The sequence below is a fragment of the Rhinatrema bivittatum genome, chromosome 8 (assembly GCF_901001135.1).
Source record: "Rhinatrema bivittatum chromosome 8, aRhiBiv1.1, whole genome shotgun sequence".
NCBI classification, from domain to species: domain Eukaryota; kingdom Metazoa; phylum Chordata; class Amphibia; order Gymnophiona; family Rhinatrematidae; genus Rhinatrema; species Rhinatrema bivittatum.
The window spans coordinates 76853543-76925631 of NC_042622.1; the positions used below are offsets into that span (position 1 = coordinate 76853543).

A 72089-nucleotide genomic window follows, 5' to 3' on the forward strand; every position below is an offset into this window, starting at 1 on the left:
CCCTAGATAACTGTGATCCTCCAGAGTGTCGTCGAAGCCTCCTGCCACCTTTGTCCATGCATTACCATCCGGGGGTGTCACTGCGTAGTCGATTGCTTCCGCTAGTCAATGTGGTAGCATCTGGAATAGTGATGTCCATGCCTGCTACTTGCAGAATATCCACTGCTTCGTCAACAGTAAAGACTTGGGAAGTAACTCCAGCAATAGTAAAACTCAGGCCAAACGGGAAAAGCCATCAGTACTTGATGTTATTACCTCAAAGTATAGTGGCAATATCTCTGAACTCCCTACGTTTGCAAATAGTAGAGATTGCCAAATCTTGGTAGATTTCCACCTTGTGGCCCTTCCATATCACAGGCCCCGATTTATGAGCTGCCTTAATGATATCCTCTTTTTGAGAGAAACTATTAAATCTTGTGGACAATTATAGCTCACTGCTCCCAGTGCCCTTTCCAACCTCACCACCAGTGCCTCAGAGGACTCCAAATCTGAGCCCAAGACTTGCACACAAATACTAGACACCACTTGTCTGCAGTCAGCAAATTCAGGATTCTCCGGAACACCTCTGAATCTTAAATTCGCTCTCCATGACTTATTTTCCAGGTCCTCAATGCGATTTAGTAACTCAGTGTTGGATTGCATACATTTATGTTGAGACAGCTTGCAGCTTGCCAGTTCCGAGGCATGGTGGATCTGGGGAGGTGGGTTGAAGAAACAGAGGTCTTCTACTGTATATTCAGATTCAACATTCAACATTCTGCTCACCCAGCAAAGCTAAGTATTTGATACCATTGTTCTAATGTAATGTTTTTTTATGTGTCAGTTTAAGAATCGACAGAATCTGAATATATGGTAGAAGACTACATCTACTGGCTCCAGAAATTTAATGGTCACTTTTCCTATATAAGATGGAAATACTAAAAACTGTGTTCTTGTCGGTTGACATTTTCAAATCTTGATAAGTTTTGGCTCCTGAAGAAGCTTATGAGCGAAACTTCAGCCGTGGTTGAGCCTATCTATTTGTTGTTCAAGATTTCATAATTGTAACGTGTCCCGAGACCCGTCAATCGCGTTTCTTAACCCATGTTCGGAGAGCGAGCCTAATCAATTTGAATTAGTTTATACAATCTTGAAGATGGACCGCATATAGAAGTGACTGCAAATGATTGAGAAGACCGAGTGATCTCCGCACTCATAGGAGATACACTGTCTGGCTTGCTGATGCGATCCATTCTATATATAAAAAAAATCTTTCTAAAACATATTACAAAAATTAAAAAATATAAAAACAAAAATTAGATTTATGACTATTTAAGAGGGTGACTAGTTTCAAGTATTTTTTACGGTCTTCCCTTTTCCTAGTGTATATTGCCTGTGGGATTTCCCTGCTCTTTTTTGTTTACACATATTAGTCAGACATACGAACAGCACTGTACTCTCACCCTAGCTTGATGCACACTCTTCCTCTCTCTCTCTACCCAAAACAAGGAAATGCCACAGGTGTTATTCATGTGAAATTTATAGCATTTTGATGCACTCTGGTCCTATCAAGTTAGGGCAAGAGTTCATTGTAGAAATCTCATCTTTGTGTATCCTTCCTCATTCCAAATCACATCAAATCTTCACTGATGTGTCCTGTTCTGTTCGTTCGACTGACTGGGCATGTAAAACTGCCCCCAAACCCTAGACCACCACCAAAACCTCACCTCCAGTTATTAGATGACTTTCCTATAGAGGTATAAATAGATGACTAATATGAGAGTCTCTCTCTCTCATTAAATTCCTCCAGGAACCCAAACAAAGCTTTATTTGCATGTAAGGCTCCAGACAACTTGTGTGTCTTCACTATATGTAAAATATTAAAACCATTTGCCTTTCATGAAACCCATCTGAATGAATAAGATGCGGCATTACATACTTTAATTGCAAATAAAGAAGACCTTTGCCAATATTTTAATATCAGTATTAATTAAAGAAAAAGGTCAATAAGAGCTTATCTCTGTCTATGAATTTATATTTGAACTCACAAATAATATATCTTTGCATCAGAGCTTGGGTGGGCAATACCTACCTGAAGTTAGTGAATTGCAAGGAACTGAATACTAATGAGTCTTTTTAATTAAGTAAAAAAGGTAATGATGCCTTTGTTTAAAAGAGAAAAAAATGTAGAGGAGATAGATAGCCATGAGGTGAAACATTTTATTCTGCAGCTTGGCCGCAGACCAGTGAAAAAAAAAAAAAGGTAGAAAGAGAATCTTCTTTCTTTTGCTGAAGGGAATTTGCCAATTGTGGTGCCAGCTGAAAGAAGCATAGCCTTTTATTGTGGGGTTGGGGGTTTTTTTTAGCAAGAGAATTTAAATTATTTTATTTCAAGTTGGCTGAACAGCATTAAGAACAGAGAAGTTTTGGAAGATTTGACACAATTTTGTTTAGAGCAGAGAAGGGAATTATTTAATTTTGTGAAATGTTTGGACATTCATCTTCAGAAAGCAAGTTGATCCTGTATCTACTTGGAGGACTGGGCCCCGAACATCTGCAACTGCTTCATTACCCATCTGGATTGCAGAGAAATCATGTGAGATTAAACTGAGAATTTGTGCTAATATTCTGGTCAGTATTGACAAGGGAATTTTGAAACCACAATAATAATTTTTAATTTTCTACAAGTGAACTGAACTGAGATTTAGGGCAAGGTTAGTGGTTTTCTGTTATAACTTACAAAACGTAGGGGGAGATTTTAAAAGCCCTACGCGGGTAAATCCAGCTGGCTTTACGTGCGCAGGGGGGGTTTGCGCGCTGAGCCTATTTTGCATAGGCCCGGCAACGCACGCATGTCCCAGGGCTTGAAAAAAGGGGCGGGGCGGGGGCGTGCTCCATAGGGCCACTAGGCTGGGGGATCGCGCGCTGGCACTTAGCCGGCGCGCGCAACCTACACCTGCCCAGAGGCAGGCGCAACTTGAAAAATAAAGGTCAGGGGGGGGGTTTAGGTAGGGCTGGGGGGGGCGGGGAAGGGAGGGGAAGGGAGGGGAAATTGGGGGGGGTAGAAGGAAAGTTCCCTTGGAGGCCGCTCCGATTTCGGAATGGCCTCAGAGGGAACAGGGAAAGCCATCGGGGCTCGCATTTTATAAAATCGGGCGTAGATTTGTGCGCGCAGGGTTGCACGCACACATCTACGCCCGCGCGTAGGTATTAAAATCCGGCCCTTAGTTTTCTTAATTTTCCAATACTAATTCATTTTTTTCCTTTTACTATAATACCGTATGTTTCTGTTTTCTATAGAGCATAATAATCAAAATGAGTTATGTAGATATACATGCACTGCTTTGTTTGCATTACTTGCAATAATAATACATTGTGGGGGCAATATTCAGCTACTGGACAGACTGCAAAGCTAGCCAGATAAACTTCTACGGCTAACTTTGAAGGGATATTCAATAGTGCAGCGCACTAATGAATATAGCTGGCTATCTTAAAGATAGCTGAATAACTTTATCTGGCTAACTTTAGGATAGTTTTTTGGTGTGACCAGAATTAGTCGGATAAATTATCTGGCTAACTCGGAATATCAAATTTATCCAAATAACTTAGCTGGCTAATGTAACTCCTCCCAGAAACATCCCTGGAATGCCCCTACTTTATCCAGCTAAATTTTAGCTGGATAATGTTACGGTTCTGGCCGCGAGCGCCGCGACCAGACCCTTACTTCCGTGTTCCTGGACATGTTCCCACTTCTGTTGGCCTAGTTCGCGGCCTGTTCGGCGGCATCCCCACGAGGGCCGCGCCGCCGGGAAGCCTCCCATGGACACCCTGCCTCTAGGCGTGCGCGTGTGCCACTTGGGCGCTTTTCTAGGCCGTTTCCCGCCAGTGGTGACTCCGCCCAGTTCCTGACGTCAGTCGCGGACACTCAGTCTTCGCCTTGCAACGGGCTACCAACCGGTTCCCTGTTGCTCCGTGCCCCGGAGTGAGCTGCCTTTGGAACTCGCTTCGTTCCTGCTTGCCTGCTACAGTTCCTGCCTGGTTCCAGTACCCGAGTCTTGCCACAGTTCCTGCCTGGTTCTAGTACCCAAGTCTTGCCACAGTTCCTGCCTGGTTCCAGTACCAGAGCCTTGCTACAGTTCCTGCCTGGTTCCAGTACCCGAGTCTTGCCACAGTTCCTGCCTGGTTCCAGTACCCGAGTCCTGCTACAGTTCCTGCCTGGTTCCAGTACCCGAGTCCTGCTACAGTTCCTGCCTGGTTCCAGTACCCGAGTCTTGCCACAGTTCCTGCCTGGTTCCAGTACCCGAGTCTTGCCACAGTTCCTGCCTGCTTCCAGTATTCAAGTCTTGCTACAGTTCCTATCTACTGTTCTAGTCTGGTTCCAGTTCTCAGTCCTGCTTATCAGCCTGCCCGCTCCAGTCTCAAGATCATCAACTCACTTAAGTCCCAGCGGCCGGGCTTCTATGGGCTCCTCCCAGGGGGGCTTCGGCTTCCAAGGGTGAAGCCTCACCTAAGTCCCAGCGGCTGGGCTCCTACGGGCTCCTCCCGGGGGAGCACCAGCTTCCAGGGTGAAGAGCACCTCTATGTCCTGCCTGAACATCTGCCTCCCGGCCTGCGGTGCACCAGGGACATTGAATACCTTTCCCAGTCTCTTGCAGGTCGGTCCAAGGGTCCACTAAATTGAGACTCCATAACAGGATAATGAGATATCCAGTTACCATTTAGCTGGATAAGTACCCAAAATATTCAAAACTTGTACTAAATGCCTCTGAATATGAGCCTCAGTGTGTTTATTTTATTTTATCTATGTTGTTTTTATTTTCTGCTCCAGCCTCTCCTCTTCATCCCTGGGAGACCATTGTGGGCATGTTAGACATACCCCATTCTAGATCACACAGCTGAGAGATGAAGTTATTTATGTGGCCCCTCCCATAGGTAATGCAGGTTTACAATAACAAGAACGCTATGCTCCTAGAGCACAAACACCAGCTGCATCTGTGCAATGTGCACTCAAATGTAGTGCTTAGCATATAAAGCTTGCTTTTAGTGTGCATGGTACATATGAATGCTAAGATGGCACCCACGCTTTAATTTGCAACATTCTGGATTCCGTTCCTTAATGATCTGGAGATCTTCCAGGTCATTTCTGCTTATAGAAGACTTACTCCAGCTTTCCTGGGAAGATTTTTTTGGTCTTTTTTTTTGTGTGTGTGTGGAGTCTATGATTCTTTCTCTCTGTCTCTCTCTGGCCCCTCTCTTATTGTATGTTTTCTCCATCTCTTGGCTCGTCTTCGTTCATATTTTATCTGGATCTGCTTTGGCTTGTGCTTTCAGATTCTGCAGCTCGTTTTCCAGCACTGTCTTTTCTGTTTCTCCTCTGGCCTCGCTGCTTGTTCATTGATATGCTGGTCTCCATCTCTCTCTGAATCATTCATGGAGAAAGAGTGGTGTGAGACTCCTGCTCCCAGGATTCAGTGCGTCAAGCAGCTATAAATAGTGCTAAAACTAGGCAGGGAAATCTGCAGCACGTAGGCTCCAGTCCTGAGCACCCGGCGGACACTGGCTGCCCAGTGCAAGGACAGCAGGCAGGACCGAGGTGAGGCACTGGAAGGGCACAATACTGCTTTTTAAGCTTCAGGTCAGCAGCTCCGTTTAGTTATTTCATCACTTGGTAGGTGCCGGGTAGGGTCAAGAGGCTGAACCGGCAGGGCTATATGGTAATCTTTGTGACACTCTCTAGCTGTCTGCATCTATTTACATGTATGTCTTTCTCCTCCCTGCATGTGTATGCATTTGACCCTGTATCTCTGTATATTTGTACGGTGCACGAGCATCTGTGTTACTCTCTGTCTGTGTACATTTGTATGTACCTGTCCTGTGCAGGGTTTCCAGCTGACAGTCATCTGGACAAACTGAGCCAATATTCCTTTTACTCCATAGCAACTTGTAGTTGGCTATCCTTAGATGCAGTGGGTTAGTCTGTCCTGATAACAGAGGGAGTCAGGTGTCCTGTATACCTATGTGCATGTGTATATCTCTTCTGCATTCACAGGAAAGCTAAAGGAGGCTACAACCAGGAGAAAAATTAAAAAAAAATGGTGGGCGGGGGCATAGATTGATGTTCTTCATTAATCTGCCAGACGATACTTCTTCACAGATAAGTGGTGGATGCATGAAACAGTCTCCCAGGGGACACAAAAACAGCAACAGAGTTCAGGAAGATATGAGATAGGCACAGAGGATCCTCAGCTGTGGGGAAGTGCAAGGTAAAGCCTGGAATACGTTCTGAGGATCCATAGCAGGGGGGTGAGGAGTAAAGCCTAAGATAAGCTCAGGGTGGAAATAAGTGTAGAGCTGGAGATCAAGTAAGGTTTGTGAGCTTGTAGTCAGATGGGCCTGATGGACTTTATGTGCTGTGAATTTCCATTCTTTTTTATAAGTATGCATGTGTGTATCTTTCCTCACTTCTCTGCATATATTATCTGACCTTGTATCTCTGCAGGTGACACTCCCCCTTCAGTACTGTGTTAAATTATGGAGTACATCTTTAGAAGGTATTGAGAGGACAGGAATGATTCAGAGAAGGGCTACCAAATCGTATAGGTCTACAACATGATCCCTGCACACCTTTTTTTTTTTTTTTTTTTTTTTTTTTTAAGATTTAGCTTATGCTTTTTCATTGGTAGCTCAAGGCCAGTTGCATTCAGGCACAGTAGGTTTTTCTCTGAGGTGACTTGCCCAAGGTCACAAGGAGAATGAGTGGGATTTGAACCCTGTCTTCCCTGGTTCTAACCAGTATGTTACTCTTCCAAATCCACAAACCCTACACAGAAATGCTAAAGATACTCAAAATGTTTATCAGGCTTCATTAAAGTATAAAAAGTTAGCATTTTCTTTTGAAAGAGAAGTTCAAAGAGACAAGGGCAAGAAGTCATGATATGACATTGGAAGCAGGGAAGTTCAGAGGAAAATTTCTCTTTACTGAGAAGGTGACAGGTGTCTGCAAATACCGACCAGCAGAGATGGTAGAAACCAGCACTGTGAAAGAATTCAGGTATAAGTGGTATAGAAAGAGATCATTTTCCATGGAATTGCTATGGGTAAAAAGTGTTTTACCTACATAAATCTGCCATCTGAAAATTGCTCATACTCAATGCAGCTAAAAGTATATGTGAATAACACATGGGCTTTTAGCTGCATTGAAATGTGTCCCTGGGAGCATAGATGGGATTTTCACATCGCCATGTGCATTTTTCCAGCAAAATTGTATCTGCGCAAACTGCACAATATTTTCCTGTGAAAATCAATGCAAAAGACTGCAGGTAAAAAGAATGCACGGACTTTGCACCAATGTGGGCAGTTTAAATATTGCCTCCTATGTCACCATGTTGTTGTGTGTGGCTGTCCCCATATCTTCGCATACATGGGCTTATTATATTTATTTATCCATGATTTTACATTCATATGCGGATATGCACCTGTGCCAGGCTAAGTTTTGGTCTCTCTCAGCATAGATTATCTATATTATAAGAACTGACAGAAGGATGATCCCTTAGCCCTCCATCTGTGCCCTTGAATAGCCTAAGCTGCTTCCCCATCATTCTTGATCCCCCTCCTAGGATGCCACAGACTCTGCATATCTCCTTTCACCAGCTCAGAGTACTTGGAAGCGCTTATCTGAGGGTACACTGACTGGCAGGACAGTCGCTGGACAATACGGTACCCTGGGCAAGGGCTACTTTGGGTATGCCCCTTCCCTTTCAGGCTTACTCGGAGACTCACAGACTGGCTGAGAAGGGCAGTGTGGTATCCCCTTGCTTAAGTGTGCCAAGCAATCTCCCTACTAACACCCCCTCCCCCCTTGTGACAGGTCCTGCTGCCAGGGATCCTGCTTCAGTTGCTCAGGGATTGACATAGCTGTGGCTGTTTTACAGAGACCCCAGGAAGAGTGGGAGACTGCTAATTCACTGCTCTGGGAAAATTCTTCATCCTAATTTTAGAAAACAAATTTTTCATTGTTCTCCTTATGAGCCATGCAGGTAGCTCATTTGGTTTTATGCCTTCTCCATAGGAGAGCCCTGGCTAGGATTTAATCTTTGGGCGCCTTGGCTTTGTCAGGAATGACCAAGGAAAGTGTAATCCGACCTCTGCCCTTCTCCCTGAAGTTCTTATTTGAGAAAGACATGCAGCTATTTTGGGGGCAGACCTGACACACAGCTATTCCTGCATCTGCTGTAACTTTTCCAAGCACTTGAGATATATAGAAACTTTGCCACAGATGACAGAAAGCTAGCACAAAGATTTTATAGGAACAGTATTTGACCTCCTGCAGACCCTTCACATCTTTAGGCTTCAGTACAAACTGGAGAACCTTTTTGAATGCAAGATTTAGAAAAATTCCTCTAGAAGCTGGAGCTAAAGAATGAATTCTGTGTAGACTATGTATAGTCTTTTGTAAATACGAATGACAGTATATAAAATCTTTTAAATAAAATAAATAAATACACATGGCTGTGAGATGTGCATACATTACACATGTGACAGACATATGTACACTCAGGGAAATTTTGTAAATGCCCACATGGCTACAAAGATACTTGTGGACTTTGCACCAATTTTCAAAGTGAAGTACATGTGCAATTTCACTTTGAAAATTATCCTAGGAAATCTACCTGAACATGTTTACACCTAACTTGTACGGACAGTTTTCTGGCGGAAAAATATAGTTCCAGAAATGGAAATGTGTGTAAGGGCAAATTCTTCTCCCCCCCCCCCCCCCCCAGGAATGCTTCATCACTGTAGCTAAAGTAAGCACATAGAGGTGGCTACATTTGTACTTTTACCCACATATTGGATGGCCAGTTTTCTAAAAATCCATTTCCATGTATAAAGCACTGGGGTTTGTTTTTTTTTGTTTTTTGTGGAAATGAGATATGCACACACAGGGCAACCATACACTCTATGTGCAGGGTTGTGCATGCAGGGCACACATGCATACACTCTATGTGCAGGAGAGTGAGATAGGCATGTACAGGATTGAGATATGAATGCTAGGTGGAGCACCATGAAACACATGCACACTGTCTGTGCAGGCCGATGAGGCGTGCAAACATTGCATGTGGGTAACTTTGTGTTCTTGAGCTACTAAAACTCTAATTATGTGATAAACATAGTAACATAGTAATGATGGCAGGAAAGGAGTCTGCCCAGCATGCTTCTTATGGTAATATCTGCTGCACTATGCATAAGGGTAGTCCGTGCAGTTATCTGCAGACCTTAATATCAAAAACCAAGCAACTGTCAAATCCACAAAAAATTACTGATATCAACATTTTTACTGGGTGAAGAGCCTTCTTGAAAATTCAGACAATATTGCCTGATTTGCTGTGCTTTTGGACTTGGCCGTAGAAGCAGTCCTGTGCTTCTTCCCTTATGTCTGCATATCAGTATCCCAGATCGTGAAAGTTGGGGCTTGTGTTGGTTGCCATCTGTATCTAATTCCCCTTCCTCATCCTCATTCTTCCCCCGCTATCAAAGCGGAAAGTGATGTTGCAGTTGCTTTAAAAGTATCAAGGCTTATTGGTTGAGGGTAGTAATCCCCGCACTTCTGCAAAGGGGAGCAACAGTTGCACCGAACAGGTTACCCCCATGCAGCTTTTTCTTCATTCCTGTTTTTCTAGCCTTTAGAGACCCACGGTGTGTATCCCATGCCCCATTGAATTTTTTGACTACTTTTTTTGTCACTGTGGACCCCTAAAGGCTAGGGGATGGAAATGAAAAAAAGGGTGCATGGGGGTAACCCGCTTGGTTACTTCCATTTGAAGTAATACAAAGACTTTCAGAATGTTATCGTGGTACTGTAGGAACAATAATAACTGCAGTAGCATGCCTACAAACTCGAACAGCCCTCAGTCCTCCATTTTCCATTCAAATGCAGAATGAAAGCCACACCCCCCACCCTGAGCAGCCCAGGATTAATCTGAAGATACATCAATGAGGGCACAACAGGGCATGCCATTCCCAATCTTGCCCAGCAGGGGGAGTCTATGTGCCTGCACAAGACACATTAAAAGATTGGACAAGAGCAATTGAGCATTTCATAAGATTAGATTGTACACACAGGCAGCTCTTGCCACACTGCACGCTGATGAATGATTTGGCTTTTGGCAGAGAATGGACGCAACCTCTAAATAAATCAGGTCCAAAATTGTTTTGGGTGTGATTTGTTAAAGGTTTCTCTTTATAATTTAATTTACAAATGTTTAAGCCCCCTTAGCAAGCATTCCAAAGTGCGTTACACACATCAAGTTATAAGGTAATATATAATTCCTACAAGATCCCTTATGCTCACAAAGTTATTTAAATACCAAAGCATATTAAAGTCATTGCATAAAGAAACAGTACCTAATTACATAGCTGATTAGGTAAAAAGAAGACTCAAGATCCATTAAGTCCAACCTTTTGGTTGCCTGACAGCTCTCTCTGAGGTGATCTAGCAGATGATGGAACAAACACTTTATATCCTTAGCCAATTCTGCAGTAATGAAATCAGTTCATTCCTTACCCTAAATATGAAGATCAGTTTAAATTTATTTATTTATTTATTTTATTTACCATTTTTCAATACCGAACTTCATGACAAGCTTCATATCAGGCCGGTTTACATCAAACTTGGGGGTTAACTGAACAAAAAACCATATAACAGAAAGGCCGAGGCGCAGATACAAATAACAGGGAGAATGAACTTGGGGGCTAGAGTAGCCAGGAAATAAAGGACAGAAAAAAAGTTTTTTTTCTGTCCTTTATTTATTATATTTTATATAAATCCCGAAATGATGAACTTGGCTTATAGTCTTCCTTATATCCATCAATCTTTCTTTCAAATCTTGAATTCCTTGGTGTTATACTCATGATTGCTTATGGTGTTTCCCATGATGTCACCCATCTATGAGTGAGGTATTGCTTCCTCTGAAGTTGCTACATTCTATATTCCCTTGTTCTGTTTGCTTTTTCCAGAGGTAAAAAGATTCCCTATGAAATTCCTTTGTGTGTACAATCTAATCATATAAAATGCTCAATTGCTCTTGTCCAGCTTGGACAATCTTTTAATATGTCTTGTGCAAGCACATAGACTCCCCCTGCAGGACCGGTTGCAATCTGCAGCTCTGGACACTCATTCCCTCAGCACCTTCAGACTGTTTCGATTCCTTTCCCAAGGGACAATGTAAAAAGCTGAGTGTTAAAACTGTGTGCTGAAATTCAGCACATTGTGTCTTATCACACACTAACATTTTTTTAAACTCCTGCTGCAATAAACTAATTGTGTGCTAATGCATTGGGAGTTAAAAAAAAAAAAAAAAAAAAGTACATAAACCAGAAAATGTGCATAAAGAAAATGCTCACGGAGTGTAAAGACATGATTCATGCACATAAGCCATGTTTTCTGCACACCAAAAAAATTGGTTTCTATGCACAAAGCATGAATAAAATCCCAACTGCAAGTCCTGGCACCAGAACTCCGCTTCTGTCCCTAGACTAACATTAGCCGTGGAAACTTTACTCTGCCTCGAACTTGGAGTTAAGTTTCCAGCGCTAAGAAAACATGAAGTAAGCTAACGCAGCTCTTTGTGTGGGGGTGGGGATGGGGGTAGTAATAGCTAATGTCGTCATTAGCATGGGATTTGCAAGAGAGGGCACTAAATCAGTGTGCACATTTCTTGTGTGCAAAATTCCTTGCCTCATGGGCAATAAAGTTTGCACATAAAAAATGTGCACACAACTGCAGATTAACCTATGCGCACTACCCAAAACATCCTGTTATATTGGCCCCCGTGATCAGGACTATGAGGCGATCTCTGCCTCCCGCCATGCCTTCATGGGAAACACAAATTTAATAAAAGCTGGTAATCTCCTGGCAATGCCTTAGCACTCTAGGTGACTTACAGTCTCAATATAAAATTACAATAAACAGATAAGGAACAGAGCAGATATTTGTTTTATTGGAAAAAGTCTGAAGGAGTTGGACTGGGAGTTGATGCTTATTGTGCATTGATTTTTATCATAACCGCTTAGAGGAGTTTTCTTGAATTAGTGGTTATCAAGTCAAAATAAATAAAAATAAAACAATTCCAAGTTCACATTTCTAAAATTATGTAGAATTAAGAGTCAACAAACAATTTGTAGTGATACCTTTTTATTGGACTAACGTAATACATTTCTAAAACCAAATACACATTACTCATTCCCAAACCGACAACGCACACTGCAGAATAATTTTTATAACTCATGGGCACTGTTACTGCTGATCTTACTTTGCTTTCTGAAATCACGGATTAGTGTTAATCAGACAGGCTGATGCAATAAAACATGCGGGAGAGCCAGTGCGAGAACCCGCTCTCCCGATGCGCGCCCAGGCACCTTTCCTGGGCGCGCGATTTTGTATTTAAATTAGGGCCCGCGTTAATAAGGAGGTGCTAGGGTGTACCTAGCACCTCCTTATTAGCAGAAGCAGTGGCTGTCAGTGGGTCCAACAACCGATGCTTAATTTTATTGGCGTCCGTTTTCGAACCCACTGACCGGCAGGCAGATTTTTTTTATTTTGGTGCCTCTGCCTTAATATCGTTATGATATTAACTCAGAGGGTGTATAGAAAAGCAGGGGGTTTTTTTTTTTCTGCTTTTCTGTACACTTTCCTGGTGCTTCCTATGGTTAACACCTGCCCTTAGGCAGGCATTAATTTCTGAGAGTAAAATGTGCAACTTGGCCGCACATTTTACTTTCAGTATTCTGGGGTAATAACTAATAGGCTCATCAACATGCATTTGCATGTGGTGAGTGCTATTAGTTTCGGGGTGGTTAGCTGCACGTTTTCCATGCGCTATTACCCCCTTACAGTATAAGGGGTAATAATAGCACGTCTAAAACGCACGGCCAAACGGGGGCTAAACTGTGTGTTCGGCTGAGCGCACCATTCAATATCGGCCTGAGAGCCAGAGGAGATATTGGTAGCTGTGGGGATGGTTCCTACCATCTTGATCAGAGAGATGAGAGTGCAGGAAAGGGTGGGGCAGGAGAGAAAGGCAACAGGGAGGAGGATCCTCACAAACTGCCTCTGTTAGTCCTAGTGGCCATTTTACTACCTTTTCTAACATTTGGATACCATTTGTGAGGATGGGGCCCAAAAACAGAACCTCAGACTCCAAGTATGGTCTGAAAAATACTTGATAGGATGGAGTCTCTGTAGGATGCAACAGCTCTTTTAAAGGACACGCAAAGAAGATGTGGTAGTGCTGGAGCTTACAAGACTTCATAGGGCCTTCTTTAGATGGGAAGAATCCTCCTGCACTTCCCCATCTTTTGCTGTTGGTCCGTTAAGGTATCACACCGTACCAAGATATGTTTCCTCCAGGATCAATATGGCCCCTAGAACTTCTCTCCAGTGGTAGGATGATCTTATTCCTTGCTTCTAACCCCTCATTTATCCTTCTCTGGCAGCTGCTGCTTTGCTTTGCAAACTCCGAGTCTCTTATGACTATTTCCTTAGTAGTGTTAGCAAGCATGGTCTCATTTCAAGTATATTATACCTGCTTATTCTTAGATACCAAATGCATTACCCTATCCTATGCATGTTATGTGCCAGGGTACTGCCATCCCTCTGCAAACTCAGTCTTGCAAGTTAGTTATACTGTGACACAGCTTGGTGTTATCTTCCAGTAATGGCACTGTTACCATTTACTATTCTATCAGAAAACATGAAACACTTCCAGCACAGAACCTACTGGAAATGTGCAATTATGATTCACTGAACTCCCCTTCAACCAATTCCTAGGGGTGTGCATTCGTTTTGAACTTAAATGTAAAACGCTACTTTTTTTTTTTTAACTTAAAAAAGTGATGAGGCGAAAACGATCGGATTTCCAACTTATTCAACATAGCTACTTTTGGCCAGCTTGGGGGTGTCAGGAGGCCCCCCCCAAGCTGGCCAAAAGTTCCTTTTGGGTCGAACGAGGGGCCCGGAGCGAACCCGCGGGGAATCACGTGATGCCGCGTCACTCCGACGTGACGCCGACGTCACGTGCTCCTCGCAAAGGAGGTCAGAAATGGCGTCCTGACCCCACTGGACCACCAGGGAGTTTTGGTAAGTCTTGGGGGGGGGGGGGGGGATTAAGGAGGGTGAGGGGTTTAAATTTTTATTTGCACATATGGACATAGACTCAACTTATGGAATTCTCCATATGTCCATATTGACCGCAAATGGGACCCCCTTTCGACTTATGGACTTATGAACATAAACTTTTGCTCTGCACATCTCTACCAATTCCTTACCTCTTTGCCAGTGGCATCCATAAACCCCCATCTTCTGCAACTGAGAATCAGTATTTTAAAAAGTCCGGTAGTGTTAAAGCATTAGTAAAATTCAGATTAATTATACTAGTCTTATTTCTGACATGTTTACTGCTAATTGTTCTTGAAAACTCATTGGACTTTGTCTATGAAAACACACATATAATACTAGGGTGTGCCACAGCCTATCTGTCCTCTGCAATCTCACTACATGCAGTGATGAGATCTCGTGTTACCAAATGTGATGTTAGCCCCCTCATCGCTCCCTCTCTTTTGGTTCAGGTACACTAACAGGGTTGTAATATAAAGTGCAATTAGATGAGTTGGAAACATGGCGTGCACCAAGACCGGTTGTAAATACTGGGTGCACTGAGAGGCTGGCATCAATGAAGCAATTGATATGGGGAAAGTGACTGGGGGGGGGGAAGGTCTGAGCTATCTGTTTGGCATGGAGTGCTTAGACAATTCAGATCCAGAGTACGCTGCAATAAAGGTTAACAAATGAAAGCAACAAATATAAAAGGTGATACCTTTTCTATTGAACTAACCTAATGCATTTTGACTAACTTTGGAAAGCTAATACATTAAAGATAAGAGTCAATCCACACACAGACACAACAGGGAAGACGAAGGTGTCACCTCTGTGGGGAAGCTTTTTCTGGAACCAAACACTGCCTCAGTGACCTTATCAACAGGATAATTAAAGGACAGCTTTTCAGGAATGCAAGACTTTTGAAGTTAAAATGATCAGGCACTTCAGAACTGACAAAAAAGGACTCTCAGACTTCTTTTTAAATACATTTATGAAATCATGAGCCACAAAATTGTATATCCTGTCACCTTCCGATTACCCATCAGAACTCTGCCCCCTACCTTTCAATCTATCACTTGAATGCCTTTTATCATTCACTTACATTTCCTAGTAATGTCATCTCTTGTTTGTTCAATTCTGACCTGAGGAAGAGAGCATTAGCTCTCGAAAGTTAGTCCAGAAATGTATTGTTACATTTTTATTGGACTATCATCTTATATATTTTTTGTTTTTGTTAACCTTTACTTATGTGCATTCAAATGGACTAACATGACAGCCACACTGGTTTTTTCCAGAATATGCTACCTTTATTAGAGTGCCAACAATTACACAAAGGAAAATGAGTTTGCCTATAGAAAACTCAGAAATCACCTGGTATTAACAAAACTCTTTTATTTTTCAGACTGAAGGTTTTCTTTCCAGTGATCTCCAGAGAATGGCAGGTGAACACTGTCTTCCTTCCTGCATAGGCTCTCTAGATTTTGTCCTCTTCTCATCCCCCTTTTTTATGCTTTCACAAACTGCCTGCTAATGTTTTTCTGTCTAAGGTGTCTCTGCAGTATGCAGAGTCGGATGTGACTCCCATTTCCTGGGGGTGTCCCTGCATTGTGCAGAGTGTGATGTGACTTCCATCTCTTGGGTCTGTCCCTATAGTGTGAAATGAGATGTCACGTCTTTTCTTGGAATGTTACCCAATTTTAATGCTTCAGTAAATTCCAGGGCTTGGTAAAGGTCTCCTGTAAGAGATTGCAACAGTTTGGTCATTCGGGGTCAGAGGTATTCAACATTTTTCCATAAACACAAACTGGAAAAACTCTTTAGAACAGGGGTTGGCAACGTTTTTTTGGCCAATGGCCAAAAATCATGTAACATCTCCTTTGAAGATGTTGGCATGTGTGAGGGATATGACAAATCCTAACGCTTCTGGGGCCCAGATTCTGGGCCCCAGAATTCTGGTTGTCGTACCCCTATTCCCACCTACACAAGCTCTTTCAAAACTTGTAGTCCAGTTGTGGTGATCCCATTGCAGCCAGCCCCCAAATTTTGAAAGTGCTTGCGTTGCAGACTTTGTATGGGTGGGAGGAGTGGGGTTCTAGCCAGAATGTGCTCATGTGGCACCATGTGCAAGGTTGCTGATTGGTGTCTTAGTATATCTGGTCTTTAATGAGAGAGCTGCTGAAGGTGGCCTCTTCTATAAGCTGTAATTTTAGAAAGCAGTAAATGCACACCCAGTCGGGGCATCTGGCTTGATTCCATGCCTCTAGCACCAAAGAATGCCTGTAAGTAATTTTAGAATGTGTAGCTCCACTCTCTTCAGTTCTCAAGTGCAACCAGATGTTTGCAAAAGGAAAATATCTTTAAAGTACCTAAAAATTCTATCTTACATTTCACGGTCTAGGAGCGAATCTACAGTTGGCAATGGCCAGTGTGAAACTGTGCTAAGTTACAAATGTGCTAGAGATAATAGTGCCATTTTTATTTTTAGGTCTTTGTCAGAAGGGGCAAACGGTTGCATTATGCTAATCCCATCAGTTTTCAGTGGCTTCTGTAATTCTTTCCCATAATATTTCTAGATCTATCCTAAGTCCCATGTAGTATCACAGACATTGTTGTGTGGTCTGTTTTGCTAGAGAATGTTCCCAGGACAGTGGGTGTATAGGGCGCACGTGGCATGGGTGATGGGTGTTCAGAGTGAGTATTACAGGTGACGAGTGTACACAGTGAGTTGTGGCAATGAATGCAGAGGATGACTACAATGTTGGCAGTGGGGGAATAGGGTGAATTTGTCCTGGGGAGTGGGTGATCCATCTGACAGGCTGATGCAATACCATGCGCTTAGGCTAGCGCACAGGTTAACCCATGGTTGGATGCAAGTTTTGGACATGTGTCCATAATCCCTTATGCAATAAGGGGACTAGCGCGTCCAAACCAGCACATAGCTAATAGTGCTCATCACATGTAAATGCCATGTTGATGAGGCTATTAGCCAGTACCCTCTTATGTAAAAACTAAACGTGCGCCTGCACACACTTTTTTACCCTCAAAAATTAAAGCTAGTCCTTTTCTGTGGTTCCTCTGACTTAATATCGTGATGATATTAACTTGTCGGAGGAACCACAGAAAGCAGCAACATGAAGAAAAAATTTCTTGCCAGTGGTCAGGTTAGGAAAACGGCCACTCGTGTAAAATTGAGCAACCATTTTCCTAACTTGCGCACAGCCATTTCTCCTGGGCACCCAATGCCATGGATGTGCTAGGGATACACAAATTTTCCCTAGTGCACCCATTTTAGCACAGTGGCTCATTTGCCTATTGCATCAAGTGCCCAGGTGATTGTGCATACATTAAAAAAAAAAAAAGTGCATAAAGTTTGAACGCACGTTTTTAGATGTCTGTATTGCATCGGCCTGTGAGTGTGATAAGAGGCACTGTGAGCATAGGATGGCAGTGTTGTGACAGTGAGTTTGTAGGGCATATATGCTGTAAGTAGGAAATGCATCAGGTGAGTGTTCTGCAGGTGGTGGATGCACAGGGTGATTGCATCTCCGATAACATGTGCACAAGCAAATGCATCAGTGGAGGTCAGGGCACCGGCTAAGCTTGCCACAGATCAATGCACAGAGTAAATATAACAGGGATGACGGGTGCCTAGGCAGAGTGTGTAAAAAGCACACAGGATGTGCAATGGTTGTACAGGCAGACTGTTACAGGCAGTAGGTGCACAGGCTGAGTGCTCTGCAGATGCGGGGGCACAGGTGAGTGGTCGCAGTGGGTACACAGGGTGAAGTGCCACAGATAGTGGATGCAGAGGGTATTGTTACTGAGTGCAAAGAACTAATATATTGTGGGTAGTGACTCCAATCTCCTGCAGGTGTCCTCTGCAGGGTGCAGAGCAAGGTGGGACTCCCATCTATTGGGGGTATCCCTGCAATATGAAGAGTGTGATGTGACTCCCATCTCATGGGACTGTCCCTGTAGTATGAAATGAGGTCGTTGCCTTTCTTTTGGAATGTTACTCAAGTTAATGTTTCAGTAATCTTCAGGGTTTGGTCAAGGTGTCCTATAAGATATCTCAAGTTTGGTCACGCAGGGCCATAAACACAAATTAGAAAAATTCTTTAGTACAGGGATTGGTAATATTTTTGGCCAAGGGCCAAATACCATGCAACATGATGGTGATGCATAGGATGTAAAACGTGCCATGTGTGATGGGTATAGAGGCTGAATGCTTTGTGAGCATTAGGGGCATAGGGTGAATTTATTATAAGCCGTGGGTGCACAGGGTAGTCACGCTTGAATATTTAAAAAAAAAAAAAAAAAATGTCATGACACAAGATACAAAAGGTGAGTGCACTAGTGGTGACAAGTGCACAGGGCAAGTGTGTTGTGGCAGAGGCTGCACAAGATGAGTATCTGGCTGGCTGCGTGCCTCCAGGGTGAATGTGCCACATAAGATGGATGTGACTCTCTAACAGTGGGAGGGTGTCCGCTCTCCCTCCCCCTTCTAGGTTTAACCCTTGTGCCCACTCTGGTTTTCTCCACTTTTATTTCCTCATCCCATCTGTCTCTTGTCAACAAACACTGCTAGATGGGGAAAAGCAGCAGTAGAAGATCATGCTTCCCTAGGAGAGAAAGAGCACCCACCTCCTCCGGAGAACCTTCCACAGCCAACCTCTCTTCTCCCCGGAAGTACCTCTCCCGATCCAAGAGAAATTTCCCCAACCTCTCACCATGATCCTGTCCAGAGCTGCCCCCTATGAAAACCTGCCTCCTCTCCCCGCGCCCGCCGCTGCCTTTATCACTTCCGGCACGAGAGGGCAGTGTTTCAAGCTGAGCGGTTTTCTGAGACGTAATTATCCCCATAGCAACCGCTTCTGCCAACGGGAAATCCAGGGAGCGCCCCAGAGACCAGAAAGCAGTCGGTGGGAGAGAGAGAGGGAGCGTGAGCGGTGGCCAGAGGCATCCAGGGAAGGGGGGCGAGCCCGGAGACATTTAGCGAGAGATACAGAGAAGGGAGGGCAGGAGAGAGAGAGAGCGCGGACAGGGGTTGGAGACGTCCAAGGAGAGAGAGAGGCAGAAGGAACGAGGGCAGGAGACAACCAGGGAAAAAGAGAGAAGACGGGAGTCATCCAGCCAGATTTACAGAGAAGGGGTTTCAGGAAGCAGAAAATAAAGCCACGGAGAGGGACAGGAGACATCCAGGGAGCGAGAGAGGAGACGGGAGAAAGTCAGAGGGGACGAGACAAAAGGTGACATCCGGAGAGAGGGGACAGGAGACGCTGAGAAATAGAGGAGACATCCAGAGGAGCAAGGAACGGGACAGGAGACATCCAGTGAGAGAGAGAGGGCTCGGAAGGGCAGTCAATGGGAGGGACAGAGAGAGAGTGAGAAAATAGGCAAGAAACATCCAGGGAGGGAGGGAGAGAGAGAGAGACAGGGCCCAGGAGGCAGTCAGTGAGAGTGAAAGACAGGAGGTGCAGGAGACAGGACAAAGAACAAGGTACATTCAGAGTTAGACAGTGACAAGAGATAGTCAAGAAAGAGAAAGGGTAAATAATAAACTTCAGAGTGGGGAACAGGGAAAGACACTGGATTCAGGAGGCAGACAGCAAGAGAGAGGGTGGGAAAACGAGACATTCAGGAAGGGTGGTCAGGAGTCATCTAAGGATACAGGTATCAGGAGATATCCAGGCAGAGAGAAGAAGAGAAGCTTTTCAGATAGAAAGAACAGGTGAGATCCAGGGAATGAGAGAGGGGGCCAGGAGATAACTTCAGAGAGGGGACAGGAGACATACAGAGAAGACTAGAAAGAGTAAACAGACAAGATAAGGACTGGAATAGAGACAACTAGTATTCAAAGAGAAAGACAGATGGGATCCATTTGTTCTACCAGAAGCAACAGTAAAGTGCAAGATACAGCAGGTACTGTGAGACCCAGGGTTGTAGCTCTGCTTCAGGGTGAGCCAGGGGGACAATGGCATTGATGACAGAAGGAATATTATTTTTCCCCCTAGTACTACCAGTATCACTCTGCTTTCAAGGAAGAGGAAGAACTATTCCTCCTCCAAGGAATATAGCACCACCATTAAGGGGCTGTTATACCTTTTGGGTAAATAGCATAGCACCTGGGGGTTTGTTTCCTCTGCAAGGGTTCTAATAGATGTGTCTGCATAAGGCTCAGTGAAATTGCCCTCTCAGGGATCTACTATTCTCTCACCGCATGTTTTCCATGGAGGAATCTCTCATTTCTCAGTGACTTGACATTTTATTTTAACAGACTTTGAAAATGCACCCTTTCACTTGCCACACTTTTGAATACTGACAGTAACTCTCATTCTGTATGGCTGGAGTTTATCAGAACTTTTCTGGTGTTTCATATCTGTCTGAGGTTTGCTTGAGAATGACTTCCTTTGCAATACAGGTGTAAAGAGGGTAACTTTTCCCCTTGTTCTCCAAAATGTCCTTCCTAATATATTAAAATCTAACCGACCAATAGGCCCAGTGAAAGTTTAGACAGCACTGGCAAGGGAATAGTAGTGCCACTTTATATTTGACTTCCCTGTTGCTAACACACTTTCATTTGTTTCTTTCCAGAAAAACTGAAGAACAGTAAAATTATCTTTGTGGTTGGTAAGTTGGTATCAGTACATGTTACAAACTTTAAATACAAAATATATTTTATGGGGACCATTTTCAAACTGTCCACTTTGGAGCAAAGTCTATGGGTACTTTTTCCCTGTGGATTTTGTGCCAAATTTCCAAGGGAAAGTACCTGCATAGTTTCCTTTTGAAACTTGCTCAGGTACAAAAAGTACACAGACTTGTATACCTCCTTTTTATGCAGGTGGAGTTTTCATGAAAAATAACATGTGCAGGTTTGAAAACTAAAATGTATACATGCTATTTTCTAATCCTGCTCAAAATACACCCCTGGGAGCACCTTCCCTAAATGTGCTGAAGGTCTGTTTTACAGACTTACCATTTATATTTGTAAGCAGACTGAGGAAGGGCAATGTTGGGACAAGCATTTTATGTGGGTAAATCGCTATTTCCCTGTGAAAGTGGCTTTGAAAATTGCTCAAACCCCCCTCCCTCCCAAAAAAAAACCAAAAAAAAAAGAAACAACCTCCGAGCATAAAAGGGGAATATGCAGCTGTTCTAATTTAAGGCTGCAAACTGCATGGAATACCAATTCTGATTCCATAGACTAGACCCAGGCTAACATACATATTATGCTCCATTTTGAATTAGTTTTACCGGTATTGCTCTGTTTCTGTAACGTTCTTACAAACATTAGTACTTTTTTAAATCAAGCTTTTTGTTAGAGGAATCTATGAGTATGCTGCATTATCGTGATCAGTTTGCCTGTACTATAGGATATTGGTTGTTGTAGTCCCTGAGCTATTTTTATTTGTGGTGGTGTTTTTATGCTTCGTGTTTACCATTGTATTTTATTTTTACTATGTGACCAGCTAGAAAAAAGCTTTCTTTGAACTAGCAGGCTATAAATGTTCAATAAATGAATAAATAGTCTTTGGAGCCAAAGATCAAAGGGAGATCATGTCAGATCTCATCAATTTTTTTGACTGGATAACCAAAGAATTAGATGAGGTCTTAGATTTAGTAAGGTCTCAAACTCTATCCCACACAGAAAGCTCACAAATAAGCCTAAGTGTGCGTCTTAAGGTGGTAAAGTGATAGACAACAGAATAAATGTTTACATGAAAAGAAGGGAATTTCCAGTGGAAGGTCTCAAGGATCAATCCTGGGGCTTGGTCTGTTCAGTATTTTCATATATGATAGTGTAACGTGTTCGGTAGGAAAGGTTTAATTTATGCATTTGCAGGCCTAGATCTGCCAATAGAAACATTAGGCCTAAACATAGGGTGACAAATAGCTAGGGGATAGTAAGCTGGGTGAAACTGTGCTGCCGATGCCACCTTACCCCCTGCTCACGTGGGGGCCAAAGCATGTGACTAGAATGGATCCACAGACTTTAGTCCTGCTGACCACCATTCTCTCTGGCAATACCTGTCACATCTGCTGAGGCCAACATGAAGAGAACAGCAGCTGTGCCTCAGACTACATCCTCCTCCTTCTCTGCTGCTCAGAGCGTAAGTGCCGCCTTGAACCATAGTGCTGCTCTGCTCAAAACAGAGGTCGTACTTCAGATGGCATTGTCTTTCTTTTTAAAGCTAAATGCTACTTACTCTAGTAGCTTTATTACTCCCTCCAATGATTATATCAAAATGAATTTGTATACATATAAAAGGCAATAGTCTGCTCTTTCTTCCTGTTAGTCTCAGCTGTTGCTATGTGTGAGCACTTGAGGCAAGTGGTGTGTATTTGCACAAATTGGGGAGCAGAAGACCTAACTCGAGGATCAAACCACAGACCTTCTACGTAGCACTGTCACTGAGCCATCATTCTGGCCCTCTATTTAAATACTTGTCTTTCCAATCCAAACTCCAAATGAGTTACAATCAGGTACAGTAGGTAGGCTTACAATCTAAATGTGTATTTGTGGCAGTGCCAGCAACTGGGTTCCATTCTGGTTAAGTTGGAACACATCCCATCAGACTAGGCTCCTCCTTCCCCAAAATGTTCTCTAGTTCTTAACAAATCTAAAGCCCTCCTCCTTGAACCATCATTTCATCCATGCATAAAGACTCTGGAGCTTAGTGTGCTTCTAGGTTTCTGTGTACTGAATTGGGAACATTTCTGAGAAGCTACCCTGGAAGTTCTGGATTTCAGTCTCCTATCTTGCTTCCAGAATCTCCCTTTGGTACCTTCCTATTTCATTGGTACCCACATATGCCATGACAATTTGCTCTTCTCTAGCACACTTTAAAATCCTTGCACAAGGCAGGCAAGTTACCAAGTGATTCTCACAGGTATCAGCCACCCAGTTATCCATATAACGATGAAATATTCAATTACAATGGCACTCCTATCCATGTCATCCTGGGTGCACACGTTTGGAGACTTATCTTTGGTGCAAGAGGATAATGGAGAAACTTAAGAATCTAAATATGTATACCCTGGAGGAGAGATGAGACAGCAGAGATATTCAGATACCTGTAAAGTATTAATAGTGCACAAGAAGTAAACCTTTTTCAGTGGAAAGGAAGTTCTAGACCAGAGGGTTCATGATATGAAGCTCCCAAGAGGTAAATCAAGAAATATCAGGCAGTATTTTTTTCATAAGAATGGTGGAAAGCCCTCTGGACAAGCCCTTACTGTCCTTTGGCATGTGAACAGCTGACTTCTCCACCTCCATGATCGTGCAGTGCTGCAGTTGATATAAAACAAGTAACTCATACAGCAGAAGGGCTACCCCCACTGAGGGTGGCTGCCCATAGGCACTTATGTACTCTGTCTATTGGTAAATCTGGCCTAGCCAATAACAAGTTTAAAGGTTCAAGTAAAAGACATTTGAGAGGAGGAGAGGTGAGGTCCAGCTGTGGTGGAAAGTTCCCAGTTAAATTCCTGGATTGCATCTTCCACATCCTGGGTTAGCTGGGGCCTGGGATGCTGTGCAGGCAGCGTTCACAGCCCATTGGGGAAGAAAGTCATGTCATTAAGGGCAACACCTGGGGTCAGATTTAGAATCTGTGATGGTGTTCTGGGAAGAGCCCTGGTGCATGTGTTCCAGCCTGAGGTCCATTGCTGTAATGATCAGACTAGGAACAGTGGGAGGGTCTATTAAAATAGGGTAATGATCCCAGGGTGGTTGCTAATGGCACCAGGATCCCAGCACTGGATCTGAATGAACTGGAAGAAGAAAGGGGGAACATGTGGGGGAACCAGTGTTGGGTTGCATGCTTATCTACCCCAAATATAAGAATCTGATGGGACAGGTCACTTTTTTTTTTCAGTGGTCATTTACTATCAGGCCGATACAGTAAAGTCCGCGGGAGAGCAGGCGAACGCCCACTCTCCTGCGTGCGCAATTCACTATGCAAATTAGGCCCGGCGGTAAAAACAGGCAAAAGGAGGCACTAGGGACACTAGCGCGTCCCTAGCACCTCCTTTTGGACCGGAGCGGCGGCTGTCAGCGGGTTTGACAGCCGATGCTCAATTTTGCCGGCGTTGGTTCTCGAGCCCGCTGACAGCCACGGGTTCGGAAACTGGACACCGGCAAAATTGAGCGTCTGGTTTTCGAGCCGTGGGCCAACTTCAAATTTATTTATTTATTTTTTTTACTTGGTAACTTTCGGGACCTCCGACTTAATATCGCCATGATATTAAGTCGGAGGGTGCACAGAAAAGCAGTTTTTACTGCTTTTCTGTGCACTTTCCCAGTGCCCAAAGAAATTAGCGCCTACCTTTGGGTAGGCGCTAATTTCTGAAAACAAAATGTGCGGCTTGGCTGCACATTTTGTTTTCTGAATCGCGCGGGAATATCTAATAGGGCCATCAATATGCATTTGCATGTTGCGGGCGCTATTAGGTTCGGGGTGGGGGGGTTGGACGCGCGTTTTCGGCCCCTTACTGAATAAGGGGTAACGCTAAAGCGTCAAACATGCGTCCAATAGAGGGTTAACAGTGCGCTCTGTCGGAGCGCACTGTACTGTATCAGTCCGTATATTAGGAGGCAGGATGTTTATGTAGCAGCTGCACTGATATTGATGGCTGTTTGGAGTATTGTTAGTTCCCCCACTATCACTCTTTTTGTTCTGCTTGTTAGTTGCAGTTAATACATCTATTTGTGTCTGGACTTGGTTTATTGTGGGACCTTGTGGCTGGACATGGGAGAGGAGGAATGCTGGGTATAAATTAAAAAGAGGATCTTGCGTGTTCAGGAGGGTAGTGTACGGTGAAGGAAGATGATAAAGGCTGTCTTGGATAAGGAGTGTAATCATGCTGTATGGTTGACAATGGATATATCCTTACAGCATGGATAGGAATAACTGGGCAGACTGAATGGGCCATATGGTCTTTATCTGCCATCATGTTCTCTGTTTCTATGTAAGGCATGTTCCAAGCTGATGCTCTCCTTTCAGGTGATCTTGCTGCTTCAAAGCAACAAAGAGGTTGCCCAGGTGAAGCAGCTTTACTAGGTCCCTGAAAGTCTTTTCTACATACCTTTGTCTGCCTCAGCTACTGTAGATCTGCCACTCTAGCCTCCAGACTGTACGTGTTCTCTGACATGCACCGGATATGCATATGTGGCACTGAGTGCAGAAGTCTTGATAGCTCTCATCTTACTGTGAGACTGATGACTGCATCTTTTAAAAAAAAAAAATTATGAAAGGGTTGAGGAATTCTTAAAACTTAATTTCCTTAAAACATTAACAGTGCAGCCTCAGAGGTTAGGTTAGAAGTTTATTAATAGAATTAGCCTCTCCAGGGTTTCTTATTGTTTGGATTTAATAGCCTAGTTCCTTGAGCCTCCTCCCCCTGCAGCCTAACTCTCATGATAGCCAAGTTTCAAACTTATGCTAATTCTAAACTCCTTTTATATAAGGAAGTGAAGATAACCAGAGGTTATGTGGGCTCTGCAGTATCTCTGCGGGTAGAGAAAATGGACAGATTAAGGACATTACTGTCTATATGTCATTAATCACACTAAGTGTAGTCCTGCCAGTCTCTGATGTTGGCGGTTTCACGGGTTTGTTTTTTCAGTAGTTGCTTGGAAATGCTCTAGGCTAGGTCAAGGCGAGTGCCAAAGGTCTATTACTATTAAGGATATTTAAGAGGTTATACTGAGACACTAAAAAAAAACCTAGGCTACAAAGAAAAATGCAAGATATGAAACTGTATGGACTGGTTGCTTTGTCTTTTCAAGAGAGTGGGGCTCTGCTCTATCCATCTGTTGGTAATGTAATTTTTAAAAAGTATATATAAAAAATGTTTCATGGGCCGACTCAGTGCTGTGCACTTCCATGTGGACGAATATGGGTCTGATTCCTAAGCTTCTGCTCCCCAGCCCATTGAGAGTTGGGAATGCTGTGAATGCTGCCAAAGCATTCACAGCATTCTCCTGCTGAGGAGGGAGTCAGGAGGAAGCATAAATCCCATTTTAGTATTGATCTTAGTTTTTTTGCTATTGAGGTGGATTCCTAGTTTAGCAGAAGTGGCAATTTTTCTAAATTTTTGACCCATTGAACAGAGATGGATATACAAACTGCAGTCTTTCTCCTACAGGGATTAAACAGGAAATAGAATAGTCTGTTTTCCATTTATCGTAATGCTTATGATTTTTTTTCTGATTGCTCTATGAACTTGCCGATTTTTGTATTTCGCTTTTAAGATCTATTCATTTTGTCCTAATACGCTGTGATTGGTATTGTATATCATATGACTACTGCCTGCTGATTTTTGCCTTTACTCTTTCATTCAACTTGCTCTGTGCTGTGAATAAATGTTATATCATGTGTTCTACTTGCTGTGATTGGTTAATCAATTTCATGTGACTTGCAATTCACTAGCTCTATGATTGGCAAGCATGCTCTTTGGCACGAAGTTTAAGATTGTTAAACATCCTTTTGGTGCCGGTCGTATCTTTCTGTGGAGCTTCTTCACTCGTCCTGAAATAGACTACCGTGGTACGTCCGTTTCACTGAGCTTTTATTAATTATTTCTGTTAGTTAATCTACTGTCTGATGCTGTGATTATTGTTTGGACTGTCGCTTTGATTGCCTTGATTTTGAATTTAGGTTTAAGGTGTCTTGCCTTTGATGTCCCTCCCGACGCAGCCTTTGAGCAAAACATGGGATCATGTCAGGAGACCATTACCGTGTCTGACATCTTTGTAAATAAGAGGCTCAAAATGAAGAATATGCTTGTTACTTCAAGGTGTTTGGCAAACATTTTTGATGGACAGTCGTATAAATACTTTTGGTCTGCACACTCTTCTGTACTCTTGATTTGCATGTGTCCCTTTTCCACATTGTATATCCGAAAGCAAAAAATAAAGAAAACTCATTTGGAGATACTAACCTAAGAATTTATAAAATCATACATGGTGTGAAACAGATAAATAGAAAAGAGCTATTTACCTTTTCAAATAGCATAAAGACTAAGGCCTGGATTTTCTATAGTCGCAGAGCCCATTGAATCCCGTGGTAGCAGGGGGGGGGAGGGGAAGCAGGGGGCAGGCTTGCGAAAGCTGGCAGCAGTCGCACCACTGCGGTGTTATTGCTGCCGGCTTTCGCACCCAATAGCGCCACCGTGAAAGGTGGTGCTATAGGGTGTGCTACTGGCAGCGATAACGTGTCTTACCTTATTGCTGCCAGCGATGTTGCTGCCCCGACTCCTCCTCTTCCAGTCCCGACTCTGCCCCTATCAAGCTATCGCACATGAAAAAGGACTTTTTGGGTGAAAGTCCCTTTTCGCATGTGATACAGTTAGAAAATGACCCCCTAAGTTGTTGTTTTTTTGTTTGTTTTTTTTTTATGGAGTTTCCCCAACTGGTAGCAGATTCAGAACAAATTGTAGAAATTTATTTTTTTACCCAGTACACAATTAAGCTGTGTAATTTCTTCTTTCAGGATGTGGTCAATGCTGGAAGAATACCCTTACTTCTATAACATTAATAGAAAGACTAGGGGGCACTCCATGAAGTAAGCAAGTAGCACATTTAAAACTAATCGGAGGAAGTTCTTTTTCATTCAATGCAGAATTACACTCTGGAATTTGTTGCCAGAGGATGTGGTTAGTGCAGTTAGTATAGCTGTGTTAAAAAAAGGATTGAATAAGTTCTTGGAGAAGTCCATTACCTGCTATTAATTAAGTCGACTTAGAAAATAGCCACTGCTATTACTAGCAACAGTAACATGGAATAGACTTAGTTTTTGGGTACTTGCCAGGTTCTTATGGCCTGGATTGGCCACTGTTGGAAACAGGATGCTGGGCTTGATGGACCCTTGGTCTGACCCAGTATGGTATGTTCTTATATAAGCATTAATTATGTGAAAAGTTAGTTAAGTTTTAAGCTGTTATGATTTAACACAGCAAAAACTGAAATAATTATCTTATCTGGTGTAAAAAATCTCTCATCTGAAATTCCAACATATCTAGATATTGATGGTCACTGCATTTCAATTGCACATCAGGCTTAGAATCTCGGTGTTGTAATTGACTCTTCATTCTCTATGCAGAATCATATCTCAGCAATAGTAAACATCTTTTTACAAATTATATTTACTAAAAAGACTAAAACCATTACTGGCTACAGTTAACTTTCATACGTTTCTACAGGCACTAATACTGAATAACTTGGACAAGTGTAATTCTCTATACTTGGGTCTACCTGCTTACGTCATTCATCCATTACATTACTCGGCTACTTTATGTGCACAAATACTCACTCATATGAATACATCTCACCTACTTTATTCTCATTACATTGGCTGCCCATTCCTCAGCGTATACAATATAAGAGTTTACCTACAATTTTTAAGATACTGAAACAAGAATCCTAAGCATGATTTTGTTCTTTCTTACAATATATAAGCCCACTAGGCAACTCATGTCCGCTGATAAACATCTTTTAGACATTCCTGTGATAAAAATATCAAGACTTAACATAACCACAAATCCAGCTTTCTCTATTGCTGGACCAAATATTTTGGAATACCCTGCCAGAATTATTGTGCTTGACCTTTGACTTAAATAGGTTTTAAAGTTCTTACATTTTTTTTTTATTTAAACAAGCCTTTTCCTCCTAACTTTCCCTGGCCATTATAGATTTAATTTGAAGCATTGTTGTATACAGGAATCTACATATTTGATTATGGTGATTAGACAATGAACATTTTATTATTTTTATGTCATTTTTATTTGTTTAATGTCCATTTTATTATGTATTCACTTATTTTATGTGTGTTTAGTAATTGTATGCTCGGTCAGTGGTTGCCAACCTTTTTTCAGCAGGGACACACCTGACAGATGGTTCTCACATGCGTGACACACTGAACATGTGATTGTCACGGGGCTAAATGTAAATACACATTCTGCATCTTCAGGACCCCCCTCAACCCCCAACAATGGGTGCAGAGCAGAACTAGGGCATTACCCATACAACTCACCATACAAAAAAAAAAGATATTCTGGTCCTGATGACATCTCAGTAAAAGCAAAACAAACTCTTTACTGGCAGGCACAATATCCCTCCTTATGAAAAGACAGTAATTTACCACTAATGCATGTCCTAGTGAGAAAGCGCAACAAATAAGATTGATACAAATGTCTACATGCTAGTAAAATACCTCACCTCGGTGACACACCCAGAACTGACCTTCACCAAGTACAGAAAGACCACAAATGATAAATATGGAGACAAACTGGAATGGAAAACCAAAACAGTCACTCTGCATGCAGTGCAAACCTGGAGAAACGGAAAGAGAAATATAGCACCTAACATAATAATGCACACAAACTAACCCGCACAAAATTAAACCTGTATTATGGAACACACTCAAACAGTAACAACCCTATTTATGAAAAGGCAACACTACAAATATTTAACCAGGCCCTAATACACCTCCCATTAGGAAAACAGAACAAGCCAAGCTGCTATAGATCCCCACTCAGAAATAATTGTAAAACTATACTAAAATGTTACAAAACAGCTGATGAACAGAATAACATCCAACAAATAAACTCATAAAAATCTGTTAAATTGTCCAAATATCAATAACCTATTTCAAAACAGCAGACACATCACATAAAACCCAATAATTAAAATGGCAGTCAATCAAGAAAAATAAACTTAAAGCCACCTTTACTTACCCCCTCCTACTCCTTGCAGGCCAATAGCACTCATCAGAAGCAGCAGTGGCTGCTGAAGCTCTGTCCTCACAGTCCTCTTCCTTAGGGCCCACAACCAGTCACTCACACAGTCTCTGTCTCGCACACACCAGTCACCTCCCTGACCAGTCTGTTTCTCCCACACACATGTGCTCTCAATCACACACAAATGCTCTTGCTGCCAATCTACCACAATCCACAAAGCTGCCACTCATGCACCCATTCTACCATACACACCAAGCTCACATGGAGCCTCTTCTCATTGTTTGGCCCAATAAGCCTGGCCTCCAGCGGCGGCAATACCCTACCAACTGCATATGCCAGTCCGCCACTGGGGAGAAGGGAAGCACAAGTGGGGTAGTGGGACACCGGGAGCTGCGACACATCTGATGGTACTTGGTGACACACATGTTGAGAATCGCTGCTCCTATGTAATATGGTTAATTATGAATGTGATCTTGTTAACTGCTCTGAACAATATATGTAAGTAGTGGTATATAAGACTTTTAAATAAATACAATCTAGCATAAATGGCTGTAAAAGGAATTTTGATCAAGTCCTTGGAAGAAAAGTCTATAAACAATTATCAGGTACACTTTAGAAAAGCCACTGATCATCTTTGGGCGTAAGCAACAAGGAATGGATCTACCAGATCTGGATTGGCCACTATCAGACAGGATGCAGGGCTCCATAGATGCTTAGTCTGACCCAGCATGGCATATCTTATTTTCTTATAAGTACATGAATATTTGAGATTTTATAGGGGCACTGAAGGGGCTATATGGAAGGGTCTGCATATTTATGAGAAAGCACTTATTTATGAAGTTATGTAGAAGAAAATAATTGGCAATATATATCAGTCAGAGCTGTGGATATAAATTTATTTTATGTATTTTTTTTTTTTTTTTTTTTTGTAGGTGGGCCTGGCTCTGGAAAGGGGACACAATGTGAAAGGATAGTTGAGAAGTATGGCTATACCCACCTATCAACTGGAGACCTTTTGAGAGCAGAAGTTAGCTCTGGGTCTGCGAGAGGGAAAAAGCTATCTGCCATCATGGAGAAAGGAGAACTGGTACCACTGGTGAGTCCTGGAAGGTAAAACATAGAAACTTAGACAATGACCACAAGGCCCATCCAGTCTGCTTCCCATCCTGTTGACCACCTAGTATCTGGCTTTCTCTGTACGTACCCGGATCAGTCCAGACCATGGGTTGAGCCTCCTGTCCAGCAGATGGAGACAGACCAAAACTGAAAGGGTTATCCTATATCAGGACAGAGCCTACCCTGCAACCCTTCAGTATTTGTCTGTCTCCAGCAGATGCCAGACAGCTCAGCCTGTGGTTCCCTGTTAGCTTGCCCTTCCCTTACGGGGTTTTCTTCTTTGCTTCTTTCTTAGGGGGCAAGCTCAAGCAAGTATTACCTGTCTTTTATTTGATAAAAACTAAAAAGAGATCTTTAATTGGAATTTGTATCTGACTATGTCAGGGAGACAGCCCTGTCTCCCTCACTCTTGGGGTTCCTAGGGGGGCTTTGCCCCTTGACTTGCTCAGCCTAGGTTCCCTTCCTGGTGACCTTCTTACCTGGGGCGATACTGGTGGTGCCAGTCACTCCCCCTCAGCCTTCTGCCTTGCCCCGGGACATCTATACCTCGGGTGCATATTAAAGGACACGCATTCCCCTGCTAAACTATATCTCTAAAAGTTTAAAAAAAATAAATAAATTAAAAAAAAAAAAAAAAAATATATATATATATATATATATATATATATATATATATAAATATAGTAAATACTATTCAGTGAAAATCAGAGGCAGAAAGGTTTTGGCTCTTAGGGAGGGAGTGGGGTTCGATCTCCTGCTCCTCTCCTCTGAGACTCCCCACTCAGCTGTTTGTGATTTCTCTTGCGGCTGTGCTGCTCACTTCATGCCGCGTTCAAATTTTTGTTTAGCCTGTGGAGAGCTCTCCAGAGATGGGGTGTGCTACAGATGCCTCCCGGGTGGGGAGGACCCCTCCAGCGGCGCTGAAAACTCAAGCCTGGGGACGTGCTCCACGACGCATGGCCAGGCCGTTCCCGACCCGGCAAACTGCGGGAACGGCGGCCATTTTAGGTTTTTCTCCCGATTCTGATTCTGCCTCACAGGGGGCAGAGGAGCGAGATTTTCCAGTTTTACCCCCCGATTTGAGCCTGGTGCACTCTCAGGGGGATGCCCTCCGCAGGAAAATCATCTCTGGCCCGATTTTTCTTCGGATTTCGTGCTCCTATTGCACAAATCATATTTAGCTAGCCTGCAGGAGGAGGAGGACCCTCCACAGCCCCCGTGGACCCTCTTAATGATTTTGGTGAGGAGGCTTCGGCTCAGACTTTCTTCACGTTCAGGCCAAGGCAATGGTTTCTGCAGTTTCGGCCAGATGCCTCCTCTGGCTGCGCAACTGCTCCGCAGACTCCTCATCTAAGGCACAGCTGGGCACACTCCCCTTTAAGGGCAAGTTGCTTTTTGGAGAGGACCTGAAACAGCTCATTAAGTCTTTGAGCAAAAATAAAATCCATCAGCTGACGGAGGACCGCCCTAAGCAGTCTAAGTCTCTTTCCCACACGTACCCACTTCCGCGGACAGAGTGGGTACAACACCCATGGCCGCATTTCCTTCCCACAGGGTGGTACTTCCAGGTCCCAGTCTTAGTCTCATTCCTTTCGTGGCCGCCGTGCCTTCGAGATGGGAGTCAGCATCACCCAGCCACCAAGACTGCTCCACAATGAGATACGGCAGGTCCATTCCTCCTCATGAAACTTAGGTGGGCGTCTTTCTCTGTTTTATGATGAATGGGCCAAAATCACGTCCGACCAATGGGTCCTCGAGGTGATAGAAAAAGGCTACGCATTAGAATTGGCCTGGGACTTACAGGATCTTCATATTGTCTCCCCTTGCGGTCCACTCAAGAGGCCCGCAGTGTGCCAGACCTTGACCAGGCTCCAGGATCTGGGGGCGATAATCCCGGTACCGGTGCAGGAACAAGGCACCGGCCAGTATTCCATTTACTTCGTCGTGCCCAAGAAGGACAACGCCTTCTGTCCGATCCTGGACCTCAAGCGGGTCGCCCGAGCCCGCCGGGTGCCCCATTTTCGAATGGAGACTCTGAGAGCGGTGATAGCGGCGGTCCGTCCGGGAGAGTTCCTTGCCTCCCTCGACTTAACGGAGGCTTCCCTGCACATTCAGATTTGACTAGACCATCAGAAGTATCTTCGGTTCCACATCCTGGATCAACAAGTCCAGTTCCAGGCAAATCCTTTCGGCCTTGCCACCGCCCCCCGCACTTTTACCAAAATTATGGTAGTAGTGGCGGTGGCTCTCCACTGCGAAGGAATCCTGGTCCACCCTTATCTGGACGACTGGCTCGTGCAGGTCAAGTCATCCGCTCTTTGCGTACGAGCCATCGAGCGGGTTCTTGCTCTTCTCACTTCCCTCTGCTGGATAATCAACTTCCCCCAAGAGCAGTCTCCAACCCTCCCAGGTCCTGGAATTCCTGGGAGCTCGCTTCGACACACGGGTAAGAAAAGTGTTCCTCCCGGACACTTACCGATCATGTGCGCAGCTTTATCTCTCTGCTGCTCCCCACGGCATGGAATTACCTGCAGATACTGGGGACCATGGCCTCCACTATTGACCTTGTCCCCTGGGCTTTTGCGCATATGCATCCTTTACAGAAAGCGTTATTATCCCGCTGGCACCCAGTGTCCAAACAGTTCCAGGAGATCCTCCCCCTCTCCGACTCTACCATTTCAGACATTCAGTGGTGGCTGTCACTGGCGCATCTCCTGAAGGGGATGCCCCTTCTGACTCCCATGTGGGTCATAGTCATGACGGACGCCAGCCTCTCCAGGTGGGGGGCAGTCTGCCAATCTCAAACAACTCAAGGACACTGGTCCCCAGGACAGTCCCGTTGGCATATCAATCGCCTGGAAGCCCGGGCAGTACACTTGGTCCTCAAGGTCTTTCTCCCCCTAATCCGCCGCAAAGCGGTCCATGTTCTCTCGGAAAACTCCACCACGGTGGCCTACATCAATCGGCAGGGAGGTACCCAAAGTCGCCTGGTGGCGCTGGAAGCCAGCAAGCTTTTCGCCTGGGCGGAGAGGCACTTGGATCGCCTAGCGGCCTCTCACATAGCAGGCAAGGAGAATGTTGAAGCCGACTTCCTCAGCCGACAACGTCTCTATCCCGGCGAGTGGGAGTTGCCGGAGGCAATGGGTCTGATTGTTCGCAGGTGGGGTCCCCCTCACCTGGATTTGATGGCGACCTTAGCCAACGCCAAGGCTCCCAGATTCTTCAGCTGCTGGAGGGAACATTGCTCGGAGGGAGAATAGAGCTTCACCGGGTCCAGTCGTTCTCGTGGCCCCCGAGTGGCCTCGCGGGCCGTGGTTCGTGGATCTGGTAAATCTAGCAACAGACGGTCCCCTTCAGCTCGGCCACCTTCCTCGTCTTCTTCGGCAGGGTCCCGTATTTTTCGACCAGGCGGATCACTTCTGTCTAGCGGCATGGCGTTTGAACAGCGCCGTTTGAGACGCAAGGGATATAAAGAAGAGGTTATCTCCACTCTGCTCCAAGCTCGTAAGTGGTCTACATCCCTGGCTTATGTCCGCATTTGGAAAGTTTTTTTTGAGAATGCCTGCGCGGAAGTGGGTGTCTCGGCACGCTCACCGTCCAGTCTCTATGGTTCTCACCTTCCTTCAGCAGGGACTCTTCAAGGGCCTTTCCGTCACCTCATTGCGCGTTCAGGTTTCTGCTCTCTGTTCCCTCCTGGGCACCATTGAGGGCCATGCGGTGGCCTCTTACCCGGATATTGTTCGAATTTCTTAGGGGCGCTAAACACTTAAAGCCACCCGTTCGGGTTACTTGTCCCTCATGGATCCTAAATTTTTTCCTTTGGGCTCTCTGTGTGGCTCCTTTCGAACCTCTCCATCGGGCTACTCTCAAGGACTTTGACACTTAAGACTGTGTTTTTGGTTGCCATTTGCTCCGCCAGGAGGGTATTGGAGCTTCAAGCTCTGTCAGGCAGAGAGCTCTTCCTGTGTTTTTCGGACTTTGGCGTCTCTCTCAGAACCGTGCCTTCTTTCTTGCCGAAAGTTGTTTCCTCTTTCCATGTCAGTCAGTCGGTAGAACTTCCCGCGTTTTCTTCTGTTGATATAGCAGGACCTGGAGGCAATGACCTTCGTCGTTTGGATGTTAAACGCATCTTGCTACGTTACCTCCAGGTTACCAATGATTTTCGGATTTCAGATCATCTTTGTTCTGTGGAGCAGCCCAAAGAGGGGCGACCGAGCCTCTAAGATTACAATTGCTCGGTGGTTGAAAGAGGCGATTTCTTCAGCGTATATCTGTAAGGGCCGGGAGGTCCCTGAGGGCTTGAAAGCTCATTCCTTGCGTTCTCAGGCTACTTCTTGGGCGGAGAGTCAAGCAGTCTCTCCTCAAGAACTCTGCAGGGCGGCTACGTGGAAATCCCTGCATCCCTTTGCTCGTCATTACCGCCTTGACGTTCAGGCGCTAGTGTTTGGTTCCTTCGTTCGGCAGGTACTTCGAGCGGGACTGTCTCGGTCCCACCCTTTGTAGGGAAGCTTTGGTACATCCCATGGTCTGGACTGATCCGGGTATATACAGGGAAAGGAAAATTAGTTCTTACTTGTTAGTTTTCATTCCTGTAGTACCACGGATCAGTCTAGATGCCCGTATTCATTCTGCTCAAACTATTTACTGTTCTTTCCTTCTTATAGGAATCTTTTTGTGTCTCTGCATGGCTCTCTTGGATTCTCATCACAGGCACCAGAAGCATCTTTCACGATGATATGGGGTAGTCATGCAAGAGCGCTTAGACACACAGTTTCCTTCAATGGTTCTATTGTTTGATTGTTTTACAAAAGTTTCATAGTTAATCTGTTACTTGCTTGATCTTATGCCTTTTACTGCTTTGCCAATGGTTATACTGAAGGGCTGCAGGGTAGGCTCTGTCCTGATATAGGATACCCTTTCAGCTTTGGTCTGCCTCCATCTGCTTGACAGGAGGCTCAACCCATGGTCTGGACTGATCCATGGTACTACAGGAACAAAAATTAACAGGTAAGAACTAATTTTCCTTTACTCACAATTCCCATCATCCTCTGTGCTTATCATATGCTTTAATTTGCCATGTTTACCTCTATCCACCACCCTTTCAATAACAAACTATTTTCTTATGTTCTTCCTGAGTTTATACCCATTTCAGTCTTATCTCATGATCTCTTGCTCTAGAGCTTCTTTTCACTGATTGCCTTTTATATCATAAGAGGGCAACTTTAAAACAGCCTGAGCACTCAACTTAGCTGGCTATGTTAAATTGCATTTTTCCTTAAATCTGTCTGCCTAGGCTGGCCCATTAGCTCAATGGCAGCCATGCAGAGGACCTGGGTTTGATTCCTGGATCAGGTCTCCTGCTGCCTGCATGATTCAGGTTTGGGGTTGCTGTAACGGCAGCATTCATAGAACCTGATGGGGAGAGAGTGCCTTCATCGTGCAATGGTGACACCCAGTGGTCATATTTAAGGAACATGATTGCAAGGTTCTTAATACTGACTTATGTTTTGGGATAGGATGATTCACTACAATAGGATTTCTGGAAGGTTTTTCTTTGCCAGATATTACATGGTTAGTTTTACATGCCAATACACTGGTCTTTACTAGTGCTAAAGTATATGAACTAGACTTAACTGTTAATGTCTGAGGGTGGGAGAGGGCATGTTTGTGGTATTACGGAAGACATATGTGCTTATCTAATTGAAAGGCTTCTGTGTTCTGTGGTTGTGCTGAGTTCATAAGCTGACTAAGCTTGTTGACTCGCGTATCCTTCCTATGAGGGCAGTTTTCAAAGGAATGTACCTGTATAAAATGGATTGACTGAAAATTGCCCTCAAGCATAGCTAAAGATGTGCGTGGCTGCCATAGCATGCATACTTCTAGCATCATTTTAAAAGGAGGCATTCCAATGGGAAGAAAATGCCAGGGATTTCCAAAAGGATGCCAGATGATCAACTGCATGTGTGCAAGGTACATGGATGCTTTGAATGCATACACGTTATAAATCTTCAGTCTCAAAGGGAAACAAGGGGGCTTTTTCCTTTTGAGAACTGGTGCAGAGTGCACAGACTAGCATCCACCGTGTACTACTGAAAATTGCCCCCATACATATTATGCTGCACATTTTGACAATAAAATACCTGAAATGTTAGATTTGGGAATCTGGGAGCAAGAGTAAAGGTTCTCTAAACATGAAGAAGAATGTGATGTGTTGGCCCTCATTTCCAAATGATGCTCATGGAGCTTACAGCATTATTAGAACTTCAAGTACAATAAGTCCCTGCCCCAAAGAGTTTACTCTCTAAGTAGTCACTCACTAGGATTTCTTCCAAGGATCTCAAGGGTTATTTGAGGATTTTCAGTTGTGGCTGCCTTGAGATTTGCCTTCCTGCCTCCATCTGGGCTCAGGCATTACAGTTAACACTGAGGTGACCAACAAGCTCCCTCATCCAAAAAGTGACAGCAGTGCTGCTGGTCCTGGCCCATTTAATGAAGCTGAGCCACAGTCAAGTATTAATAAACTGTTTAAATACTTCTTTCCCCTGTTCCTGCTTTCTCTGTGCTCTTTTATGTTTGTACCTTGTTCTTACTCTCCCTGCACTTACTCTGTCAGGACACAGTGCTGGACATGTTGAAGGAAGCAATGATAGCCAAGGCGGATGTTTCCAAGGGATTCTTGATTGATGGCTACCCCCGAGAAGTTAAACAGGGAGAAGAGTTTGAGAAAAAGGTGAGAACTAAAACCAGAGGTTGGTGGGTGTGGCAGAGGGAGGGAGGAAAAGGAGATGGACGTGGGAGTGGGAGAGACATCCCATAGCTTCCCCCTCCACTAACACACACAGGATTGCTTGTGGCTGTATCACTGACATACCATAGCTCCCTACTCGCATGCGCGCACACACACTGTTTATGGATCTATTGGTGTCATCCCATAGTACCTACACAAACAGGAATGCCAGTGGGAATAGCAGAGATATCCCAATAGATCTATCCACACACACCCACTTGAGTGCTTATGGGTATAGCAGTGATCATAGTTTCCCCACCACACACAGGACTGTATCGCTAAGATCCCATAGTTTTCTCCCCTACAGACATCTCATAGCCGCCTCCTCCCCCCTCCCTCCCCCAATACGGATTGCTTGTAGCTATATAAGTGACATTCCATAGCACTGACAAACACACACACACACACACACACGCAAACCCCCCCCCCCCCCCCCCCACCACCATCATCCCACACACACACATATGTAACTGCTTGTGGTTATAACAGTCATCCTATAGCCTTCTCTCTCCTATATACAGGAGTGCTTGTGACTATTTCCCTGTACGTATCCGGATCAGTCCAGACTCCTGGGTTTTGCCTCCCCTCCAGCAGATGGAGACAAGTTTTCACAAACTCTGCCCTATACCTTGAGGTGCCACCCACAGTCCGTCAGTATTTCTCTGTCTCCAGCAGATGGTGGAGGTGCAAAACCCACAGTCTTTTCTGATTAGTGTAAAAAAAAAAAAAAGTTATTAGAGTAGTGATAGGGACTTGGTAGGAAGTTAAACAGTGTCCTTAAAGTTAGGTTTAAAAAAAACAAACCTCAAATCAATCAGAAATTGAAGCTCTGGTCTCTTCAGCCGCCCCGAGGGTTGTGAGGTCCTGAGGGGACCATCCCCTCTGGTGTTGCAGGCAGCTGCTGGTAGGGGTCAAAGGCCTTATTACCAAGAGGCAGCAGTATTGGGGGTGATACCGGGGAGCCCAGCTCACTCACCCCAGAAGGAGCAGGATTCAAAGACGTCTGCTGTGCCGGTTCTCTGGTAAAAAAAAAAAAAAAAAAAAAATTGCGGTTTGACACGCCGACTCTCCCTTCTCTCTCTTAGGCTGCCGGCCGGATCGTTAGTATTTTCACAGCGTTTCTTTGTATTTTTTCAGCAGTCGGGGATGCCCTGGAGCTCGTCTTGCCATGCGCGTGCCTATCGCGTGATGGGCTTTGCTCAGGGTGCATTCTGGGGGGGGAGGGACCCTCCGTTTCCATCCGGGTCGGTTGGCACGGGGCGAGCAAGGGCTCATCGGGGCCGACTGCATCGCGAACTTTTACAGCTGAGCTGTTCCCGCTGAGCGAGGGAACAGCAGCCATTTTGAGCACAGGAGGGGAAGCCTCGAGAGCCATGATGGGGAGGGGAATTTCCCTCCTGCTCTGACCCCACAGCAATTGCCCTCCAGGGGTGGAGAACCGGCAGACCTGGACAGTCCCGACACAGAGGATAGCCCTGGGGGCCTTTGGACTTCTCCTCTTCCTCGTCCTTTTCTTCTAAATTTGTTTTACTGATACACAAAGCTTTGAAGGCAAAGCTGGTAAAAAGCAGCCGGAGGAAATGTTTTTGGATTTGAATCCACGCAAGGTGGCTGGAAAGAGGTCCCGGTCCATGGGAGGCTTGGACAGGGACCAAGGGGGCTCTGGTCCTGCCAAGGTTAAGCGGCCATTAAGGTCTAGGGTGCATCAAACTGATTCGGATTCCTCAGAGGACCAGGACTTGCAGCCCAAACCCCTGACAGGGGTGGATTCAGATGTGGATCAACAGCCAGACGAAGTCCACGTTCCCAAGGTGTGGACGGGGATGACCCGAAGGTGGTCCGTCTCTTCAGAATAGAAGAGCTGGGATCCCTTATTCCTGCGATTTTGATGGAATTGGGCCTCGAGGCTCCGCCAGAGGAGGCTAAGCTGGGAGCTATGGATCCTGTGTTGGGCCTGAGAAATCCCACACTTTTCAGTTTTCAGGAACTGATTTAACTTGCAAGAATCACTTTCTGAAGATTTCTCATGACAGGGTTTCCTTGCGGACGGTCCTCTTTTTGGTCTAAGGTGGTGACCTTCTTTCATGTTAATCAGTAGACCTTCCAGCTTTTCTGGAGTGGTCTAAGGATTCCACTAGGGCCAGGGAGCTGCATCTTTTAGATGTGAGGAGAAATGTTGCCTTATCTGGCTCTGTCGAATAGTTCGGCGCTCTGATCACCTTTTTGTCCTGTATGGGGGCAGGAAGAAGGGAGAGAAGGCCTCTAAGGCTACCATTTCCTGTTGGTTGAAAGTGGCTATTTGCACAGCCACTTCCTGGGCAGCATGTCAGTTGCTGTCACCTCAGGAGACTTGTAGGGCTGCGGTGTGGTCCTTGTTGCATACTTTTGCCAGACATTACCACATGGACGTGAGGGTGCAGGTAAAGCATTCTTTGAGTGTTCTGTGTGTGGGACGTTTGGGTTCCTGCCCAGTCTAGGGGTGCTTTGGTACATCCCACTTGTCTGGATTAATCTGGGTATGGTCAGGAAAGAAAAATTGGTTCTTACCTGCTAATTTTCATTCCTGTAATACCATAGATCAGGCCAGAGACCCATCCCGTCACTGCCAAAAGACTGTTTGTTTTTTTTTGCCAACTGGTGATTCAAGTTGGTTTGCCTTTCAGAGTATTTGGGCAGTTGTTGATCATAGTTTTGGGTTTTTCAGATTTAGTTTTTGGGAGGGTTTTGGGCTTCCGTTTTGGGGGTTTCCAACCCCATAGTTTCCCCTGTTTTCCTGAGAAAGGGGTTTTGGGGTTGCAACTTGGCTTGGGTACAGATCAATACGGAGAGGACTGCAGATGGCACTCTTATGTAGCAGTGCCTCAAAGTTTTGTTTCTCTGACTCAGTCTACTGGTAGGGATGCAAAACCCACTTCTCTGGACTGATTTGTGGTATTACAGGAGCGAAAATTAGCAGGTAACCAATTTTTCTATAACTATTTAATCTCCAGAAGTGGTGGGGTATACATGCTGCATATGTGCACTCCATTAGCTGCTGAGGAGCCTATGCACATAGCCATGGACCTATTTGTATGCATGCTGAACTATGTGCGGAGCTTAGCGCGTATTCTCCATTGTGATACTCCAGCAGCAGAGGCTGTCTGCAGAGCTGCAGCGCAACAGATCTGCATGACCAGAGGGAAGCAGACAGATGGGCGGGAAGAAGAAAAGAGCAAAACGGCTTGGATTGGGAGAGCTGAGAATAGTGGGGGCAGTGTGGCAAATATCTGGAACAGAAGTGATATGAGAGAGACAGAGTATGTTAGGAAGAGAGGGACGAGAGTGCTGGAATTGAGCGAGGGGGTGGCAAACATCCTGGAAAGAGTATGCTGGGGAAGAAAGGAAGAGAATGCTTGGGTTAGGCTGGGGCATGGAGAATTGGAATGCAGGGCAGTTGAGCTGGGAAGTGGGGTCAGATGAAGCTAAAGCTGGGCTGGGAAGGAGGGGTGGAGAGAAGTCTGGTGTCAGGCTGGAGAGGGGGTCAGAATGTGCGAGGGGCAGACAGAAGAGAGTCCTTAGCACCTCTAATCTGATGTATGCTCCATTGAGTTTAAGAGATGTCAGCTTGTGGTACAAAGACAGAAGCAAAATGAATGACAAAAATGATTGTGTGCATCAAAACAAAATTATAACACACTGAACAGACAACCAGTGAAACCAATAACATCAAACTACTTTCATACTTCTACATATCAACCAATGACAAGACCTAGAAAAAACAAGCTACAAAACTATCATAGCACTAAACTCAAAATTATCCATAAACAGAATGGAAAAGGAAAGCTTTTTCTATTTCCTGAATGCTAACAAGTCATTTATACCTCAAATTTCTGTTGGGAGTGGATTCCAAAGTCTAGGGGCTATATATAAAGGCATGATTACACTTCAATACAGCAATTCTATCATATAAGTATAGCTATTATATAATCATGCGTATAGAAATACTCAGTCTCTAGCATGCTATAATACGCTGTATAGGAACTTCATTCTAAGGGCTTATAACATTGCACCTAGCTTCCGCAAAGGCCCATAGGTTGCCACTATAGTGTAATCATAGGTCCTTAGAACAAGCTCAAAAAATTTTTACTTTTTTTGTAAATTTGCAAATAAAATCTCTGTATTTATCTCAACATGATCTTGAATCCATTATACTGCCAAGCTGAAGCAGTAGAATAAAATGTCATCTAGATGAACGTGAACGTCCTTATGAAACAATATCTTGACCCTACACACAACACGGTCTGTGTTTTCAAAAGAGACAGCTTTCTACTTCAGGGCGTTGGCTCTTTACCATGGCATGTTGAGAGCTTCTAAAATTTTGAACAGAAGCTATTTGCAATGCTATACGCCTTTAATATGCAGATCCTATACAGTGTATTATTGCTCATAGCAAGTACTGGAATTACTATATTTGTTAGAGTCTTGGGTTGTTTTTTTCTACCTTTTGGACTACTTTCACTAGGCATGATTATATTTAAGACATATGACCCATTTTAAGCAATAGAATGGAAAGCAGTATGCCTGATGCAGATGATGTATTAAATGTGCTGTACCACCCATCTCATGCATGACCTTATCAATGTTTTTGTTAATGTGTTCATGATGGTTACTGCCTTTCTTTGCTAGATTGGTCCTCCTACCCTGCTGTTATATGTAGATGCAGGGTCTGACACCATGGTGGCACGCCTGCTGAAAAGGGGAGAAACTAGCGGACGTGTTGATGATAATGAGGAGACTATTAAAAAGCGACTGGACACTTACTACAAGGCCACAGAGCCTGTCATTGCCTTCTATGAATCCAGAGACATTGTTCGAAAGGTACAGTGAGAGCCCTGAAACAGAGAAGCTCACTTGTGAAAGGCGAGGGGGAAGCAGTGCTACGCCACTGGGCTAGGGTGGGGGTGAGGGGTGGAAAGCTGTTGTGCTGTACTGGGGCTGGAGGCAACAATATGTGTGGGGAATGGGCAGTCCTGTGTGTGCGCTGAGCTGGAGCTCATGTCCCTTTGCTCAGCTCTATTTGTCCATGACCCTGTTGGTTTGGGAGGAGGGGATTGATGTGCTGTGGGACTCCTTTCTGGTAAAGGTAACAGTAGGCAGTCTTTTTCTACCCACCAGTAACTCAGAACAGGGATATTGTCTTCCTTCTTCTTTCTGCAGATCCATGCTGAGGGATCGGTGGATGAAGTTTTTCAAGAGGTTTGTACTGCTCTGGATGCTATCCAATAAGCTGCAGTGGCCGCTTTTACATCTCCCCCAGCCCAGAAGTGCCTTGGGACTTTCCAGCACTTTGAGTGCATTCCTCCATGTGCTCCAAATGCCCCCACAGAATGAGGCCACCATCCCTAAACCCTGCAGTCTCTCAGAACATCTCCTCCTACCAGATCCTCTCCGTGCACCTCCTGCATCACAGCAGAGCCAAGAATGGAACCTTGTCCAGTAACCCCCCCCCCCCCCCCCATCCCTGCCCTCCCATCTGTCCTTGAAGTTCTGGCAGCAGTTAACACATCTTGTTGTTTCAATCAGTAAAAACTTTAAGGAAATCTGGAGGACCTTCAATCTGTGTGTATGTGTGTGTTTTTTTTTTTTCCCTCAAGAGGAGTTTTTGTGGATGTTTTTGTCTTGAACAGGAAATGATCTTTTGGAAAATGTATCCCTGAAGCTCAGTAATCTCCAAACACAGTCTGTTTATCACATTCTGCTGCATCAACCGGAGTTTAAGACTTTCCATTCAAACCTTGACAGAGGGTTGTGGGAAATGAGGGTGGAAAATGCCCTTGACCTGCCACTATATTGCTTATTGGATACATACAATTCATGTAGCCACACACCAGTGGCGTAGCCACGGGTGGGCCTGGGTGGGCAGGTGCCCACCCAACTTAGACCCAGGCCCACCCAACTGGCACCGGAACTGCAAGGCTGTCGCGGGATCCCATCCCCGCGACAGCGAACAAGAGAACCCACGCCTCGCGCGCCATCACGGCACACATGGGGAAGCGCTGCTGCGGCCGTATGGCCAACCGGTCTTCCTGTTCGGGGGGGGGGGGGGGGGGGCGGAAGCGCCGCGCGCTGCTTCCGCTTCCTCCCCCCCAATGCAGGAAGATCAGCTGCCTCTCCTGCTGCCACCGGACTCCTGCTATCTTCGGGCGTCGGGCCGTACTGCCCGCCGATCTTCCTGCTTGGGGGGGGGGGGGGGGGAGGAAGTGGACGTTGTGCGCTGCGCTTCCGCTTCCCCCCCCCCCCCCCCGACAGGAAGTTCGGCGGGCTGTACGGCCCGACGTCCGAAGATAGCAGGAGTCCGGTGGCAGCAGGAGAGGCAGCTGATCTTCCTGCTCTGGGGGAGAAAGCGGAAGCTGTGCATGTGCTTGAATGTGTATGTGTGGATGAGAATGGGAGTGTGTGTGGGTGAAAACTGGAGCCTGGGTGTGTATGTGGGTGAGAATGGAAGCTTGAATATGTGGGTGAATGGGAGCTCGAATGTGTGTATGTGTGGTTGAGAATGGGAGCCTGGGTTTGTGGGTGGGTGAGAATGGGAGCTTGAATGTGTGTATATATGGGTGAGAATGAGAGCCTGGGTTTGTGTGGGTGGGTGAGAATGGAAGCTTGAATATGTGGATAAGAATGGGTGCTTGAATGTGTGTATGTGTGGGTGAGAATAGTACCTTAAATGTGTATATGTATGGATGAGAATGGGAGCTTGAATATGTGTGGGTGAGACTGGGAGCATGGGTTTGTGGGTGAGAATGGGAGTCTGGGTTTATGTGTGTGGGTGAGAATGGGTGCCTGGATGTGCGTCTGTGTGTGCATAAGAATATAAGCCTGGGGAGGGGTGAGAAAGTGAGAACTTGAATGTGAGCGTGTGGGGGGGGGGGGGGGGAGAGCATATGAGAGTGAGAGCTTGAGTGTGTGAGAGGAAAGGTGTGTGTGTGTGTGTGTGTGTGTGTGTGTGTGTGTGTGTGTGTGGAAGGGAAGAAGACAGTAATAGAAGAAAGACACTGAAAAGGAATTAGGAAATGAGCTATAAGGGAAAAAATGGGAAAAAGAGACCAGGACCAACTGATTAGAAAAATACAAAGATCAGACAACAAAGGTAAAAATATATATCTATATTTTGAGATGTTAGCAATTTAAATATAAGCAACACAACCGCTCTCTCAAAATTTATGGACAGGTAGGAGCCGTGTATAAAATCGTAATAATAAGAAGGCTAAAGTACCACAAATCACCGTGAATTATGTTTGTATCATTAAGTAAACCTCATACTTAGGCGTAGATGTGAATGCTATGCTGCATAATTTGGCATTATTTATCAGTAAAAAAACAACTAGTAGACCTGCATGCCTACAGCCCACCCATGTTAACCTTGTGCCCACCCAAAAAATCAATTCTGGCTACGCCACTGCCACACACCGATGCAGCCTGTACATTCTTTATCCACTTGCCACTCTGTAAATGTGCCAGCTGCAAACTTGCAGTCTGCTTTGCCTGGCTGCATTTGGGGGGGGGGGGGGGGGGAGGAGGAGGAGGAAGACAACACATATAGTCTGTATGTCTGGCATCCACAAGACCCAGACAACCTGTGTGTCCAGCATCCATGGGGAACGTACACATAGAGCCTGTGTGGAGAGGTCTCTTAGATCATATCTCTGGGCCACATGCACAGCTTGAGCGGAAGACCCCCTGGAGGGGTCTCTTGGAAAATATCTATGAAACACATACACAACACTCCTGTGTGGAGGGGTCTCATGGATCATATTTATGAGCATGCATTTGGAGGGGTTTCAGATCATTCTATGGAATGTACACACCAGAACCTACATGGATTATGTCTATGGGGCACACACACATGGAGCCTGAGAGGACAGGTCTCATCATATTTATGGGGCACATAGAGATTGCTTGGAGGGGGTCTCTTGGATCATACCTATGGGGCACACATAGAATGGCCAACTTTTCTGTGGACCATAATTGGACACCCCACTAACCTAATGGTTTGGGAACTGGGACGGGGGGAGTTTACAGACTACTATCAGTTGTTGATCCACTCATTACTTGGCTTTCAAGCACCCCCTCACTATACTTTGTTTTCTAAAATGTTATTTCAACTATTCTCATAAACACATCAACTGCAGCCTCTCTCGTGCAGTTTTGCTCTCTATCACAACTAAAGCCTTTCATATACGTACCCACCTCCATACTTCCCCATAAACATACAGCTTCCTCTCTCATACACACACTCCCAACCAACCAGCCTCCTCTCTCATGCACATACACATCCTCTTCTCAAACATACAGCCTCCTTTCTCAGACAGACACATATACTCCTAAACATGGCCTTTTTTTTCAAACAGGTGGTTCACTCTCCTTTTCTGTAAAACCTTCCCAGCCTTTCATCTCTGTCTCCCTTGTGCCACCTGCATGGAGGGATCTCTTGGATCATATATATGGTACACACACACATAGTGCCTATGTGGAGGAATCTGTTAGTTCAAATTTCTGAGGCATACACAGTGCATGGAGGATCTATTGGATCATATCAATGGAGCATATAGAGCTTGTGTAGAGGGTCTCTTGGAAAATATCTATGGGGGTATACACATAAAACCTGCATGGATGTGTCAATTGCATCATATCGAAAGGGCACATACACAGAGTTTGTGTGGTCGTCTCATATCAGTGGAACATACACTTGCAGAGGCTGCATAGAGGGTTCTATTGGATCATACATATGGATACCCATATAAAGCCTGCATGGATGGGTCTCTTTGATCATATTATTGAGGCACACACATAGAATCGCATGAGGGGTCCATTGGATTATATCTATGGGGTGTACACACAGAGCTTGCAACCTGTGTGGAGATGTCTGATTGATCAAATCTATAGGGCATACTCACACAGCCTGCATGGCGGAATCTGTTGGATCATATCTATGGGTAGACAAACAGCTTGTATGATGTGGTATGTTGGATCACATCAATAGGGCACACAGTTAACCTGCATGGAGCTATCTGTTGAATCAAATCTATGGGGCATACACAACCTGTGTGGAGGGATCTGTTGGATCATATCAATGGGGCACACACACAGAGCCTGCATGGAGGGATCTCTTGGTTCCCTGTATGTACCCAGATCAGTCCAGACTCCTGGGTTTTGCATTCCTGCCAGCAGATGGAGACAGGGAACGTTTTTTTACTGACACTACAGAATCCAGTGTGCCACATGCAGTCCTTCAGTATTTCTCTGTTTCCAGCAGATGGTAGATGGTGCAAAACCTGCAGTTCTGGTGTTAAAAAAGGAAAAAGAAGAAAAGGAGATAGCTTTCCTCCCAGGAGGTTGCCAGGTCCTGGTGGCATCATTTCTTCTGGTCTGAGATGGACAAGCTGGAGCATACACAGAGTTTGCATGGAGTGGATCATAGCTATGAAGTGAAAAATCTTCAGAGGGATAGCAGTGTTAGTCTGGTGTAGCAAACAATGACAGTAGTCGGGTGGCATCTTATAGACTAACCAATTTATTGACGCATGAGCTTTCAAGGACAGCATCCACTTTGTTTCATATATATTTTACCCATCTCCTGTACATCACTTCATGCAGCTGACAAAGAGAAGGCATTGGATTAGGCAGCACATGGTATGGAGAGAATGACAACTGAGGTAAGTGTGAAAAGACAGAATGAGCTAATAACAGTTAAGTTCATAGATAGTTGTAGTGAGTCATTAAGCTATTGTCTCTGTTCAGATCTAGGATGTTAGTGTTAATTTTTTTGAATAGCAGTTTCACACTGGAGTGTTCCATCAAAGTTCTTATGCAGGAGTATGGCAACCTTAAGATCAACTAGAGTAGTGGTTCCCAAACAGTGGTCCGCAGAACCCTAGGAGGTCTGCAAGCTGTGGAAAAAAAAAAAACCTGCACAAAGAAGAGACCTAACAGGCCACTGCCGGATCCCATCCCATGGCAGCCGCGAGAACTGAGAGGCCACTGATGCACCCATCTCACTGGTGGCTAAAGAGTGAAGGAGGCTGCGGGCTGCTGGTGCCCCCATCTCATCAGCGGCTGAAGCATAAATAAGGCAGTGGGATGCTGGCAGCCTGAGTGAGGAGCAAGCCGCGGGACCCTCTCTCCACCTACAGACTCCAGGAAAAAGATAAAGAGAAGCCTGGTGACAGGAGGGTGTATGAGCATATGTGTCAGAGACAGAGCCTATGTGAATGAGAGAGGGTGCTTGTATGTGTGTGAAAGAGATGTGTGTTTGAGAAAGAGGGAGAGTTTATGTATGAGAGCATGAGTGTTTTGGAGGGAGTGTTTATGTGTGAGCATATGTGTATGATAGAGCATGTTGTGTGAGAGGGAGTGTATGTAATAGAGGGAGCATGTGAATGAGAGTAAGCATGTGAGTATATGACAGGAAGCGTTTGTGTGTGGGGGAACATGTTTATGTGAGAGAGAATGTATGGGTGTGAGGGAAAGAGCATGTGAATGAGAGTGCGTGTGTGAGAGAGCACGTGTGTATGTGAGACTGAAAGCATATGTATGTGTAAGAGCATGTTTGTATGAGAGAGAAGGAGGGTATGTGTGTGTGAATGAGAGAGGAAGTGTATGTGAACCCTCCTTCCCACCCCTACTAATCTATGGCAATCTCAGGGTGACTGGAAATCAAACATTCCCAGGTATGGAGCATGGGGAAATTTTAAATCCTTATTTTATTTATTTATTTATTTTATTTATTTAAGGTTTTTATATACCGGCATTCATGAAATGATCACATCATGCTGGTTTACAAATAAACAGGGGTGCAATAAATACATCAAAAAACAGAAATAACGTGTCGAAAAAAGCAGTTACAATTAACAAGGACTATTGAACTGGGATCAGAGGAAATAAAGATAGTTTAGCAGAGACTAAATTATATACAAGGAGAAGAGGTACAGCTGATGTGTTGGATATGTTGATGGCGAGGTGCATTAATTTAAGTCCGGGAAAGCTTGCATAAACAGCCAAGTCTTGAGTCTTTTTCTAAAGGTTAGGAGGCAAGGCTCCTGTCTGAGATCAGGAGGGATGGAGTTCCATAACAGTGGGCCAGCTGTGGAGAGGGTTCGATCTCTTAAGGTAATGTGACTAGTGGTTTTAGTAGGGGGTACATGGAGGGATCCTCTGTATGCGTCTCTGGTAGGTCTTGTGGAGTTGTGTAAGCGGAGAGGAAATTGAAGGTCAATTGTGGTGTGTTGATGGATGATTTTGTATATCAAGGATATGGATTTGTAGATGATTCTGAAGTGAATTGGTAACCAATGAAGGTCTTTTAGAATTGGGGAAATATGGTCTCTTTTCCTGGTGTTTGTTAGTAAATGGGCTGCTGTGTTTTGTACCATTTGGAGCGGTTTGGTGTAGGAGGAAGGGAGACCAAGTAGGATAGCGTTACAGTAATCTAACTTTGAGAAAATAATTGCTTGGAGGATCGTTCTGAAATCTTGGGCGTGGAAGAGAGGTCTTATCCTTTTTAAAACTTGGAGTTTGTGGAAGCAGTCTTTGGTCGTTCTGTTGATGGAGGCTTTGAAGTTCAGCCTGTTGTCAATTATCATTCCTAAATCTCTCACTTGTGTGGTTGGTGGGTTATTCCCTGTACATACCCGGATCAGTCCAGACCATGGGTTGAGCCTCCTGTCCAGCAGATGGAGACAGACCAAAACTGAAAGGATATCCTATATCAGGATACAGCCTACCCTGCAGCCCTTCAGTATTTGTCTGTCTCCAGCAGATGGATCAGCTCACCCTGCGGTCTCCTGAACTGGGCTAGTCAGCCTTTGGTTTTCTTTCTTTTGTGGATCAAGCAAGTAGTAATCTATTTTAGGATTATTTCAATTTAAAAAAATATATATATATATATATTTATTTTTTTTCTTTTAATTAGTTTCAATTGGACTCTGTCTCTTTCCTTTTTGGCAGGAGGTGGTTCCGTCTCCTGGCTCTTGCCGGACTTAAAGGGGCTTAGCCCCTTGTGCAGGGCATAGCCTAAGTCCGAGACTGCTTCCTTGGTGTGGGGGACCAATACTGGTGGTCCAGTCACTCACCCCCTTTCCTCTGGCTGCCTTGAGAGCTCGGTGCTCCTTTTTTCCCCTCAGTTCCACTTTCTTTCAGCTTTGTAAAAAAAAAAGAAAATTACAAGCAGTGGGGAAATTCTTACTTACTTTAAGCCACAAGCCGGCAGCCAGACCCAGAGGAGCATGCAGGGTTCACTCCTCTGCCTCTGCTCCCGCCAGCAGCTAGTAAAGCATTTTTTTCTTCTGTCAGCTGTTTTTTTCTTCAGATCATGGCTCCTCTTCACTGGGAATGCCGCGTCCTAGTGCCTGCCTTGCCTGTGGTGAGCCCTCGTCGTGCCTATCATGCAAGGGGCTCTGTTCAGCATGCCTGCCGGGTGAGGAAGGGCAGCCAAATTTAGTCCGCAGTCGCAATCCCCTCCGCATGGCACGGCCATTCCCGGGTCAGCAAATCGTGGGATCGGCGGCCATTTTGGGGATCTCGGCAGCTCCCAATTCGGAGCTGCCAGGGGCTGGGGAGCTGAATTTTCAGGAGGTTCCCCCTGATTTAAGCCCCGTGCTGCCTCAGGATGATGTCCCTGACCCCCCCTTGCCTCCCCCACTCCGGCAAAGCTAAGACTCGATTTTCCTCAGAATTTGTGCTCCTCCTGCACAAATCTTATTTGGCCAGCTTGCAGGAGGAAGAGGACCCTTCCCCAGGTCCCCTGCCGGCGAAATCCCATGGCCGACTCCGCCGCCCGTTCTCCCAATCCCAGAGCCACAGGGGCCTGTCAGGGTATGGGTGGTCCCGGGAGTAACCCCCATTTATGAACCCCCGGCCTCTCTGGTTGCTCTGGACCCGGATCTCACTGCAGATTTGGTGGGAGTGCTTCCCCCCCCTGGAAGGGGATGACCCCTGAGTCCGCCGCATGTTTCAGAAGGAGGAATTGGAACTCCTCTTTCCCTTTGTCCTTCAGGAGCTGGGACTTGAGGGGCTCCCTGCGGATACACTGACGGTTTCGCTGCCCAAAGACATGGACCCGGTCCTGGCGGGACTTAGGGCTCCGGCAAGTGCCTTCCCTTTCCATCCTATGCTCAAACTGTTACTCCTCCGGGAATGGGAAGCTCCTGAAGCAGGACTGCATGTCGGGAGAGCCATGGACAAGCTCTACTCCCTCCCGGAGGATTGCTTGGACATGCTGCGGATTCCCACGGTGGACTCTTCTGTCTCTGCAGCCACCAAACACACTTCTATCCCAGTAGTGGGGGCCACGGCCCTCAAGGACGTGCTAGATCGTAAGCTCGAAGCCCATTTAAAACGTATCTTCAAGGTTCTCGCTTTGGGGGTCCGGGCGATGATCTGCAGCAGTCTCATGCAGCGGGCAGGTCTTAGGTGGGTTCAGCAATTGTTCGGCACCCAGGACCTCCTGTCTGTAGAGGCGGAGCAGGCTGAAAGGTTGGAAGGCATTATCGCGTACGGGGCAGATGCGCTATACGATCTCCTCCGCGTCCAGGTGAAAGCGATGGTCTCAGCGGTATCTGCCAAAAGGCTCCTCTGGTTGCGCAATTGGTCCGCGGACCCGTCTTCTAAGACGCGCTTAGGCACGTTGCCTTTCAAGGGTAAGTTGCTTTTTGGAGAGGACCTTGAACAGCTTATTAACTCTTTGGGGGAAAACAAGGTTCATAAGCTGCCTGAGGACCACCCGAAACAATCTAGGTCATTTACGCCCTCCTGCCCTCATTTCCAGGGTCAACGGCGATATATGCCTCGGGGACGTGGTGGCCCCTCTAGAGGTTATTCTTCCCAATCTCAATCTTGGTCCCAGCCTTTTCATGGGCGCAGGCCCTTCCGCGAGTGGGTCTCTCAGCGTGCCACCTCCAAGCCCGCTTCACAATGAAATTTGGTTGACCCACTCCTCGGTCCCCTGTCTGGGGGGTCGTCTCTCCTTGTTCTTCGAGGAGTGGGTCAAAATCACGTCGGACCAGTAGGTTCTCGACATTGTCTGAGATGGTTACGTCTTAGAATTTGCTCGAGACCTGTCGGACCTCTTCGTTGTCTATCCTTGCAGCCGTCTCAAGCAGGAGGTGGTGGACCAAACACTTTCCAGACTCCAGAGTCTGGGCACCATTGTCCCAGTTCCGCAGCAGGAACTTGGCGCTGGCCAGTATTCTATTTACTTCATCATGCTCAAGAAGGACAGTTCCTTCCGTCTGATCTTGGACCTCAAGAGGGTCAATCGGGCCCTCAAGATCCCACATTTTCGCATGAAGACCATGAGAGCGGTCATCGCGGCGGTTCATCCCGGTGAGTTCCTTGCCTCTCTCGATCTGACAGAGGCCTACTTCCACATTCCGATCCACCATGATTACCAGAAGTATCTTCGCTTCCACATCCTTGGCTGGGATTTTCAGTTTCGAGCGTTGCAGTTTGGCCATGCCACCGCACCACGAACCTTCACCAAGGTCATGGTGGTGGTGGCAGCTGCCCTCCGCTGAGAAGGAGTCCTTGTCCACCCCTATCTGGATGACTGGCTCGTGTGGGCCAAGTCATCAAATCACTGCAGACAGGCGGTGGATCGGATCCTAGCTCTCCTCTCTTCCCTGGGATGGATAGTCAATTTTCCCAAAAGCAATCTCTAGCCTTCCCAAGTGTTGGAATTTTTGGGGGCACGCTTCAATACTCGGATCGGCAAGGTGTTCCTGACTCGCGCTCAAGCTCTCAAACTGATTGATCAGGTGCGGAACCTCCTCTCTCTCCCAACAGCGTGGGACTACCTCCAAGTTCTGGGCTCAATGGCCTCCACCATCGACCTAGGTCCAAGAGCTTTTGCGCATATATGTCCGTTACATAGAGCTTTACTATCCCGTTGGCACCTGGTGTCGGAGCAGTTTCACACAATTCTCCTGCTTTCGGTCTTTACCATTGCCACCTTGCAGTGGTGGCTTTCGCTTCCTCATCTCCTCCGGGGAATGCCTCTTCAGACTCCACAGTGGATGGTAGTGACCACGGATACCAGTCTCTCCGGCTGGGGAGCAGTCTGCCAGTTCCAGACCATGCAGGGGATTTGGTCTCCAGTTCAGACTCAGTGGCACATCAATCGGCTGGAGGCCCGAGCTGTGCGCCTGGCGCTGCAGGACTTTCTACCCTTAATCCGCGGCAAGATGGTGAGGGTCCTATGCGACAACTCCACTACGGTTGCTTATATTAACCGCCAGGGGGGCACTAGTAGTCACCTGGTGGCCCTAGAAGCCAGCATCTCTTTGCTTGGGCGGAGCGTCATCTGGACTCCCTGGCGGCCTCCCATATTGCGGGCAAGGAGAATGTACAAGCCGATTTCCTCAGTCACCAGTCTCTGGATCCAGGAGAGTGGGAACTCTCGGACGAAGCCATGGATCTGATCGTCGACAGGTGGGGTTCCCCTCACTTGGACCTCATGGCAACCTTGCACAATGCCAAGGCCAACAGGTTCTTCAGCCACTGGAGGGAGCACTGTTCAGAGGACGTGGACGCTCTAGCTCTCCCCTGGCCCGCAGACGTCCTTCTCTAAGTGTTCCCTCCGTGGCCTCTGGTGGGAAAAGTTCTCTGAAGAATAGAACTCCACCTAGGTCCAGTGGTTCTGGTAGCACCCGAATGGCCTCGCAGACCATGGTTTGCGGACCTCGTCAACCTGGCAACGGACAGACCGCTTCGATTCGGCCACCTTCCTCACCTGCTTCGGCAGGGGCCCGTATTTTTTGACTAGGCTGATCGCTTTTATCTAGCAGCCTGGCTTTTGAACGGCGACGTCTGAGGTGTAAGGGCTATAAGGAGGAGGTTATCTCCACTCTTATGCGGGCTCGCAAACAGTCCACTTCACTAACTTATGTGCACGTGTGGAAAGTTTTTGAGACCGTCTATACGGAATTGGGTGTTTCGACTCGCTTCGCTCCGATTTCGGTGGTACTTTCTTTCCTCCAGAAGGGTCTCTCCAAGGGTCTCTCTTTCAGTTCGTTACGCATACAAGTGTTCGCTCTCGGAGTCCTTCTCGATAGAGTCGACGGTCATCCCGTGGCGTCTCATCCGGACGTGATTCGTTTCTTGAAAGGCGTCAAGCACCTGAGGCCACCCATTCGCTCCACTTGCCCGTCGTGGAGTCTCAATCTCGTCCTTCAGGCTCTCTGTACTGCTCCGTTCAAGCCCCTCCATCGGGCTATGGTGAAAGATCTCACTCTCAAGGCGGTCTTTCTCGTGTCTATCTGTTCCGCGTGGCAAGTTTCAGAGATCTAAGCATTGTCCTGTCGGGAACCCTTTCTGCAGTTTTCGGAGTCTCTCTCAAAACGGTGCCTTCTTTTTTGCCGAAGGTCGTTTCCGCCTTCCAAGTCAACCAGTTGGTGGAGCTTCCTGCGTTCTCTCCAGAGGAAGTTGCGGGGACCGCTGGGGGCGACCTTCGCCATCTTAATGTTAAACGCGTCCTCCTCCGGTACCTTCAGGTTACAAATGACTTTCGGGTTTCGGATCATCTCTTTGTCCTCTGGAGCGGTCCGAATCAGGGCAAACCGGCCTCTAAGGCTTCCATTGCTCGGTGGTTGAAAGAGGCAATTTCCTCGGCCTATCTTTGTCAAGGTCGGACGTTCCTGAGGGCCTAAAGGCCCATTCGCTGCGATCTCAAGCTACTTCCTGGGCAGAGAATCAATCAGTTTCTCCGCAAAAAATTTGCAGGGCCACTACCTGGACGTCCCTGCATACTTTTGCTCGACACTACCACCTGGATGTGCAAGCACCCGTCTTTGGTTCTTTTGGTAGGCAAGTGCTTTGAGCGGGACTGTCTCGGTCCCACCCGGTTTAGGGAAGCTTTGGTACATCCCACGGTTTGGACTGATCCGGGTACGTACAGGGAAAGGAAAATTTAGTTCTTACCTGTTAATTTTTGTTCCTGTAGTACCACGGATCAGTCCAGATGCCCTTCCCTGTCTCTCCTTTCGTATTGTCCTCTCGAAGCTTTTTATTGCAGATTCTCAGAAGTTGGTACTTTATTTTTCTATAACACTCCGAATGTTTACACCGGAAGCTTTGGTTGTTGGAAACCAAATATATGCAAGAGCGCTTCTCCCTACAGAGTTCCTCGAAAAGTTATTCAGTTGCTCTATTGAGCCTTCTAGTTACTTGCTTGATCCTGTTGGCGTTGTTGTTTTCTGCTTTGACAATAGTTTTACTGAAGGGCTGCAGGGTAGGCTCTGTTCTGATATAGGATATCCTTTCAGTTTTGGTTTGTCTCCATCTGCTTGACAGGAGGCTCAACCCACGGTCTGGACTGATCCGTGGTACTACAGGAACGAAAATTAACAGGTAAGAACTAATTTTCCTTTAGTTTTAATTATTGGCATATTTGATGTGTTTGATGTTCTGAAATATTTTATTGTTTTGGAAATTTTAAAATAATTTACATGAATTTAAAAATATTGGATGTCCATTTTGAAATATTGTTTTTATTATTATGGTTTTACTGTTATTGATATTTTATATTATTATTTGATGTTTTATGAGGAACAGGATGTTTTGGTTTTTCCATTCTTGCAATGTATACAGAGTTTGACTTCTTGTGGTTTCCAGTTCAGTTTTTGTTTGCACGTTTGTATTTATACTTTATGGTCTCTTTATTTTGTATTTGGCAAGGGTGTACATGTGTTCTACATGTGTGCCTTAGGTGAGGTATTCTGCTAGCATGAATAAAGGGATCTATAGCAGCCTGTCTTGTTCTGTTTTCCTAATAGGAGATATATTGGTGTTATAGGGCCTGTTCTAGTATTTGCAGTGTTGCCTTTTCATAGGTAAGGTTCTTACTGTTTTGAGTCTGGCAGTTGTGTGTTATGGTATGGCAGTTTTTCTATAGGCTCTGAGTCCATCCCTGCCAGTTGCTTTCTCTCTCTCTCTCTCTCTACCATCCATCCTCACCAGTCTATCTCTCTTTCCACCCTCCATTAATCCATCTCCACCACTCTCCCTCACCAGTCCCCCAACAGTCTCTCCTTTTCTCTCTCTCCGCTAGTCCATCTCCACTAGTCTGTCTTTCTCCCACCTTGCCAATCACTCTCTCTCTCTGCCCTTCTCCACCAGTCCATTCTCCCCAGTTGCTCCAGATCCAGCTCTGTGGGTACATGTAGTTACTACATAAGTTACTGAATATAAGTACTTTCTTCCACATTTACTGCTGTGCTTTGCAATTATATGTATTTCATTTATATCAGTGATAAGTTTTATGTATTATGAATGTCTGGTGTGCATATAATTATTTCTTTGTTGTTACATTAATATCTTTTCCATATATGGTACATAACTGCAGGTAAAAATGAAAGAGAAGCATGTGGAGGCTGCAAAACATTTGGAACTTGAAAAGGGGACCATGCTCCCAAACTTGAGCCTAGAGAATGTCCTGGACATAAATCTGACATTAGAAATGGCAAAATCCAGAAACCAACAGGAGAACATTTCAACCTTCCAGGACATTCTCTAGCTGACCTTAAGGTTGCCATACTCTTACTTAAGAACATAAGAAATTGCCATGCTGGGTCAGACCAAGGGTCCATCAAGCCCAGCAGCCTGTTTCTAACAGAGGCCAAACCAGGCTACAAGAACCTGGCAAGTACCCAAACACTAAGAAGATCCCATACTATTGATGTGATTAAAAGCAGTGGCTATTCCCTAAGTCAACTTGATTATTTATTTATTTATTTATTTATTTATTAACTTTTATTTACCGACATTCGTGAAGCACATCATGCCGGTTTACAATGAACTCAAGCGGGAAATACAATAAACAATATAACCTTGATAACAAAAAACAACAACAACAATATAGATGAACCAAAGGAGCTATAAAATAAGGGAGGATAGGGGAAGGAGAGGTGTGGGAGAGGATAGGCAGGGGGGTAGGTAGGGGTGTGGGAAAGGGGGGATGGGAGAGTGGAGGGGAGAAGGCATAGATAGATGAAGTAAAAGGAAACAAAAAATAAATTAGAAAAAAAAGGGAGACTATGTACAGTTGAAGTGTGTACAGGTATCATTAACTTAAATATTACTACGGAAGTGTTGAAAAACCGGCCGTATTAACTGGGCGGCGGTGTTCACTAGGATATAGTTTATTTAAAGGGTAAACTGGAGGTGTAGAGGGGGAAAGAGGAGTACTGGGGGATTTGGTGATGGCCGGGTGGCAAAGGGATCGGGGGTGGCTAGGGGGGGAGAGGGGAAGGGGATAGGTCGGACGGAGGGGGGAGTGAGGTGGATGGTTGAGCAGGGAGGAGCTGAGAAGCGGGGGAGCGGGGGGTGTAAGGTCGAGCTTTTTTGACTGCTGTAGCACACTGAGCTGACGATTTCAATGTATTATCCACTATGATACCTAGATTTGTTTCCTGGGTGGTAGTTCCTAATATGGAACCTAACATCGTGTAACTACAGCAAGGGTTATTTTTCCTGTGTGCAACACCTTGCACTTGTCCACATTAAATTTCATCTGCCATTTGGATTCCCAATCTTCTAGACTCGCAAGGTCTTCCTGCAATGTATCACAATCTGCTTGTGATTTCAAAGGAACACTTCAGTGTGAAACTGTTGAATTGACACCATCTCTACATCATATTCTGCCTAATCCAATGCCATCTGTTTGTATATATTTTACCCATCTCCTGTACATCACTTCATGAATCTGACGAAGTGGACACTGTCCATGAAAGCTCATGCTTCAATAAATTGGTTATTCTATAAGGTGCCACCTAACTCCTGTCATTTATAGTTATGAAGTATACATGTAGAGCTTGAGTGGAGAGATATTTAGGATTATATCTATGAAGCACACACATGGAACATACATGGAGGGGTCTAAGATCATATTTATGGAGTACAAACACAGAACCTGTGTGGAGGGTTCTCTTGGATCATATCTATGGAGCATGCAGATATAAAGCCTGCCTGGGGAGGTGGGTCTTTGATAGATTCTGAGCTCTATAATGTTATCCATGTACTAGGGTACTGAACTATTTACTGCTATCCATACAATGATGGCCCTAATCTTTATAATACTATTTGTATTTTTGGGGTCCTAAGCTCTAATGTTGTCCATATGCTGGAGACCTGCTTATGTTCAATAACACAATTTCTCCTAGGACAAGCAGGATGTTAGTCCTCGCAGATGGGTGACATCATCAGATGGAGCCCGGCACTGAAAACTTTTGTCAAAGTTTCTAGAACTTTGACTGGCACACTGAGCATGCCCAGCATGCCACTATCCGTGCGCCCAAGCGGAGTCCCCCTTCGGTCTCTTTTTTTTCCATGAAGTAGTTGCCTTGTGGTAGTGGAGCTCTGCTCTTAGCTCATCCTTTTCAAAATATTTTTCCAGTCGTTTGTCAATGTTCTCAGTGCTAGGTCCCTCTTCTTTGGTCGGTGCCATCCAATGTGCAGTAGGTGTTTACATTTCCCTTTGTGCGGTCAATTCCTGGCGAGTCACCTCTCGGTGACAGACAGCCATCAACCGCTCGCCGGCTATTTTTCATGGTTTCCTCTGATGTCCCCTGTGCCCGCGGACCATGTTGATTAGTGATCCACATGAGGTCTATATCCTCGTCCTGGGGGTGTTGCCCGACGTCCAAGGGTGCCACCTGTGTGACCAGATGACTCCCAAAGGCCATCATGCCCAGCTGGATAAGATGGAAAAGTTTTTTGCTAGAAAGTCTGATCCATCTACTCCAGCATTGTGGGTGTCAATACCTAGAGACCGAGGGGAGCCATTAGATACACCATCCCTCTCTACCCTTCCGGCGGGTCTCTCTCATGAGAGAGGAGCCGGTGACAGGCCATCTTCGGTGTCATCGCATTCAAGGATGTCAGGATCTTCATCTTCCTCGGCTCTGGGGAAAGACCAGGCCGAACATCGAGGGAAGTCCCGCAAGCATCACCACTGGTCACCTTTGGCGCATGGCTCTGGGACCGGTGTGGCATCGGCGGCCGCCGTGCCACCACTGAAGTGAGCCCGTGGAGAAGAAGTACCATCCTCTATCAGACCCAGGAGTCCAAGGCGTTCCCTACCGGTTGCGGTGCTGGGCACCGAGCCTCCTTGGGGCTCCAAAGAGGCTCTGGTGATGCATCCTCCTCCTCCTCCATCCTTCTTAACTACAGAGGACTTTCAGGAGGAGTTGGACTGCAGGGATCAGCCGGTGGTGCTCCAACCCCTGAGTGGTATCGAACCACCATCGGCACTGGTCCCCAGGCCTGCACCATCTCTCTTGGCGTCCCTGCTAGAATGTCTAGATGACCTTCTGGGCATACTTCCGATGCAGCCGGTGCCTGGGGGACCATCAGCCACTGATGCCCCCCTCCAGAGCGATTCCCATTATCTGGTCCACTGAGGAGGAAGAATCCGTGCAGCCGATGATGCCCTTGAGAACCTTAGTGCCACGGCCGGAGTTCCCTAATACATTCCCAGACCATTGGGGATCTCGGTGCCATCGATGCTCTCAGGATCATTGGTGCCCCCGGTCCTCAAGGGACCTTAGTGAGGAGAAGCCCCCATATGAACCCTGGGGAGATGACACATTCGAGTCTTTATCAGAGCACTCAAATTACCTTCTTTCCGAGCCCTCTCCGCTGAATGAGAAGCGTCGGTCTCCCCCAGAGGATCTTTTCTTTGTGGGCTTCATCTGGGCTATGGCCGAGGCCATCCAATTCCATCTCTTCACTGAAGAGGATGCTTGGCACAAAATGCTGGAGGTCCTCCAGTTTATTGATGCCCCAAAGGAGATAGTGGCTGTCCCAGCCCAGGAGATCTTCAAGAAACATCTCCTTAGAATCTGGGAGCACCCTGTGTCCGTTCCTCCGGTCAATCGAAAGGCGGATGCCATTTACCTGATGCAACAAGCCTTGGGCTTTGAGAGGCTCTCGCACCAGTCTGTGGTGGTGGAGTCTGCCCTCAAGAAGGCCAAGTGCTCTTGCACCCATGCCTTTACCCTGCCAGGTCAGGAACACAGGGCCTTAAATGCCCTAGGTAGGAAGGTCTTTCAGGGCACTATGCTCATCACCCGTATTGTGTCCTACCAACTGTATATGACCCAATACCACTGGAACCTGTGGAAACAGGTCCAGGAATTGTTAGAGCGCCTGCCCCAGCAGCAGCAGAACGCTTTGATGGCAGTAGTACAGCAAGGCCTAGAGGCGGGCAAACACGAGGTGCGGTCCACTGGGCATTGGTGCTCGCAGAATGGCCTGGCTTCGTGCCTCGGACCTTGGACCAGAGGTCCAGGAGAAGCTGGCGGATTTACGCTGCACAGGGAGAATCTCTTCAGAGATAAAGTTAGGGACATGGTGGCCCAGTTAAAAGATCACCAAGAGACCCTGCAACACCTCTCACTGAGTTCCTCAGATCTGCCATCCTCGATCAGGAAATCCTCGCGACAGGGCTCCAAGAAGTCTTTTTACTGCCAGAGAAAATACTACCCTCCTGCCTCTCGGACACTCACTTCATGTGTCAGCTCTCTGGGTCGCTCACGTCAACAGCAGACCCCCAGGCTTCAACCCGGCCCCTAGCAAAGTCCCACTACGGGGTTTTGACTACGGGCGAGGGAGCATGTGACAGATTGCCTTACCCTCTGCCCCCTCTACATCTATTTGCGGACCTCTGGCCCAGCATTACATTGGACCAGAAGCAACACCCAGCATGGACGCACTGCTCCCTGATGTTAATTGCCCATGTGCTGCAGTCTCTGGGGTTTGTCATCAACCAGTCCATCTCCAAATCTGGGCTTTATTGGAGCCAGACTGGACATGGCTCAGGCCAAGGCATTTCTGCCCCATGACTGAGCCTTTGCCCTGGCATCACTGGTGGGTTTGGTCTGCCGCAGTCATCAGGTTTCTGCTTACCTGTTGCTCCGTCTTCTGGGCCACATGGCTGCATCTGTCCATGTTACCCCATTTGCCTGCTTGTGTATGTGTTATGCTCAATGGACTCTGCGCTGTCAGTGGCTTCAGGCAACCCAGGGCCTCAACGAAAGTCTCTGCATCACGCAGCCTCTTCAGGCCTTCCTGTCTTGGTGGGAAAATCTCTCCAATCGGGAACAGGGACTCCGTTTCAAGCTCCCCCACACCAGATTGTGCTCACTACCGATGCATCCACCTTAGCTTGGGTGGGGGGGGGGGGGGGCGCATGTGGACAGCCTCCTTACACAGGGTCGATGGACGGCACAGGAAGCTCGCTCCAGATCAACTTCCTGGAGCTCCGAGCGATCTGCTACACTCTCTGGGTGTTTTGGGATCATTTGTCCCACAAAGCTGTCCTGATCCAAACGGACAATCAGGTCCTGATGTGGTACATCAACAAAAAGGAGCCATGGGCTCCTTCCTCCTTTGTCAGGAGGTGGTGCAGATATGGTCCTGGGCCCTATCCCAAGACATGCTCTTGCGAGCGATTTACCTGGCTGGGACAGAAAATGTGGTGGCAGACCTCCTGAGTCGGGCATTCTGACCACACATTTATACTTACATTTATTGAATTTCTTAATCGCTCAACACGGTACCGGCCTGAGCGATGAACAATAAAACATACATAATTATAATCATGTAAAAAAACAATTCAGCAAACTGGACCCTTCAGTAGCAGACCAGATCTTCTGCCTGAGGGTAACCTCGGATATGGATCTCTTTGCCTCCTCTTGCAACAGCAAAGTCAGCCACTTCTGCTCCCTGTACAGGAGCGATGGGAAGCCAGCCTCGGATGACTTTGCCTGCTTCTGGGGCAAAGGTCTTCTGTATGCATATCCTCCACTTCCGCTGGTAATGAAGACTCTCATGAAGCTCCAGCAGGACAAGGGGGACCATGATCCTGGTAGCCCTGTATTGGCCGAGGCAGGTCTGGTTTCCAATCCTGCAGGATCTGTCAGTTAGAGAGCCCATCTGTCTGGGGACCTCTCCCAATCTGATCATGCAGGATCGGGGCAGGCTGCGCCATCCAAATCTCAGGTCATTAGCTCTGACATCCTGAATGTTGCGAGGCTAGCCCTGCAGTCCCTCGGCTTGTCTGATGATGTTTCTCAGGTACAGGTTGCTTCAAGAAAGCCTTCCACCAGGAAGTCTTACAGGCTCAAGTGGAGGAGGTTCTCCATCTGATGTGGAGGTCTTGGCTTGGATCCATTTGCCTGCCCCACCTGCTAGACTACCTGTGGCACCTCTCGGAGGCTGGCCTGAAGACCAACTCGTTCAGGGTCAACCTGTGTGCCATCAGCGCTTACCATCAAGGTATTGGTGGTACGCCCATCTCTGTACAGCCCATAGTAGGGTGATTTATGCGGGGGTTGCTTCAGATGAAAATCCCCCCTGCATCCTCCTGTTGTGTCTTGGGACCTTAAAGTGGTGCTAGCGCGGCTCATTTGTGACCTGTTCGAGCCTATGCGCTCCTGTGATCTGAAGTACCTAACCTGGAAGGTTCTCTTCCTTGTGGCAGTCACTTCGGCTCGCAGTGTGAGGACTAACATTCTGCTCTCCTAGGAGAACACCTGCTACAGGTAAGCAACTCTACTTTATCCACTATTATCCCTCTCACTCATCCATTTTCCTGCCATCTTATTCACCCAAATCCCCACCACCTCTCTCAAATCCTGCACAGCACTGCTTCAGCCACTACCTCACCATTATCTGTCACTCATTCACACCCCAACACTTCCTTTACATCGTTTCCACCATTCACTCACCCATAGTCCTCCTATCACCCACAATGTTCCTCACTCATTCACACCCCCCATTCTCTCCCTTATTCATTTACACCTCCATTGACTTCACTTACTAATACCTTTTGGTTTTATTGTACACCGTTTTATTATTATATATAGTCAGGAAATGCAGTTTATATATTTTTTAATTCAATTTAAATTAGTCTTACAGATGCAATTTTCAAAGCTATTTATGCAGGGTAAATTGGATGTCTGAAAACTGCCCTCCCCAATCTGGCTAAAAGTATGCACACTGTTTCAAAATGGGGGTACTTTTAGCTGTATTGGAGGGAGCTGATATCAGAAAATAATGCAAGTAGATTATATTTTCAGATCTATTTTTTTACTTTCCATAAAAATTCTGCTACACAAAAAGCAGGTGCACTACCTGCAGCTGTTTTTGAAGGGAACGCATGTGCATATTTTCCCTTTAAAATCTGGTGCAAAGACCACAAGTAAAAAGTGCCCACAGACATTTCACCAAATTGGACAGTTTGGAAATTGGTCCCACACTTCTATGGCGAGAGGGAGGAGTAGGAGAGACATGGTGGGTTATGAGTTGGATTACCATATCTGGTCTGGTTTTACCCCATTACATGGCTGGAGATATTTGTTCCAATTTCCCTAAAGCAACTATATTTCTAGGCATGCAATGGGGTAAAACCTGACCTGAATTAGCTTGTTCCCCTTGAAGCAATATGGTAATCCTATTCATAACCCAGCATTTCTCTTACACATCCACACCTATACTTCCTCTCCTATATCACTACAATCTCACAAACACTCCTACTACCTCACCATCTCCCTCACCTACTCTTCTATTTTTCCTCCCATAGCACCACAATATCCCTTAACCCCACTCATTATCTGCCTATCAGTGTCACACATGCACACTTCTTCAGCTGTACATTAGGTGGCAGTGTTCACCCAAGAGACACATACGGTTCCTAACTGCCCACTGGAAACCCCCCCCCCCCCCAATTGGTCCTGTTTTCAGAATATCCATAATTAATATGCATGAGGCATATTTGCATACACTGCTTTCATTGTATGCAAATATATTTCATGTATGTTCATTTAGATATCCTGAAAACCCGAACTGGCTGTGTGTTCCTGAGAATAAATTTGGGAACCACGGTTCACATCAAAAATTAAGATTATAAGAGGGCACCAGTTTCCCATAATTCTGCAGCCATTGCTACATAATTTACCTTTTCTCACAGAAACATATGAAAACGCTTCTCCAGTCACATGACTGTATACTGTGGGGCATGCAGCCAGTATAAACCGTCTAATCTCACAAGAATTAGCATCAGCCACATGCCTCACAGTAAACAGAGTCTGCAGCCAGAGGAGTTTGGAAATATTGCTTCTGCGAAAAGAAAAGAAGGCAATGGAAGTGGGGGAAGGTGATAGGATGAATGATGGAGAAGTGATATGGGGAGTCTGGAGATGAGAAGAAATGAATGATATGGGGATGTGGGAGGAGAGATAGTGAAGAGGGCAGTGTGAGGGGTTATTTGAAGGAGTAGGTATGAGAATATGAGTGATTGTGGGAGACTAAGGAGTCAGCCTATGGACAACAGCATCCATGGTGAGAGATGTCAGCTGGTGAATTTCCTTAGGGATCAGGTAGGGGAACTGCAGGAAGAGGTGGCCAGCTTGAGGAGTATCCAGGAATGAGAAATGAAGATTTTATTAATAGGTTATAATAAACCTCATTGTTTATGATGAAAAGCATACTAGAGAGGAAGACACTGCTTCCCAGGTGTAAGGAAACTGGAAGATAGCCAATTCTAGCAGGCAGAGTGCACCACTACTGAGTTCTTATAAGTTCAGTTACAGAATCAATATGAATTGCTGGAGGATCACACACTATGCATAGAAGGGAAAGAAGTATGTGAGAGGTCACAGCAAAAAGGAGAAGAGCTGTAGTTGTTGACTTCCTTCTATGTGGGTTGGAGAAATACCCAGCTGTCAACCATATCTATTATACTGAGAGATGTGCTGCCTGCTATCAACTGGAATCCAAGACATATTGAAAAGGTTTCCTAAAATCAGGCCTTTTGACCACTACCCCATGCACCAATGATACTGCTGAATATGACTCTGAGCAGACGAAGAAAGACTACAAGGCAGCAGGAATATAGATGAAAGAGCAGGGCATAGATGGAGTTCTTGTTCATCCTTCCAGTCAAGAGTAAAGACATGGCAAGGGGATTAAACCAGACAAAAACGGTGTCAATGTCAGGGCTTGGATCATGGTTGCTTGAATCAAGGTGTTTATCAAAAAGAATGTCTGCTGAGTAGAAATGGGATACACGTACAAGAACCAGTAAGAGTATCTTTGCCTAAGGACTTGCCAATCTAATGAGCAGAACTTTAAAATGGTTTCATCAGGTAAAAAAGTCCACAAGTAAATAGAAGATACAGGGACCAGAATAAATTCATGGAACTTGGGAGATGTACTGAAAGCCCTGCATTATCATATGGATACACTGACATAGTGGTAACTTGATAATTTAAAATACTGTTGCGGTTCTGGCTGCGAGCACCGCGGCCAGGCCCTTACCTCCGGGTTCCCGGACCTGCTCCCGCTTCCAGAGGCCTGGTTTGCGGCCTGGTTGGCGGCGTCCCCACTGGGGCTGTGCCGCTGCAAGCCCTCCCATGGACGCCCGGCTCCTAGGCGCATGCGCACGCCACTTGGGTGCTTTTCTAGGCCGTTTCCCACCAGTGGTGACTCCGCCCAACTTCTGACGTCAGATGCCGCGGCCTTGATAAGCCGGCCGCGGCCATCCAGTCTTTGCCTTGCAACGGGTTAGCTTCCCGGTTTCCTGTTGCGCTGTGCCCCAGAGTGACTCGCCTTGCTTCGTCGCTCCGTTCCTGCTACAGTACCTGCTGGTTCATGCTTGCTTGCTACAGTACCTGCTGGTTCCTGCTCTCTTGCTACAGTACCTGCTGGTTCCTGCTTGCTTGCTACAGTACCTGCTGGTTCGTGCCTGCCTGCTCAGTACTGGTTTGGTTCCTGCCAGCCTGCTACAGTACCCGGTTGGCCCCAGTCCGCCTGCTACAGTTCTTGCCTGGTTCCAGTACCTGGATCCTGCTACAGCTCCTGCCTGGTCCCAGTACCCGGTGCCTGCTGCCATTCCTGCCTGGTCCCAGTACCCGAATCCTGCCACAGTTCTTGCCTGGTTCCAGTACCCGAGTCTCGCTACAGTTCCTGTCTGGTTCCAGAACCCGAACCCAGTTACAGTATTGCTACTGTCTTAGTCTGGTTCCAGTTACCTGTCTTGATCCACAACCTGCCTAAGTCCCAGCAGCCGGGCCCCTACGGGCTCCTTCCGGGGGGGCTTCGGCTTCCAAGGGTGAAGCCACCTAAGTCCCAGTGGTTGGGCTCCTACGGGCTCCTCCCAGGGGAGTACCAGCTTCTAGGGTGAAGAGCATCTACATCCTGCCTGAACATCTGCCTCCCGGCCTGCTACTCACTAGAGACTTTGACCATCTTTCCCCGTCTCCAGCAGGTCGGCCCAAGGGTTCACTAAACAGAGACTCCCATAACAGATTGCAAGGCCATGGACTCGGCGGATGCGCCCGCTCCCTTGGACCTGCCGGGGTTGGCCCAGCAGTGGCAGAATCAACAACAGTACCTCGAGGTCCTTACCGGTTCGGTAGGGGAATTGTCGGCCCAGTTGGATGCCAGGGCCTCATCTGCCCCAGAAGCAGGACTCGAGGCCCAGGACTCGTCAGTGACCCAGCTGCCCGCACCCTCTCGTTATGCTGGGGATTTAAGGACCTGCCGCGGTTTCTTGAACCAATGATTTGTACGGTTCTCCTTGTTGCCTCAGCAGTTCCCCTCGGATGCGGTGAAAGTGGCATATATCCTGTCCCTGCTTGATGGGAAAGCCTTAATCTGGGCTTCCCCCCTCTGGGAAAATAATGATTCTTCGCTAACGGACTTACAACTGTTCATCACGAACTTTCGCCAGGCCTTTGATGAGCCCGCCCGAGTAACCACAGCTACGTCTGTCCTGCTGCAACTTCGTCAGGGGCTCGCTCCTTGGCAGATTATGCAATGGAGTTTCGGACTTTAGCCCAAGAAGTAGGTTGGCAAGATGGTAGTCTCAAGGCCATCTTCCTGGAAGGCCTCTCCGGACGCATAAAGGACGAAATTGCTGCTCAAGACCTGCCGGGGGACCTCAATGCCTTGATTGAGATGGCTGGCCGCATTGATCGCCGCCTACAACAACGGGCAAGGAGCAACACTCCTCCCGCCATAGTCCGGCTCGAGGGCCAAGGCCAGTGCCTTCGCCCAAACGTTCTCACCCAGATGCTCCCACCTGCGAACCTATGCAGCTGGGACGGGCCCGCTTTCCGCTGAAGAAAGGCAACGTCGCCGTTCGCTGAAGTTGTGATTGTATTGTGGCCAGAAGGGCCACTTCTTGGCACACTGCCAGGAGCGTGCGGAAAACGCCAAAGCCTAGGAGATCGGGAGGAGCTCCTCCTAGGCTGCGCTACTGCTCCTCAGTGTACTGTTCCTGTTACCTCGGAATATCCCGGAGGTTCCTTTTAGACAATGGCGTTCCTGGATTCCGGAGCCAGAGTTAATTTCATCCTGCAGGACTTAGTCTCCCACTTGCGTATCCCTACGCTCAGACGGGAGGTCCCGTTACGAATTACCTCTATCCAGGGGACGCTTCTTCCAGGACCTGTCCAGATGTCCACGGCACCCATTACGGTCCGCACCGGGGCGATCCATTTGAAGGAGATAGCTTTCTTAGTGTTGGAGAAGGCTGTCCACCCTGTGGTGCTAGGGTTGCGGTGGTTACAGAAACACTCGCCCGCAATTCAGTGGGATACGCTACAGATTCTCAAATGGAGTCCTTTTTGCCTAGCTAATTGTATGACAGGGCCCAAGACTCCTGCACTACCTTTGATGCATGCTGCCGTGAATCCTCTGACACCTATTGAGGACTTTACGGATGTATCCTTCAAGCCCAAGGCGGAGTTTCTCGCGCAGCATCGTCCGTATGACTGTGCTATGGACTTGCTGTCTGGTACTATGCCCCCCCCCCGAGGAAGGGCTGGTCCCTTACCCATATCTAGCATGATGGACGGCTCATAGAGCCCGTGCATGGACTATCGAGGCCTAAATTCTATTGCCAATCGAGACCGTTGCCCACGCCCGTCAATCCTGGAGCTCCTTGATCGGCTTTGAGGAGCGAAGATTTTGACAAGATTGGACTTGCGAGGAGCATACAATTTAGTCAGAACCTGTCCCGGAAATGAGGTGTTGCGGGACCTTCTGAACACCTGTGTAATGGTTTACCTCGACGATGTCTTAATCTACTCCCAGGACCAGTCGTCGCACCGGCAGCATGTCCGTCAAGTGCTCCAGGTATTTAGGGAGCATGGCCTGTATGCGAAGCTAGAAAGATTGATATAATTCAGAACTTTGGTTCAGAACTTTGGCTCATTCAGCCAGTCCCAGAACCCTCAGCTGGCTGATTCACACTGACACTGTTGAAATATAGTGAACTTCTGACCATCTCAGACTCAAGAATGTAGAAGATCTGGGAAACTTGTATGCTCTGCAAAGCCTATAATTAAAGTCCAGGTGGGCATCAATGGCAATATTTAAATCATAATACAAGGAAGCTTGGTTCTCACGAAACCAAAATACAAGCTTGTGTCTCACAGATGCCTATCTCTACTGACAGGAGCCAGGTGAACGAAGATTCCCTAAGGTTACAGCTTTAATTAAAGTTCTGGCACCAGCAACAGAATTCAGGCCTACTGTCTATTCAGAACACAGACCTACTATCTGTTTACACAACACAGAAGATCAAAAGGAGATCAGAAGAAACAAAGTGCATCAAAGCCATGTTGATAAAGGAACTTTTATGGTGGGAGGGTGGTTGTCAGGATAGACAAGTATAGGGTATGACTTTGACAAATGAGTGAAGGATTTTCTCACAAGCATGTTCTATGTAGGTGTTAAACTATAAAATAACAATGTGTACGAGATATTACAAGACACAGTGTTGCTATGCCCATCTTGAAGGATAGCTACTGTTCTTCCAAAGATATGAAATAATAAATTTATACTTGTTCTAACTGAAATTCTGATTCATATCTTTGTTTGGAAAAAGTGCTGACAAGCGCCTTCTTAAAGTACAGAATATTATCTACAAGATGTAGCTTTGAGAAGAAGTCCTTGCCGTTCCTAGGCTACATAGTCTCTGCAGCTGGCTTTCGAATGGATCCTGAGAAAGTGGCGGCTATTAAGAATTGGCCTCGGCCAAAGGGTCATCAAGCGTTGCTATGCTTCCTTGGCTTTTCTAATGTTTACTGTCACTTTATTCCCAATTACTCTCGTATTGTGGCCCCGTTAACTGCCCTCACCCGTAAGGGGGCTAACGCAGTGAATTAGCCTGCATCTGCCTGTCAAGCTTTTGAGGATCTTAAAGAAGCCTTCTCGTTGGATATCTGCCTTCACCATCCGGATCCCAGCCGGCCCTTCATGGTAGAAGTTGATGCCTCCAGTGCGGCCATGGGGGCCGTACTGAGTCAGTACTCTGATTCCGGACAGCTGTTGCCCTGTTCATATTTTTCAAGGAAACTCTCCCTGGCAGAGAGCAACTATGGTGTTGGGGACAAAGAGTTTCTAGCCGTGAAATTTGCCCTGGAGGAATGGAGACAGTGGTTGGAAGGAGCCAACCATCCGGTTACGATTTATACCACTCATAAGAACCTAGCATTGTTAAAGAAAGCCCAATACCTGAATCCCAGACAAGCCCGGTGGTCGCTGTTTTTTGACCGATTTGACTTTATGTTACGCAACTGATCCGGCTTGAAGAACGTTCGAGCTGATGCGCTCTCGCTCCCCTCAGAGGTCAAAGAGACTCCTGATACACTCCAATACATTTTGAATCCTGAGAAAGTAAGTCTTGCTGCAACCTTTGTGTCCTCCCAAGGGAAGACCGTCGTTCCACGTCGCTCTCGGAGAGCAGTTCTCGCTTGGGCCCATGACTCCCTCCCTGGGGGTCATGCGGGTAGGAAGGGGAATTTAGACTTGCTAAACCGTTTCTACTGGTGGCCAACAGTGAGACGGGACCTCCAAGCTTTTGTGGGCTCATGCCCTACTTGTGCTGTACAAAAGCTGCCCATCGGGAGGCCCAGGGGTCTATTGCAACTTAGTCTTTCGTCAGCATTCCATCCTCATGGGCAAACAGGGCAAACCAATCGAACCTTGAAGACTTCCCTTCGTGCCTTCATGAACGAACCTCAAGATAATTGGGCTAAGCTACTCCCGTGGGTGGAGTCCTCGTATAATAAACACACGCAAGCTAATACTGGAAGCTCGCCTGAACCTAGTGCACTCCCAGCAGTACAACTCTCAGCTCGCCAGCTTCGTTCCTTGTGGATCTCTACCCAGGAAAAAACCAGTAAGGCCGCCCTGTCCGCTAAGAAGTGGGCAGATAGGCATTGTCAGCCAGCACCCATCTTCCTTCCAGGAGACCATGTCTGGCTTAGCACCAGAAATCTACAGCTATGAATCCCGTCCAGACAACTAGCACCGAAATTCTGTGGGCCTTTTCGAGTCGCTGAACGAGTGGGAGCAGTCTCTTACCATCTGCGCCTACCCTCCTCCATGCAAATACATGACGTCTTCCATGTGTCATTGCTGAAGCCTCTTGTGTTATCCAGGTACCACTCCCCGGCCCCTGAACCATCGGATCCTTCAGTACCGGACGAGGTCACGTATCAAGTGCGTGAGGTTTTGGATGTCCGGTTTCATCAACGCCGATGGGAATACTTGCTTGCCTGGGAGGGTTGCGGACCCGAGGATAATTCTTGGGAACCGGCCTGTGACATCCTCAACAAGGACTTATTACGGCAGTTCCATCTGGACCACCCAAGTAAACCCGGACCGGCTAAGTGGGGGCATAAGAGGGGAGGTACTGTTGCAGTTCTGGCTGCGAGCACCGCGGCCAGGCCCTTACCTCCGGGTTCCCGGACCTGCTCCTGCTTCAGAGGCCTGGTTTGCGGCGTCCCCGCTGGGGCTATGCTGCTGCAAGCCCTCCCATGGATGCCTGGCTCCTAGGCGCGCGCGCGCGCCACTTGGGCGCTTTTCTAGGCTGTTTCCCGCCAGTGGTGACTCCGCCCAACTTCTGAAGTCAGACGCCGCGGCCTTGATAAGCAGGCCGCGGCCATCCAGTCTTTGCCTTGCAATGGGTTAGCTTCCTGGTTTCCTGTTGCTCTGTGCCCCAGAGTGACTTGCCTTGCTTCGTCGCTCCGTTCCTGCTACCGTACCTGCCTGGTTCCTGCCTGCCTGCTACAGTACCTGCCTGGTTCCTGTCTGCTTGCTACAGTTCCTGCTGGTTCCTGCTCACTTGCTACAGTACCTGCTGGTTCATGCTTGCTTGCTACAGTACCTGCTGGTTCCTGCTCACTTGCTACAGTACCTGCTGGTTCATGCTTGCTTGCTACAGTACCTGCTGGTTCCTGCTCACTTGCTACAGTACCTGCTGGTTCCTGCTTGCTTGCTACAGTACCTGCTGGTTCCTGCCAGCCTGCTACAGTACCCGGTTGGCCCCAGTCCGCCTGCTACAGTTCTTGCCTGGTTCCAGTACCTGGATCCTGCTACAGCTCCTGCCTGGTCCCAATACCCGAATCCTGCCACAGTTCTTGCCTGTTTCCAGTACCCGAGTCTCGCTACAGTTCCTGTCTGGTTCCAGAACCCGAACCCAGTTACAGTATTGCTACTGTCTTAGTCTGGTTCCAGTTACCTGTCTTGATCCACAACCCGCTTAAGTCCCAACGGCCGGGCCCCTACGTCCTGCCTGAACATCTACGTCCTGCCAGAACATCTACGTCCTGCCTGAACATCTGCCTCCCGGCCTGCTACTCACTAGAGACTTTGACCATCTTTCCCCGTCTCCAGCAGGTCGGCCCAAGGGTCCACTAAACAGAGACTCCCATAACAAATACTGGATGGGAATTGGAAAACTGTGGACTGAAGAGAACAAGGAGACTGATCAAATAATTGGGGCGATTGGTGCAATTCCTAGGAAGAAACAGAAAAAAAAGATAAAAGAAGTGTCATAAAACAGTTTCAGGATTACAAGGGAAAGGAGGCCTTAGTGGGTAAACAAAAAGGTCTCAGTACAAAATAAGAAATCTTAACAGGCATAAAGATCCCCTTTTCACCACAGGAAGGTAGAAATACACCCTAGAAAGTCATGTGAACAAATGCTCATAGTCTGCTCAAACTCATTGACTTGGAAGCCACTGTGATAAAAGAGGACATTGATGTGATTGCTGTCCCTGAATCCTGGTTCAGTGATAACCAGGAATGTGAGGAGAATATACTAAGATTTTTTTTTCACAAAGACATGATAGCTAAGAAATGGGGAAGAGTGGCTTTATATGATAGGTACAAAATAAAAAGCATTGAAATACAAGGTGAGCAAGAAGCCACTGAGTTGCAATGGATTGTATTTAAAAGATCTAAGGAGTAATCTTTAGGTTGCCATCA

At 46.3% G+C, this 72089-nt stretch overlaps 1 protein-coding gene across 3 annotated transcripts; it reads left to right on the forward strand.

The window, feature by feature from the left end:
* The first annotated feature begins 5465 nt into the window (after window positions 1–5465).
* Window positions 5466–43370, forward strand: AK1 (adenylate kinase 1). 3 transcript variants are annotated; one of them, XM_029612379.1, is made up of 7 exons: window positions 5466–5572; window positions 15534–15573; window positions 20726–20761; window positions 30805–30968; window positions 37602–37718; window positions 42441–42632; window positions 42972–43370. In XM_029612379.1, the coding sequence occupies exons 2-7, from the start codon at window positions 15567–15569 to the stop codon at window positions 43038–43040; spliced, it is 585 nt and encodes a 194-aa protein (XP_029468239.1). In that variant the 5' UTR covers window positions 5466–5572; window positions 15534–15566; the 3' UTR covers window positions 43041–43370. The 3 variants fall into 3 exon arrangements, with proteins under 3 accessions (XP_029468239.1, XP_029468240.1, XP_029468238.1); XM_029612380.1 differs by having other exon boundaries at window positions 5494–5614; XM_029612378.1 differs by lacking the exons at window positions 5466–5572; window positions 15534–15573 and adding an exon at window positions 19047–20053.
* Window positions 43371–72089: the final 28719 nt, after the last annotated feature.

Bases quoted from the DNA above. Each gene is read 5' to 3' on its own strand.
- AK1 (XM_029612378.1), top strand. From the start codon at position 20,002: ATGGGATCCATTTGTTCTACCAGAAGCAACAGTAAAGTGCAAGATACA. The intron at 30,969-37,601 runs GTGAGTCCTGGA...TTACTCTGTCAG, and splicing joins AAGGAGAACTGGTACCACTG to GACACAGTGCTGGACATGTT. The intron at 37,719-42,440 runs GTGAGAACTAAA...TTTCTTTGCTAG, and splicing joins GAGAAGAGTTTGAGAAAAAG to ATTGGTCCTCCTACCCTGCT.